The sequence below is a fragment of the Macrotis lagotis genome, chromosome 2 (genome assembly GCF_037893015.1).
Source record: "Macrotis lagotis isolate mMagLag1 chromosome 2, bilby.v1.9.chrom.fasta, whole genome shotgun sequence".
Classification (NCBI taxonomy): Eukaryota; Metazoa; Chordata; class Mammalia; order Peramelemorphia; family Peramelidae; genus Macrotis; species Macrotis lagotis.
The window spans coordinates 84,021,128-84,093,216 of record NC_133659.1 but is presented as its reverse complement, the minus strand read 5'-3'; the positions used below and the strand labels follow the sequence as shown (position 1 = coordinate 84,093,216).

Here is a 72,089-nt window from a genome sequence, read left to right as displayed (position 1 = left end):
TGACAAAAACTGAAGTGTGAGACAAGATCCTGAACCCCAGATGAGCAGAATTCAACTTTATCATGTTAAAAAAATATTACAATGGGGAAGAGAAAAAAAATCTGATGATAAAAACTTAGAATGGTAATTGGGGAAAATTAAAGCACAAACTCAGAAGAAGACAATAATGGAAAAAATAGATGAAAACTAGACCTAAAAGAAAAATGCTATTTTTTTACGAACTTTGCTCCTGGGAGAGTTTTACAATGAATTTTTTAAAAGTGAATAAGAAAGATAGAGGAAAAATTTGGAAAAGACATGAAATCAAGGCAAGAAAATTATGAAAGATATTTTTACCTTGATAGAAGTGGCACAAAAATAATGAAGAACTTAGTAGGGGAAAAAAGAAAATTGTCAAATAATGAGGTTCAAAACTTAACTGATAAAAAAATTTCTTTAAAAAACTTAAAATTGGGTAAATGGAAGCTAATAATTCCAGAAGACATTGATTAACAAATGATACATTCCAAGAATAAACAAATTGAAGGCCTAGGAAAAGATCCTAGAGAGATAAAACAGGTTGAAAGGAAATAATTAAAAAAAATTGTTGGATTATGTGAAAACCAGTATTAAATAAAATCTTATCACTTACAGTTCAAAAAAATACAGTAAAAATGTCATTGATATCTAAGAACAGCAAGTTAAAATTGAAAATTAAAGGCCTCCTAGGTCAAAGAGAAAATGGTTCAGGCACTCAAGAAAAACAACAACTAAAGCAATAAATACCACATAGATATCAAAAGGATCATAGAATACATAGCAGCTTTAAAAATAAATGAGCAGAGAGTATGGAATATGATATTTAAGGTAGATAAAGAAATACACACTGAAACCAAGAATACTCAGCAAAATGGTAAAAATCATCTGGGGAAATGGCTGTTTAATGAAAATGCAGTAGCAATCATGGTGTCTGAAAAATTGAAAGCAAAAAGAACTTATCAAAAAAAGACAAGCAGGGAAACTATATTTTGCTAAAAGTCACCACAAACAATGACATAATAGAAATACTAAATTTATATGCACAAACTGAGGAAAGAAAAATCAAATTCCTAAATAAAAAAGTTAAATGAGTTACTGGAAATACGAGGCAGTAAAACTTTCCAACTTAGAGTTAGATAAATCTACCAATAAAATAAATAAGAAAGAATTTAGGAGATGAATAGAATTTTAGAAAGTTAGATATTTAGGGGCAGCTAGGTGGTGCAGTGGATAGAGCAGCCCTGGAGTCAGGAGGACCTGAGTTCAAATGCAGTCCCAAGCACTTAATAATTGCCTAACTCTGTGACCTTGGGCAAGTCACTCTTAACCCCATTGCCTTAAATAAATAAAATCTAAAAAGAAAAAAAAAGAAAATTTGATCTAGACATAGAGAAACATGTATGGGAATAGAAAGGAGTATATCTATTTTTCTCAGCTGAACAAGGCTCCCTCATTAAAATTGCCATTTTGAGGAGGAGAAGCCTCAAAACCAAAGCAAATGATAAGAAATGTTGTAGATGAATAGAAAATGAATAGATACAGAGGTTTCCTAGAAGTAAAATGGATGATTTTGATTACATGGAATTTAAAATGTTGTATCCAAAGGATTCCAATTCAAAATTAAAAGACATGCAAAAAAAAAAAGACTGGAGGGGGGGGGGAGTTGCTTTTTGTTTTCTTTCCTGATGAAAACCCTATTTGTCAAATTCATAGGAAAGAGACAAATTTATAAAGAGTCATTCGTCATTTCATAAATGGCCAAATATATTAACAAGAAGTTCTGAAAAGAAGAAATCAAAACTATCAATAATCACATAAAAATGCTCTAACTCATTGATTAGAAAGATGTCACTTAAAACAATTCTGAGTAACCACTTTATGCTGGAAAAGGAAAAGGAAAATATTGGAGGGAATTGGGAAATTGAGACACTAATGTGGTTTTGGTGGAGGTGTGAACTTACACAACTCATTGTGGAGAACAATTTGGTACTAATACCCAAAAGATTATAAAAACTATACACTCTGACACAGCAATCTCTGCTTGATCTCTTTTCTCAAAGAGATTAAAGAAAAATGAAAGAATCTATATGTAATGATATTTAAATCAGCTCTGTTATTGTTTGTTTTGTTGTGTTTTTATGGCAGAAAAATATAAAAATTGAGTGGATATTCATATGACTTAAGTTTCAGTATGTTACTATGATGGACTATTATTTTGTTATAAGGAATTATGAGAAGGATGGTTTTAGAAAATCCTGGTACTCTAAAGTGAACTGATGCAAAATAAAATGAGCAGAGATTGCAATACTGTAGAAATGACCAATGAAAGATTTAGCTAGATAATATAATTGTCAGAGACAATTCAAAACGGCTTATAGTTAGCAAGATATAAATATATTATTCCCATCTAAGAAGAAGGCTGATGAATTCTGAGTGCCAAATGAAGCATAATTTGTTCATTTATTTCATATTTCTTTGGAAACATTGCTAATATGGAAATATGTTTTCCATGCCTTTAGATGTATAATTGCTATCATGTTGCCTGACATCTCGATGAGTAAAAGAGATTATGGAGAGAGGGAGAGAATTTGAAACTCAATTTAAAAAGAAAGTACATTAAAGTTAATTAGTTTGAAAAGAAGAAAACCATCAGCAATTACTAAAGATAAACATTCAGTAAGTAAACTTAATAGATGAATTATATTAATATAATAAATATATTATTGAAATTAATTTATGGTTTTAATATTATAATAACAAACTACCAAAGGATACTTCAAAACTTAAAATAAAAACTTTAAAATTATTTAAAGATAGAAGATCAAGAGTAGTAAGGGGAATAAGAGGGAGAAAAGTTAACATTAAAGGAAAAATGGAACTGCTAAAATTTAAACTGTATTATAATGTAGCATGAGAATGTATAAACTTATCCTAGGGAAGAATGGAAAAGAACCATATCTCAAAAACTACTTCACATTGGTTAAAAATAGAGAAGTGCATCAGACAATATAAAGCAGCATGAAGGATAGAAGAAGAAAAAGACAAACCATTGAGGCGGGACAGAATTCATTTTTTTGGATCTGAGGCAAGAGAAAATTTGTAACATTTATAACTGTTTGCAGCAATGAATAAGCCTGTTAGAAAATATTTTGGAACCATTTCAGGTTAGTAAACAACAATTTGTCATGAATTAAACTCTAAAAATTTGATGGTTTCTTCCAAGTATCAGTCTAGAAAGATAAACAATAGGAACAGAAAAGTTAGATTAGATGTTTTGGTAAAGAAAGAAGCAAAGTCAGAGAACCCAGGTTCAAATATGACTTTGAAGATTTCTAATTGGCACATTAGATAAAGAGTAACACTAGGAACTAGGACGCCCCAAATTTTAATTCATATTTTGACTCTTACTAACTGTATTACTTTGGATCAGTCACTTGACCTTTCTCAACCTCATTTCTTTTCAGTCAAATGAAAAAAACAACATAGAGGTATTTTTTTTTTTACTAAAATCAAATAAAATATCACAAGCAAATGGTTCTTTGAACCTTACATTTATATATATCATATTCCCCCATGTATGAGATGACCTTAATTTTGGGGCCTCGAAATTTGAAAAAAAATATATTACATAAAGTTTTTTGAACTCAAAGTTTATTCACCATGAAATTCAAGGACCTTCTGCTCATAGCTTTCAGGCATATTTTGGGTGAGTGGACACATGCTTAGTTCATTCCATTTCATAAACCTGATGCACCCATTGTGTTCTCCTTTGAAATCAGTCACTTCTTTTTCATGAGCAATTTTTCTGGCCTCCTGCTGAACCATCTTTGGAGACACAAGAATTCCAAAGGCCCTTTGCTCTTCAATTCATTTTTTTTTCAATTCCCTTTCTAAATCAGGCCATTTTGCTGACTTGCCTCTCATGTCCTTTGCTGAGGAGTTTTGAGTTGGGTTTCTTCTTCCTATAGCCAGTCTCAGTTGGAGGAAGACCAGACTAGACTGATGTTCAGCAGCAAAATTTCCATTTATTTTTGCAAACTGGATCACTTTGAACTTGAATTCAACACTGGAGGAAAATCATTTCTGAGTCATCTGGGTAGAACAGGGCAAAAGGTAAGAATATAATGATAACAAATGCAAAACAATGAGCAGGACAAATATGAAAGACAAGCGTGAAAAAGCAGTAAATGAAAGTAAAAAAAACCCTACAACTATTGAATAAAATGTTTCCAGGTTTTAGATACCAAATTTTTTGAAAAAAGGTACATTTTATAAGTGGGAAAATATAATAAATTGTAGCTATACTTACTTCCTCTGCAACTTTAGACAAGTTACCTAACTGAATTCAGTCTCAGTTTCCTCATTTATGAAAGAGATTTAAAAAAGTTGCATCTGATTTCCTATAAATTCTTTTCCAGGTATTAATCTATGATCCCATAATAAAGACATAATTTGAGTGATTCCCGTGTTGAAGATTAGAAATACATGAACATGAGAAAATCAAATATTTGCACTGATTCCCCATTAAACTTTTAAATTCCATTTCCACATAAAATTCCTTCCCTGTCCACTCTTCTTTAGGGAAAAAAATCCATTAATCTTTCAAATTGGCCTAAAATAAAAATTTTCCCAGATTTTCAGTGCTGTCCTCTCTTTCTCTCTCTAAATTCACTCCAAATTCTTGAATTTTAAAATGTGATACTCAGATTTGGACACAAATATCAGATGTAGTTTCATTGAGACAGAATAAGATATGCCTCATTTTTCTAAATATTATCATTTTACTAATGGAGTATGAGTATGTATAAAATTTATCTTAGGGTAGAGTAGAAAGAACCCTATCTCAAAATAAGAGAACCAGAGTTAAATCCCTCTTCTTCAGATGATTATCTCATGTGACTTAAGGCAAATCACTTAACTTGCATTTCAACTTCATTAGATTGGAGTAGATGGCCTGTGAGGTCCCCTATAGATATATGATTCTATCACAGTTACTGATCACTCTGTTAGCCTGTTACACAAACTTCTTTCTAGCCATATTTAGATGTCCTTATACTGCCACAATTACTTCTTGAATCCAAATGCAGAACATTGTTTCATCTCTATTAAATTATATAATGTGAACTCTCTATTTTTTTTGTCTATTGATATTTTTTTTGCACAACTAATTGCACAACAATTGTTTTAGCTATTCCTGTCATTGTATGCTTGATTGTTGAACAACTGTCAGTGAACTTTTAGGAATTCTTGAGAATTTAAAAACTTCCAAAAAAAATTAAACTCAATCAAATTTGATGAGCATACAATAAAACATTAAAGGGAAATATTTAGAAGAAAGTTACAACCTGATTAAATCCAGAAGAGAGAAATCCTCTTTTGTTATAATATTATCTAAGAGTTTTTGGCTCTAATCACTTATCCAAATTCCAAGTCCCAAAATCAATTATTCAGTGCAATATAAAGCAATAATGAAATGTCTTCTATAATGCAGAGAAGTTCAGTTCTAGAGTGCAAAAGACTAGAACAAAACAAATCCTTGTCTCTAAGAAATTAAATTCTAATATTTATATAGAAAATTATTTTAAAAATATATGAGTGATCATAGAATCTGGACTAGTAGAGTGACATTATTACAGAGAGGTAGGTGAATGTGAATATTATCAGATCACCTGGCTTCATATTTTCCCAGAATAAATTGTTTGAAAATTTGTGAAGTGCTTGCTTTATTCCCACAATTTCCTGTGGAATTAATAATACTGTCTTAAAACTGACTTTTTTATAATGCATATTTGAGGATTCAAAGCAAGTACTTCTTTTCTGTTTAAGTGTTCACAATTATTTTAAAAATCTACCTTAGAATTTTGAGATTTGATTTCAAATTTGTTTTTTAAACTTCAAGTATCAATCTTGCTCTGGTTTTATTTTTTTGTTTTATTTTGTATTCTCCATAGCTACATATAAAATATAAAAACCAATGATAATTGTTCATTAGTCATATACACTTTTTTTTCAGCCTTCCATGATTGTATATAGACCTTTACTGGTGATTATATCTGGTTTTTTTTTGTTATTCTAGAGATTAATGTGAGATAACTCGGGGGATATTATATGATAATTTTAGGCCTAGGCTATTTCAGAAAGATATTATCCATATATTAAGAGAAAATTGACTCTGCAGCTAATAGAAAGGAACCACATTTAGCCACTGTAACAGAATGCTCAAAGGAATGGCAACAGAAGCAAACATATTTCTTTTTCTGGTCAATTTCTTAGAAGTCTGATTTTCCAAGGAATACACAGCAATATTAGTCCACACTATAGGTTATACATATTGGAATCATCTTTTTTGAACAGATTTAAAATACTCCAAAAAGGAATGACCAGTCAAATTATTGTTAAGGTCAGTTCACATTTCTCATTTTTTTAAATTCGATTCTAAATTCTCTCCCTCTATGTCCTAAAAGTAGGATCCGGAGTCCCTAATATTGACATAACTCTGTGATCTTAGCTACCTCAGAAACAACCTGGGTCAGTATATTAAACAGGCAAATTTAAATCTCTTAATTTTTCATTGCCTGTTAGTAGCTTAATTTTTCAGTCATGTTTTTATAATCTTTTATTATGTAAGCATCATTTTTCATGATAATGAAAAAACAACAGGATTATAATGGGAATTAAGTGGTTTTTGCTTTTCACTTTATCATAATATAAATCTTATTCTTTTAATTTTTTTCTTGCTGTCCTAAAATAAAGCTTCCTCTCTATACGAATCAAAATTTTTTGAATTGTATTTTACAAGCCCAAAATTCATTCTGTTTAACTTTCCTTTTTACTATCTTTTATAGAACTTTGATAATTTTAAGAATATGTACTTATTTACCATCCCTTTACTGCAATATTTTTCTTCCACAGGATCATATAAATTAAGAACTGTAGGGTAACTAAGAGGTCAGTAGAGGAGAAAAGATTCTAGTTTTTCCAAGGAATAGTACATTATATCTATTAATTTATCTTATTTAATAATTAAACTCAGATCTTTTTGACTTTCACTTCCAGCATTCTCTGCTCCTAAAATATACTAAAAACACAGATAATATTAACATGTATTTTTTCTAAATTGGTTTTTCCATAGGATATTCTTATGTGAAGTTTAGTGGCCCCCACTTATAAGTTTTGAAATCATTGTATTTATATCATATTAAAACTCAGTTTTGAAATACAAATATTCACACTTCAGCATGTTTTTCTCCTTATTGTATCACAATGCATCCTTGAACCAAACTCATCATTTCCTTTAAGAAAAACATATTTTTCAGGTATAAGTTAAAGGAGGCATAGCAAAAATAATTGTCTATTATTAAAAAACCTTGCACATTTTAGTGAATTAAAAGGAAAATTCAATTTTGTCAACTCTATCATGGAGGGGTTTTTTTTTTTAATTTAAAAATAAAATAAAGCAGGTTACCTAAATGAAATTACACTAGCTTAGAATAAGGGAAATTTTTAGATTTGCTAATTTTTTTGCACTGATCATTTACTCCTGGAAATATCACACTCAATACTAAGTGCTACTTTTTTAGGAGGTACACTGATAAGATGAAGTAAACTCCAGGTGGGATCTAATAAGGGAGAGATTTTCTAAACACTATTGTTATTCTACTGTGGACCTCCCCTCAGTACATTGTGAACTCCTCAAGGGCAAGCACTGCCTTTTTGTATCACTGGTACATGTTCTAATTGTTCAGTCCTTTAGTGGTGATCAACTTTCCCCTTTTTGGAATTTGAGATTTTTTTGACAAAAGTCATGCAAAGGTTTTGCATTTCCTTTCCCAGATCATTTTTACAGATGAGAATACTGAGGCAAACAGGGTTAAGGAACTTGGACCATATATCTCACTACTAGTAAATGTCAAAAAGCCACATTTGAACTCATGGAAGATGAGGGCTTTCTGACTCTAAGATCTAGCTCTTTATTCCAAAGTACCAACTAGTTGAGGTGGCTAGGTGGTCCAGTGGATAGAGCACCAGCCCTGGAGTAAGGAGTAGCTGAGTTCAAATCAGACCCTTAAAACACTTAATAATGACCCTAGTTGTCTGGCCTTGGACAAGCCACTTAACCCCATTTGCCTTGCAAAAATCCTAAAAAGCAAGCAAAACAAACAAAAAAAAGCAAAAGTATCACCAAGTTTGCCTGGCTTTAATAAATATTTTATTGATTGAATGACAGTGGTCATAGGCCCTGAATTAGACATCATTCCTCTTTTATTGCAGTCAAAAATATATTCTTCTAATGCTTGTCTATTTTTTTATTTAGGTTTTTTTTGCAAGGCAATTGGGGTTAAGTGGCTTGCCCAAGGCCCACACAGCTAGGCAATTATTAAGTGTCTGAGGACAGATTCGAACTCAGGTACTCCAGAGCCAGTGCTCTATCCACTTGAGCCACCTAGCTGCCCCCCTAAAAGCTTGTCTATTAACAAGAAAAAAACTTTTTGTGATTGAAAAGACAAGTACCCAATTATATACTTTTTAGATAAAGTAAAACTTTACTAATTTTAAATTTTTTTATAATGTTTATCTATTATCTAAAATGAAAAAACCATTTTCACTTTCACCTAATCAGAAATAAAGTACTTGATTTCCTAGGGTTTACAAGTCCCTAGATGATATAATACTGTTATATTCTATATGAAACATTTGGAACATATTATAGCAAAGAAGGAGGACATTTAGCCTTAATGTACTCTGTAGAATCTGCTATTATAATTATTTAGTAAAATCTGGCAATTATCTTCCAAGGTGTTTTATTCACAGAAATTCATGGGATCATTAACTTTAACAATGTCAATGTGTTCTTACTATCTCATTTACCTTCATTTGTGTAGCCACTATTTTTTAATGTTGTAGCTGGCATTGAGAACATGGATTACTTTTTTTTCATGGCCAATAAATGGCGTACTGCAATGCATTTCTTCCTCCATATCGAAAATGATTCAGAATGGAACAACAATAAGAGGGAAGGGATTAATGAATTGAATAAAAAAAAAAAAAAAACTTAAGCAGTGTGTGTGGGGGGAATCACACAAAAACCTTCTTGACACTTTCTAGGAACAAAATGGGTATTTTCTTAGTAATGTATATAATGAAGTGGAGTCAAGATGGTGAAGTAAAGGCCAGGACTGACTTGAGTTCTCCTCCAAAACCCCTCCAAATACCTTTAAATAATGACTCTAAACAAATTATAGAATAGCAGAACCCATAGAAAGTTGAAAACCTTTTTCCAGACTAAGATAGCTGAGAAAATCAGTATTAAAGATCTCTGCATCATGATGAGAGAAGAGCACAGAGCAGCTCTGGCCAGGTAGGCACAGACTAGCTTCAGTAAACTAATAACAGATAGAAGGGGAGACTGAATCAATGGCAGTATATATCAGCCCAGAGTCAACAAAGACAAATTGAATGGTTAGTGGGAAAAATCTGCCATACCAGGTACTGTCCAGCAGAGAATAGTCCAGAACAGGCCAATACACATTATAACAGCTCAGACCCAGCCCCAGTGGAGAGGGAGGAGGCCTTTGGAGTCACTGAATCAGAAACAGCGGCAACTAATTCTAGAACTCTTTAGAAGACCTCAGGGGTTCCTTTGCTGTCACTGAGGCATGACTCTTTCTTTGCCTATACTCTAATCAGGGAAACAATCATGGATGGAGATGCAGGAAAGAAGGGACTGTAGCACAACAGAGCTTGTGACCACATGGCAGAAGGGGGACCTGTCACAGTTCTAGGACAGAAAGGAGAGCTTTTAGTCACCCACAGACCACAGGGACAGATCAGAAGAGTAGTAAATATGTAACCCTAAATCATAACACCTTGGAAGAAATAAAAACTTGCAGTTACCTAGATATATTTCTAGAAACAATGGCAAAAATACATAAATGTGCACCATAGAAACAGAGCCTAACCTTAACAAAAAATTAAAACCATGTCATAGACTGGGGAAATGAATAAACAGAAAAATATGATCAATAAAAATTATCACAGGAATAAGGAAGAGCAAAACACATTCAGAAGATAATGAAGTCCAAGGTACTACATCCAAAGTCTCCAAGGTAAATATGAATTGATTTTGGCCATAGAAGAACTTTAAAAAGATTTTGAATATCAAGTAAAAGGGGATTTCCAGCCAATATGGTAGAGAGAAGCCTAGCATTGTTTTAATTTCTCCTGGCTTTCCCTCAGAACAAACATGAACCAAGCCTGTTAACAGAATTTGTATCTAGAGAACCCAGAGAAGAACCAAGCAGAACATGGCACAGCAAGGTCTGCCACAAGGAGCATGGGTGAGCTGGGGGCAGAGAGTACAGAGCCAGTACAGGAGTGGCAAGGTGAGGCGGGGGAAATGGACCTGAAAATAGCAGTGGAAGCCTTTGCTGCATGCATGGTGGGGAGGAGAGCTCCAACATGGGGGCCCAGACTTCTATTTGGTCAATTCAACTGGCCTAGAAGACCCAGGCCACAAGCCCCAGTGTTTTTTAGGCAAGTCCAACACTGTGATTCCTGTGGAAGAATGTGCCTTTCTTCAGAACAAACACAGCCCCTTTGTTTGCACCTTGCCTCAAGGCTCAAAAATGCTGATATTGATTAACTGTCTAACCAAAAGCTTCCCCCAAGGCCTAGGGAATGGGCCATTAATCAACATCACAGACAATTCACTGAAAGTTTCTGACATCTCCTTCAGGCTGGCCCACTGAGTAACCCCCCTGTAGTGGCCAAGGCCTCTGGGGATCTCAACACCAAAGGTCTGTGAAACCAGCCACTCACCCAACAACAGATTCTAGAGAAAGGGTCCCAAAATGAAGAAAGGACAAAGTGGGGTCTAGTAAATGAAATCTTGAAGATAAGGATACTAATTCAGAGAGGACTAGAGCTTCAAAGGAGAATAACAATTGGTCTCCAATTCACAAAGACTTCTTAGAAGTAAGATCAGAAAGGAGTTTAAAAAATCAAATGGAAAAATTGGGAAAAGAAACACTAGAGAAAATTAACATTATGCAAGAGAAAATGAGCTTCTTACAACAAGGAAACAAATCCTTTGAAAACACAATTGGACAAGTGCAAAAATAAAATAATTCTCTCAAAAACAGAATTGGGCAAATGGAAAAATGCAACAACTTCAAAAAATAGAATTGATCAATTGAAAACTAGGTAGAAAAGGCAAATGAAGCAAACTCTTCTCTAAAAATATATTGGAATCTATGGAAACCAATGACTTCATGAGACACCAAGAATCTATTTAAAAAAGTATAAAAAAGAAAAAAAGTAGAAGAAAAATTAACATATCTAATTTTTTAAAACAACAGACATGGAAAATAGATTTAGGAGAGGCAATTTAAGAATTCTAAGACTTCTTGAAAACCTTCAAGAGGAAAAAAAAAACATGAATTCATACCTCAGTATATAGTGAAAGACAACTGCCCTGATATCCTGGAACCAGAGAGCAAAATAGTCATTGAAAGAAAACATCAATTGCCTGCCCTGAAAGGGACTGTAAAATAAAACACCAAGAAATATTGCAGTCAAACTCCAGAACTATCAGATCAAGGACAAAATCAAAGAGAAACAATTTGAATACCAAGGAGTCACAGTCGGGATTGCATAGTACCTGGCTGCATCAACATTAAGTGATCAAATGGCCTGGAATAGGATATTCTGGAGAGCAAGGGAGTTTGGAATGCAGTCAAAAATTCACTATCCAGGAAAACTGAGACTTCTCTTTCTTTCTCTTTTTTTTTTAGTTTTTTTTTGCAAGGCAATGGGGTTAAGTGGCTTGCCCAAGGCCACACAGCTCGGTAATTATTGAGTGTCTGAGGCTAGATTTGAACTCAGGGACTCCTGACTCCAGGGCTGGTGCTCTATGCACTGTGCCACCTAGCTGCCCTTGAGCTTTCTCTTTCAAGGGAAATTATGGGCATTTAGCAAATAAAAAAGACTTTCAATTTTTCCTGATGAAAAGATTAGAGTTAAATAGAAAATTTAATCTTCAAACAGGATACTCATCAAATGGTAAATGGGGGAAAACCTGTCATTCAATAGGATGAAACTGGCTTTAACCCCACCTGGGAGGATTCTCAAAATTCTTGAGAATTACAACTCTATTAGAAGGAATATACTTAGCCAGAAGTAATGGATACTCATGACTAGTCCATGACTCTGAAGGGGACAGTAAATGGAGAGGAGGAAAGGGGAGATTAAATGGGGTAAATTACATCACATAAGAGGTTCAAAGGACCATTGCAATAGAGGGGAAGAAGGGAGGGGATGAGAACCAGCTGAATCTTAAATTCTTCAGATTTGACTCAAAGAAGAATTAACACACACACACACACACAGTTGAATTTAGAAATGTATCCTACCTTTCAAGTATTAGGAGGAGAAGGGGGTAGGGGGGAGAAAAAAAAGAGGAACTGACAGAAGGCAGGGAAGGAAGAAGGGGCAAAGGGAAAGGGGAAAAGGAAGGAGAGTTGGATCAAAAGGGGCAGACACACTGAAGGAGGTGGTATTCAGAAGCAAAATATTGGGTAAGAGGGATAAGGTGAAAAAGGGAAAAAAAAATACAAATTGAGGGAAGATAGTATGGAGGGCAATAAAGAAATAGTAATTATAACTTTGAATGTGAATGGGATAAACTCTATAATAAAATATAAGTGAATTAAAAACCAGAATACTACAATTTTGCTGCTTACAAGAAATGCATTTAAACACAGATGCATACAGAGTAAAGGTAAAGGACTGGAGCAGATTTTATTATGACTCAATTGAAGTGGGAAAAGGCAGGGGTAGCAATCCTTATCTCTGACAAAGCAACTAAAAAAAGAGATCACCTTAAAAGAGGTAAGGAAAGAAACTATATCTTCCTAAAAGGTACCATAGACAATCAAACAATTCCAATACAAATATGTATGGACCAATTGGTATAGCATCCAATTTATTAGAGGAGAAGGAGAATGAGTTACAGGAAGACATAGGTATGAAAACTCCACTGATGGGAGATCTCAACCTCCCTCTCTCAGAATTAGATAAATCTAACCATAAAATAAACAAGAAGAAAGTTAAGGAGGTAAATAAAAACTTAGTTGCAATAGGTCTTTTGAGAAAATTGAATGGGGATAGAAAGGACTTTACAATTTTTTTTTCTGCAATACATGGTACCTACACAAAAATTGACCATGTACTCAGGCATAAAAACCACCTAATATAATGAAGAAAGAAAAAGATACTGAATGCATCCTTTTCAGAGGACAATGCAGTAAACATCACATGCAGTAATGAGCCATGGAGAGATAGACCTAGAATTAATTCAAAACTAAATAATCTTATTTTAAAGAATGAGTGAATCAAACAACAAATAATAGGAAAAATTAATTATTGCATACAGGACAATGACAATAAAATGACAACATAGAAAAACTTATGGATACAGTCAAAACAGTTATTAGTGGATTTATTCTATCTCTAAATTCTTTCATGAATAACATAGAAAAAAAGAGAAATCAATGAACTAAGTATTAAACTAAAAATTAGAAAAAGAACAATTTAAAAACCAGCAATTAAATACTAAATTAGAAATTCCAAAAATTAAGGGATAATTAATAAAAAATCAAAAACAAGAAAATTATTGTACTAATAAATAAAACCAAATGATGGTTTTATGAAAAAAAAAACAATAAACTTGTTTAATTCAGTTTAAAAAAGAAGAAAACCAAATTACTAGTATCAAAAATGAAAAAGGTGAACTCACCATCAATGAGAAATAAATTAAAGTAATAATTCAGAACTATTTTACCTAACCGTATACCAATAAATTTGAAAATCTAAGAGAAATGGATAAATATTTGCTAAAATAAAAGTTGTCCAGGTTAAAAGAAGAGGAAATTAAATATGCAGCAACCCTATTTCAGAGAAAGAAATTCTAAAAGCCATCAACGAACTCCCTAAGAAAAAATTCTCCAGGGTTAGATGGATTCACAGGTGAACTCTATCAAACACTCAAGGAAAAGTTGATTCCAATCCTGTATAAACTATTTGGGAAAATAAGTGAAGATGGAACTCTGCCTAATTCCATCTATGACACTAATATGATCTTGATATCTAAACGAGGAATAGTCAAAACAGAGAAAGAAAATTTTAAATCAATTCCCCTTATTAATATGGATGCAAAATCTTAAATAGAATATTAGCAAAGCAATTACATCAAATTATCAGTAGGATAATACACTATGAACAAGCAGGATTTGATCCAGGAATGCAGGGTTGGTTCAATATTAGCAAAACTATCAGCATGATTGACTATCTCAATAACAAACCTAACAGAAATCATATGATTATCTCAATAGATGCTGAAAAAATCTTTGACAAAATACAGCACCTAAAACAGTAGAGAGTATAGGAATAAATCTTTTGTTCCTTAAAATGAAAAGCAGTATCTATCTGAATCCATCAACAAGCTTTATATGCAATGGGGATAAGCTAGAAGCATTCCCAATGAGATCATGGGTGAAACAAGAAAGTCTGTTTTCAACTATATTATTCAGTATGTATTAGAAATGTTAGCTTAAGCAGTAAGAGAAGAAAAAGAAATTGAAGGAATTAAAACTGGGTAGGAAGAAAGAAATCTCTCACTATTTGCAGATGTTATGATGATATACCTAGAGAATCCTAAAAGAAATCATCTAAAAATCTACTGGAAAAAAATAGCAACTTTAGCACAGTTTCAGCATATAAAATAAACACACATAAATCCTTAGTATTTCTTTATATTACTAACAAGATAAATCAACAAGAGATATAAATCACATTTAAAATAATTTCAGACAACATAAAATACTTGGCAACCTACTTATCAATGCAGACTCAGAAACTATGAAATCAACTATTAAATAATTTTTCACACATAAAATCAGATCTAAATAACTGAAGAAATATCAACTGCTTATAGGTAGGCCAAGCTAATATAATAAAAATGACAATTCTCCCTAAATTAAATTATTTATTTAGTGTCATACTAGTCAAACTTCCATCATGAAAAAGGTTAAAAACCCCATATGTACAAAAATATTCAAAGCAGATCTGTTTGTAGTGAAAAAGAGTTGGAAATCAAGGGAATGTACACCAGTTGGGGAATAGCTGAACAAATCATGGCATATGTATGTGATGGAACAATATTATTCTATTAGAAAGCAAGAACAATGGGATTTCAGAGAAGCCAGGAAAAATTTTCATGAATTGATAGTGGCGAGATGAGCAGAAACAGAAGAACACTGCACACCTTAACAACAACATGGGGTGAATATCAACCTTGATAGACTTGCTCACCCCATCAATGCAAAGATCAGTGACAATATTAGGCAATCCATGATAGAGATAACCAGAGAAGGATTTATGGGATTTAAAGGCAGACCAAAGATTGTTATCTTCAATGTTTAAAAAGTTGTCTTATGTATTACAGAATTTTTCTACCTCTAATATTTTCTTTCTTCCTTATGGATATGTTTTTTCCTCTCAGCACATTCGTTTTTGATCTATGCATATCATAGAAACAAATGTAAAAAACTGTATCAGATTGCCTTCTATTGGGGTAGGGGAAGGGAAGCGAGACAAGGAGGAAAATTGTAAAATTTAACACCTTGCAAAAAATATAATTGGCATATAATTGGCAAACAAACAAAATGTTCATAAAATAAAAAAAATAAAATTAAGTAAAAGAGGTGAAGGAAATATTGGGAAGCAAAACTAGAATGATGCAAGAAAAGCATGAGATATGATTCATCAGCTTGGCAAAGGAGTCCCAGAAATAATAAGGAAAATACGACCTTAAAAATGGGACTAGGTCAAATAGAAAAAGAGTTACAAAAAGTCAAAAAGCAGAAATGACCAAATACAAAAAGAGGTACAAAAATTTACTGGAAAAAATGTAGGACTATTCAATTAAAAAAGGAGGTAAAAAAGCTCATTGAAGCAAATAATTCCTTAAAGTTTAAAATGGAGCAAAGGAAATCTAAACTTTCTGAGAACTGAAGACAATAAAAATAAACAAAAAATTAAAAGAAAAAGTGAAAAAAAAAACAACTGACTAGGAAAATAGGTCCAGGAAAGATAATTCAAAAATTATTGTATTATCTGAAAGCTATAATTCAAAAAAAAAAAGAACCTAGACAGCACTTTTCAAGAAATTATCAAGGAATATTGCCCTAATATTCAAGAACCAGAGGGTAAATTAGAAATTGAATGAATTCACTGATCATCTCCTGAAAGAAATCCCAAAGTAAAACCTTTCAGGAATATTATAAAAAATTTCAGAGCTGTAAGATCAAGGAGAAAATGTTGTAAGCAGAGAAAGAATGAAACAATTCAATTTTCTTGAAGACACAGGAGGATAATACAAAATTTAGCAGCTTCTATAATAAAGGATCACATGATTTGAAATAAGATATTCTGAAAGGCAAATGAGTTTGAATTAAAAACAAGAATGTACTACCTAGTAAAACTGATTATATTCTTTCAAGGGAAAAGATTGATATTCAATGAAATGGGGAATTTTCAAACTTTCCAGATGAAAACACCAGAGAATTTGATCTTCAAATATGAGACTCAAGTGAAGCACTGAAAGGTAAATAGGAAATAGAAATCATAAGGGACTTAATAATGTTGAACTGTTTATATACCTTCATGGGAAAATGATACTGATAGTTCATATGAACTTTTTCATTTATTAGAGTATTTTGAAGGAGTATATATAGAAAGACACAGGTAAAAGTTGAATATGAAGGAATAATATATTTAGAACTAAAATTAGGAGGTGTAAAAGTAGTGTATGAGGAGAAAGGGAAAGGGGAAGATAGAATAGTGTAAAATTTTTCATATAAACAAGACAAGAGAAAACTTTTACAGTGTAGTGGAATATGGAAAAAGGAGAGGAGTCATTGAAATCCTACTCTCTTCAGAATTTGTTCAAATAGGAAATAGCCTACATACTCAATTGTGTATAGAATTCTATTTTGCCATTCAGGTAAATAGGAAGGGAAGGGATAAGCAAAAAGGTGACATGATAGAAGAAAGCACAAAAAGGGAGAAGGGCTAGTTAGAAGCAAAATATTTTTGAGGAGGACAAGGGCGAAAGGCAAAAGAGAATAGAATAAACAGGGATGGAAGAATAGTATGGAGAAAAATGCACATACACCAGTTACTTTATGTAACTTGCTGGAATATAAAGATAAAAGTTGAATGAGCATGCCACTAGTGGAGAAAAGGGATATTTTCACAGAACCAGTTTGTTTTTTTCCCCCTCCCCAACTCCATTTGATGCTGATCAAAACATACCATCGGCCATTTAGTTTAAAAAAAATATGCATTATGCCTGTGCACATACACCAGTAACAGTAACTGTGGGGAAAAAAAATGAAACAACAGTTCTCTGATAAAGGGTTCGTTCTCAAGAATAGATAACTGAATTAAATTTATAAAAATAGCCATTCTTAATTGATGAATGATCAAAATATTTGTATGGTTTTCAAAGGAGATTATCTGTGCTATAAATAGCCAAATGTTCTAATTCACTATTTATTGGAGAAATGCAAATTGAAACAGTTCTGTGATACAACCTTACACTTATTACACAGTCTTATAGGACAGAAAATGAAAATGTCAAATATTAGAGGGGAAGGGGAAATTAAGGTATTTAAGTACTGTTGGAGGAGGTGTGAAATGATTCAAGCATTCTGCAGAGAAGTTTGAAACTATATCAAAGGGCTATAAAATCATGTATATCCTTGACCTAGCAATGCCACAGTTTCCAAATTGTGATGTGTGATTGTAATGAGATTCCATTTTCCTATAAGGAATGACGAACAGGATTGTCTCAATAAAACCTCCACTTTCATATGCAGATACAAATGTGACTTGAACTGTATTGAAAACAATAGTAATTTTGTAGGATGATCAGCTGTGAACCAAGACAACTCTTTAGGACTCTTGATAAAGAATGTTATCCATTCCCAGAGGAAAAAAAAAACTAATGACGTTTGAATAAAGATTGATATATACTTTCTGGTAAATATTATTTTTCTTGAAGTTTCTTTTTTATTGGAGGAGGGTTCTTTGATTTCTTTCACAAGATGTCTATTATGGAAATGTATTGAATGACTTCACATTTAAACCAATATCAAATTGCTTAGGAAAAATGGAAAGAATTTAGAACTTTAAATTTTGTGGGGTTTTTGTTTTTGTTGTTAAACAGTAAGAGCAATATAACTTGCTGGAATATAAAGATAAAAGTTGAATGAGCATGCCACTAGTGGAGAAAAGGGATATTTTCACAGAACCAGTTTGTTTTTCCCCCTCCCCAACTCCATTTGATGCTGATCAAAACATACCATCGGCCATTTAGTTTAAAAAAATATGCATTATGCCTGTGCACATACACCAGTTACTTTATGTACAATAAAGGAATGTGGGAATGGAATCAAAGAGAGAAAACTACACTGCAGTAGTTAGGATATGGATGAACCAAATCTTGGTTTTCTAATTGTGAATGTGTTGTTTTCCTTGGGAGCACAGTTCTGGAGTACAGTTGCAGGTTCTCTTTTTAGTAAACACCTCCTGTCTGCTGCTGGAATACATCAAGTCATCTTCATCCTCCATTTCCACCTGTGCAGGTGTGTCTGTTTCATTGATTGGTTGCCCATCAAATCGGATTCTGATCTGCCTCATTGACAAACCCTGTCATTCACAATAGGCTTTCATTAGTTTACTAAGTGGTGTGTGCTTCTTCATCTTAAATTGCACCACTGAACCATCTTGCCCTTCCACCTTCAAATTAATGTTGTTGTTGACTCTTTTCTTCGGCTTTTCATCAGCCATGGTGAGTCCGAGGGTCTACTTGGCCACAGCTTCACAAAAGAGGCACCAGGAGGGTCAGTTCCAGGTGGGGGGGAGAAGCAGCAAGGGCAGGAGCAAGAGCAGGAGGAGGAGCAGGAGGAGGAGGAGGAGGAGTAGCAGGAGGAGGAGCAGGAGGAAGAGCAAAAGGCAGATGGTGGTGATGATGGTGAGGAAGAGGAGGAAAAGAGGAAGGAGGAGGAAGAGAAGGAGGAGGAGACCAAAGAGGAAGAGGAGGAAAGAGGAAGAGGAGGAGGAGGTCGAGGAGGATGAGCTGGAACTCTAAGTTTCGAAAAAGAATTTTAAAACTTGTTTTCACATGTATCTGGGGGGAAAAGGCAAAATGCTAAATAAATAAAAACAAAATCAAATAATTATGTCATTTACTATCTTCAATTAGGGTTATTCTTTTATTAAAGCTGTATGATCCAGTGAAGAAAATATTTCTTTTAATTTAATTTTCATTATATTTATTTTTTCCAATTACATACAAAGGTAATTTTTACATTCATCTTTTTCTGACATCTTTTGAGTTTCATATTTTTTCTTTTTACCCTTCCCCTTAAGAGTTGGCAAACATAAACAATCATGTTTATTGTATTTATATATTAGTCATGTCATGAAAGACAAATTAGAACTTAGGGGGAAAAACACAAGAAAGTATGAAAAATACAAAAGAAATTTTAAAGAGTGAACACAGTATGACTTTTTCTGAGTTCAGAATTCAATTTTTTTTTGTTTTTCCCCCTCTGGATGTGGATAGAAATTTTGTTTTGTTTTGTTTTCAAGGCAATGGGAGTTAAATGACTGGCCCAAGGTCACACAGCCAGGTAATTATTAAGAATCTAAGACAAAATTTGAACTCAGGTTCTCCTGACTTCAGGGTCAGTATACAATCCAATGCACCACCTAGCTGCCCATATGAGATGGCATTTTCTACAATATATCTCTTAGGATTGTCTTTGATCACTGAACTGCTAAGGGGAGTTGCATGCATCATAGTTCATCATCTCACACTGTTGCTATTAATGGGTATAATATTTTTCTGTTTCTGCTCACTTTAATCTGCTTCAGTTCATACAAGTCTTTCCAAACTTTTCTAAAGTCCAGTTACTCAGGATTTCTTACAAGAACAGTAGTATTCCATTCATTTACATACTATAACTTATTCAACTTTTCCCCAACTGGTGAGCATCCCCTCAAGTTTCGTTCTTTTCCACTATAAAAAGAGCTGTTATAAATATTTTTATACATGTGAGTATTCTCCCCTTTATTATTGATCTCCTTGGATATAGATGTTTTAATGATATTGTTGGATCAATGGGTATGCACAGTTTGATTGTTCTTTGCACATAGTTCCAAATTTACTTCCAAAATGGCTGGATCAGGCCACAAGTCCACCAGCAGTGATTTAGTGTCCCAGTTTTCCCACATTCTCTCCAACATTGATCAGTTGAAGGAAATATTATGCAATTAGCATCTAGAAATTTTACTTCTGTTATTCATTACCTGGATAATCCAAAGGCAAGGCATCAAATCTTTATTGCTCAGTTACCTGGACTCAGTTACCTGTTAAATGAAGAAAATTTTATCAGTTATCTACCACACATTGCTGTATTACTTGAAATGTTATTCCTTGAAAGAACTAGCGATGTTCAATTAAAACAGGGATGGGAAATTTCCAGACTATGGGCTGTGTAAGATCCAGGAAATCATTTGATCTGAGGCCACCATAGCAACAATAGACAAAACTCAAACTTCAACTTTTTAGGGATGCATTAATTAAATGCTAGATCAACTATAAAAGGTTAATTTTTAAGTTGAAAATTTTGTATGATCTACAAGTGATGTTATAAATATTCAAATGGTTACTGGTAGGAAAAATGTTCCCCATACTGGTGTTAAATGAAGAAGGAAATGAAGAGATAGAGGGAGGAGTAAATAAATGTCAACAATCTGTAGTTATTTCAAGAGTTGCTCTGAAAAGGAAACAAGATTTGTTCTCTTTGACCCAAGAGGGCCAAGAGAAATGAGTGTACTAGCAAAGAAACAAGATAGGCTTGATATAAAAACAAAATAAAACAAAACAAAACAAGTCTCTGAATTATCAGAATTCTCCATAAGTAGTAAACCTTGTCTCCAGTCCCATCGTTAGAGTCATATAAAGACTTGTTGACAGCTTGTGAGACATATTGTAGTATGTATGCATTGAATTAGAAAACTATTGAGGTCTCTCCTTCCAACTTTCATATTCTATGTTTTTATAAACATATATACAGTTGTGTAAACCTTTCTGTACCACAAAAATGTCATGTTTTTGTCTTTATTGTTCAGATTGTTTAATATATATGCATATAGATACATATGAATATATATATTCTTATGGGTGATAATCACTACTGAATCCTAAGAATCGGAGGTTTCAATGACATGACCAAATCAAATATCACTATAATTATAATTTATCACTAACCAGTTCTGCTATTGTAGGGGTGCTTCGACCTTTTAAATTGTCTTTCTACTAATAAATAAAAATCATTCCATGATCATAAGATATTCATCCTCATTCTCTTTTTCTTATAGAAAAATTAAAGTTAATTTAAATAACTGAGATCCCTCTAGAAATCTCTTGCTGTGAGTTTAAAGGGGGAAAACTAACAAGGGAAATGATCTGTTCTGCTTAGCTCCAATCAGATGTAATTTTTTGGTTATTTCTCAAACTGCTACACAGCTGTGCAGAGCTTATAACTACAGATTGAAGTTCCATATGTTCATTTTAGTACATAACAGGTTTTCCCCCTTCAAACCAGAGAATGATTGCACCAAACACATTTTAATAAATGCCTACCTCACATATTTCAATGATGTCACTTTTGAAGATTTTCTTCCATATCCTAAGTAGAAATAATATTTAGTTATTAGATTTAATATTTATATAGACTATTTACTGAGATGTAACAAAGCCGTTTCACTGACATGTCAGGATATGAAATTTTCTTGCCATATTTATGTGTCTCAATATGCATGTATAGCTTCCTGGAACACATAATTTTGTTTAATAGAGTGTACTGTTATGCCTTGCTATTTCCTGGAAGCTTCATTCAAACCATCCCTAGGGCTTCTGTCATAAAACACAAATCCCTTTGCTTAAAACTCTTCATAATTTGGCTCCAGGCCATATTTCCAAAATGATTTCAGTTTAATTCCCTTCACATGTCATATATTCAAGGCAACCGGGCAAATTGCTTTCTTTTTCTTATATGTGTTATTAGATCTGACAACATGTCTACATTTTCTTCCCTATACCTGGAATGCATTGTCTCCTTATTTGTGGTTTTTAGGGTGTTTTTTTAAGAATGCTTAGTACTTTTCAAGCTAAATCTCAAATACCCCTTCATAAAATGCCTTTATTATTTCATACATTTGGTAGTGCTTCCACCCTTGAAATTATTTTGCATTTACTTTTGCCATTTTTTCTTCTCTTTTCTCTCTTACTGATCTAATCAAGCCCCATCCACTCCATTATTTTTCCCATGAAAACAGTCACTAGATCTACATATATAAACATAGACTCTCTCCTAAAGACTAGTCTTATGTCACCAATTTTCCTAGTAATATTTCCAATTGACTCTTCTACAGGCAAACACAATATTTTCAAAATAAGCCTCATCTTTTTTACACCAAACACATTCTTATTTACAACTTTCCTTTTTTATATTTTGAGATTACCAACTCCTAGCAATCATGTAGATATGACAACTCAAATTCTTCACTAATTGGTCAGTTTCTCTTTTCTTAATAATCAACCAACAATCAAATTTTCTCCTCCACAACATCTCCTCTAACATGGCTACAGTTCAGTTGCTCATCACCATCTATACTATCATAATAAGCCCCTAATTCATCTCCCTCCTTCAATCCACTCTCCACAAACTACTAGAAATATATTACTAAATGACTTTCCGCTGTTCAAAAATTTCTGTTTATTATTGCCATTAGGATCAAGTGGTTCTTGTTTTTTGAATTTTAAATACACCTATACAATAAAATACCAGTTTATTTTTCCAAGATGATTGCGCATTACTTTTCCTATAGTGTTAAGGCAAACTGGAATGAAGTGCTTACTGTTCCCTGAACATGCGAATTCATCTCCCATCTATGTGTCTTTGCCCATGCCTATAATATTTTCCCTCATTTTCTCCTTCTCTTACAATATGTAGTTCAAACAATATAATCGACATTATGTACTTTATAATCTTTCTAGTTACCAGTTCCCCTTTCCTTCCAAATTACTTCGAATTTACCTTGCGTATGTTTTGCATAATTTATGTGCATTCACATCTAATTTTATTAATAGTTAATTAGTTCTTCGAAGACATGGTGTATTTCCATTTTATCATTGTAATCCCAACGCCAAGTAAGTCAAATAAGTTCATATATATAAAGAAATCTGTACATATTAAAGTTCTAAATATTGTAGTTATTTTATTGCCATAAATGTTCAACCTAAATAAATACAATAAATTATTTTAACTTGAATAATATCAACTCCATCGTTATTAAAACTCATTAATGTTTTTATTTTTTAACATATTAAGTAATCCATGAGTTCATTTGTTCCTAATGTTTTTATATTTATTAATTTATCTCAATTTGTTAGTTTATAATAAATATTTTAAAATATTAACAAAATAATAATAATGTTTATTGATTAATTTAGGTATCTATGTACATGCTTAGAATGCAATCTCTTAGATGGCAGGAATCAGAGAGCTTTTTGATTTTTTTGATATCTGGCATTCAGGTAGGTGCCCTGCTTATAGCAGATATTTAATGATTAAGTATATTGGATTGAAAAGTGATAATTTTACTAATTTTCTGAAAGAGAATTAACAGCATTCATGTGTCAGAGGAATAATAATGATGGTAATAAGAGTAATAATTTGCATTCACATAGCACTTAAAACAAATGTATACCAGATCAGAAGGAAAATAGAAAATTGAAGAAAAAAGCAACTTTATAGACAATTTCTCAGGGAAAGGTTTCACATCACAAATATATAACGTTGCAAATTCTACAAGAAGAAAGTCATACTCTAATGACTGATTGAAGGACATGAACAGGCTGTTTTTAGGTAAAGAAATTAACACAATTTTGTCATATAAAATATTCGAAATCATTGCTGATTAGAGAAATACATATTAAAATGATCTTTATATATCATTTTTTTTACCTATCAGATTGCTTAAAATGATTAAGGGGGAAAACAACAAAAGTAGGAGGAGATGTAGAAAAATACGGATGCTGTTGGTAGGAATGTGAACTGATTCAATGATTTTGTGAACAACTTGGATTTATTTCCAAAGTGTTATTAAACTGCCTGTATCCTTTGACCCAACCATACCATTATTAGTTCTATGGCCAAAGAAGATTGAGGGAAAAGAAAAGAACCTATATGTCCTAAAATATTTATAACATCTCTCTTTGAGAATTAGATAATGCAGGAATGTCCATAAATTGGGGAATGGTTAAACAAGTTATAGTTTATGATTGTGATGAAATACTGTTATGCAGTAAAATATGATGAGCTTGATTATCTTAAAAAATGGATAGAGTTGCAAGAAATAATGAAGAATAAAATGCACTAATCCAAGAGAATCTTTTATGGAGTAACAGTAACATTATTTTAAGAACCACTTTGAGTGGTTCTTAAAGTCATTGTCTACTGTAAATACCCAAGTTAACTACAAAGAACATATAAAAAAGATGATATTTACATCTAGAGAAAGAACTGATAAATAGAAATATGTATAGAATAATTTTATGTATATATATATATATATAGTATATATATGTAATAGATTTGCAGGTTCATGTGCAATCATTTTATCATACATGATGTTTGTTTTGTTCCATTAAAAATAAAATGTATGAAAAAATTTTAAATGATTATTAAATTATACACATTTTACTCAGAATCCCACACTGTAACAATTTAGCAAAGATTTCCCTATATGAAGCTTTCCATCCATTAGGCTCATAGCACTGTGTTGACTTTTGACTCAAAATAACCTGGGTCCAAATACAATTTCTTAATTTATATATAATATAATATTGGGTAAGTCACTCACCCTCTATTTTCCTAGAATTTGCCTATGAAGTTATCAATATGTTAGCTGCTACCTTGGTAGATAGAGATAGTTCTCATATCAATAGATCCCACTCTGTCAACATCACAAATGTCTTCCATAGTCACCTAATGTTCATATAGAGGAAACAATTAGAAAAAAACACTTACAGAAACAAAGAATATAGGGAATCAAACTTTAATTGGGCATTTATTAATCAGAGTGTTGTAAAGAGCTTAAACAGACTCCTGAAAATAGATTGTTAAATTTTCACTTTCAGTATTTTCTCCCAGAAAATGACAAATTTCTTTAAAAATTGGGTTTGACTTATTTTTTCTAGACATAAGTAAGTAAGAGATTATCTAAATAATGCATATCAAACTTAAAATTGTTCACATAAATGCTCAAAAGCCTGCTTTAATAAATTTCCTAATATACCTCTGGCAAAATGCTCAAAGGTTCTAGGGATAAATGTGCCCAGGCACTTGGAATTGGAAAGATAAAAGATTTTTAAATCCCCTTTTTAATCTCTTGAGAAGTTTACTTTCCAATTGAAAGATAAAATATGCACTCTAAAAAGTATATACATCATTTTTGATGAAAGAAAACAGATAGATTACATTTGCATAAAACTATAGAATGCTATTTGCTTTTGCTAATTGTTGCTATATCCATTGCCTGATAAGCAAAAGGAGAAAAAATACTGGAATAAGATATTTATTTCTAGAGAGAATTTCTTGACCAAAATGTCTCCAGGGCAATTATTTATGAATTCTTATTTGCTGTTCTTATTATATGAAGAAAATCATTTTCAGAGAAGAAAATATACTTGGAAATATCTTACATTTATTTTAATTAAATGAATACTAAAATAACGAAGCAGGCAAAAGACAAATGCTTTTTCAGTGGTTTGAATTACATCTGATTTAACTAAGTAAATTTGGAGTAGCATATCTGAATATGACATTCATAAATGAGATTATTCCAAGGTGTAGATATTCAAAGTCTTGTCAGAATAACTAGCAAAAAATAAGAAAGAAAATGCCAAGATCTTATATGTTGTGTGCTAACAATTCAAAATTCTTACAGAAAATTAGATTATCAGATTATTCTCCATATACACGTAGTTCCAAAATTTCAGTATGTCAATTGTGCATTTGGGGGGCTTTGTTTATTTGGTTTTCTTTAGACTAATGTATTGGAATTTTTATAACTAGACAATGACATCAAATTTTTTTGTAGATTTAATATTAATAGTATATTCAATCATTATCATTTAACAATGAAATGACAGGCAAAAGAGTTGTGTCCATAATTGTTTTAGCTTATCTTCTGTTATTGTTGTCCATAAACAATAGAGAAGAAAAATGCAAAAATTTCATTCTCTTTTTAAGTAATACTTATTTATATAATTAAATCAGCACATTAATACAAATACTAAAATAAAGTTGGACAAAATTGGTTTTGGCATACCAGTAGACTTTTTTTGTGAAGACAGAAGGCAGAGCAGAAGTTTTGAATCATCAAAGTTAGAAAAGGAGAAGACTAGATAGATACTATCTAGCTCAAGATCCACATTTAAACAAATGTAGCATGTTATACTGTCCATTTATTTGCCACCTTTACCTGAATTTATACCCTTACCTCTGATATTTACAAAATTGTTACCATAGGCATGCCAGTTCAATTTTCAGAAATTTTCTGTAAAATTGTGGAAACAGCATATTTTCTGGAGTGTAGTTTTGGGGATCAAAAGGATCATCTGTATAATTTACATTATTAACAACAGTTTTTATTATATAAATCCAGAAACAGAGACTAAGAAAATTTAAATGACTTGCCCAAAGTCACATAGCTAACTAGACATGTTTAGTTCATCTGGGATTCCAACCTAGACTCTTCCCTTCTAAAGTTCATGTACTTTTTAATTTGTCACCATTGATTACGCCTGTTACTTCTTTATCATTTGTCCTTGGGAATGGTGACTGGCTTCGTTTTCCCAAAACCAATCCTGTGGATAAAATTGTGTTTATTGTTGTTGTTAGTTTTGTTGGTCAAATCTTTCAGGTTTCATTATATGATATCAGGGTGTGAAGTGGAAAAGAAGACTCTGACTAGCAGACCAGGAGCAGAACTTGGGAGCTGTTGAATCAGCAGAGGCAGCTTCTTCCAGAATTGTCTGTCCATGGATGGTAAAAGAGTTGAAAGATGATTACAAGTGTCTATTTATTATCATTGAGTCAGGACACTTTTGCTTTGCCTGTACTTATATCTAGGTAACAGTCTGCAGCCCCAATAGCATGAAGAGGAGCAACTGTACCCTAGAGTTTAGGGATGTAGCAGAGAAAGAACCCTCCTCCAATGTTTCAGGACAGAAAAGAGTGCTTTTAATCCCCAACAGAAGAGAGCATAGACTAGGAGAGTAGCCAAAACCTCCCCATAGATCATGACCTTGGAAGAATTTAAAACTTGCCCAAAACTCCAAAGACTTGGGATACTGTGTCCTCCCCCTTGGAAGCAGGGTTCTACCTTAACAAAGAGTTAAAATTAAGTCATAGGTGGGGGAGATGAGCAGCAGAAGGAAAAAAATATGTGACCATAGACAGCTTTGATGCTCATAAGGAAAATCAAAAGACACAATCAGAAGGAGATAACAAAGTCAAAGCTTCTACCTCCAAAGGCTCCAAGAAAAAAATAACAATTGGTCTCACACTATGGAAGAATGTAAAAAGATTTTGAAAGCCAAGTATGGTAGAGGAAAAATTGTAAAGAGAAACTAGAATGCTGTAAGAAAATAATTAAAAAACCAACTCATCAGCTTTGGTGAAGGAAGCCCAAAGATTACTGAAGAGAATAATACCCTAAAAGTCAGACTGGGTCAAATTGAAAAAGAGGTTCACAAAGCAAATGGGAGAAGAATGACTTAAAAAAAGAAGAATTTGTCAAAAAAAGCTTAGTGAAGAAAATAAATCCTCAAAATATAGAATGGAGTAATAGAAAGATGATGACTTTGTACAAAATCAAAAAAACAAAACAAAAACAAAAATATGAAAACCAATTTGAGATATCACATCAGAATAGCACCTGATCCAGAAAAAAAGATCCAAGAGAGATAATTTCAACATTCTTGGACTTCTTGAAAGTCAGGAGCAAAAAAAATAAAACCATCCTAGAAGTCTTTTTTTTTCAAGAAATTATCAAGAAAATCTGCCCTGATATTCTAGAATCAGTGGGTAAAATAGAAATTTAAAGAATCCACCAAATATCACTTGAAAGAGATTCCAAAGAGAAAATTTCCAGTCAAAATTCAGACCTCCCAGATTAAGGAGGAGAAACTGCTGCAAGCAGACAGAATGAAACAATTGTGAAACTACAGTCAGAATAACACAAAATTTATCAGCCTTTACATTACGGCATTGTCAGCCTTAGAATATGGTATTCTGGAATGCAAGAGTTTGGATTACAACCAAGAATTAATTATTGAATGAAATTGAAAGTACTCTTTCAGGAGAAGAGATAGAAATTCAATGAAATAGACTTTTGAACTTTACTGATGAAACATGCAGAGTTGAAGAAAAAAATATTAATCTTCAATTAAAAGATTCAATTGAAGCATTACAAGGGTAAACAGGAAAGATAAATTCTTTTTTATTATTTTTATTCTTATGTAGTTTACTTTTTCCCCTTAATCTTGCTTCCCTCCTCCCACCCCCCACAGAGCAGTCTGATAATCTTTACACTGTTTACATGCTATATATTGATCAAAATTGAATGTGTTGCAAGAGAAATCATATCCTTAAGGAAACAAGATAAAATATAAGTGATAACAAAATTACATAATAAGAATACTTTTTTAAAGTTAAAGGTACTAGTATTTGCCTTTGGGGCAGCTAGGTGACACAGTGGATAAAGCACTGGCCCTGGAATCAGGAGTACATGGGTTCAAATCTGTTCTCAGACACTTAATAATTACCTAGCTGTGTGGCCTTGGGCAAGCCACTTAACCCCATTTGCCTTGCAAAAAAAAAAAACCCTAAATATAGTCTTTGCTTTTATTCAAACTCCACAATTGTTTCTCTGGATACAGATGGCATTCTCCATCACACAAAATATAAGAGATAAGAAAATTACATAATAAGATAGATTTAATAAAAAAAATTAAAGGTAATAGTCTTTGGTCTTTGTTAAATATCCTTAATTCTTTCTGTGGATACAAATGTTATTCTTCATGGCAGATACCCTAAAATTGTCCTTAATTGTTGCACTGATGAAATAAGCAAGTCCATTAAGATTTATAATCAACCCCATGTTGCTGTTATGTTGTACAATGTTCATCTGGTTCTGCTCATCTCATTCAGCATCATTTAATGCAAATTTTTACAGGCTTCTTTGAATTGCTATCCATCCTGGTTTCTAATAGAACATTAGTGTTTCATAACATACATATACCACAATTTGTTCAGTCACTCCCAAATTGATGGACATTCACTCAATTTCCAGTACTTTGCCACCACAAACAGAGCTGCAATGAATATTTTTGTACAAGTGATGTTTTTATCCTTTTTCATGATCTCTCTTCAGGGTATAAACCCACTACAGGTTTTGCTGGATCAAAGGGTATGTACATTTTCACTGCCTTTTAGGCATAATTCCAAATTGTTCTCCAGAAAGGTTGGATGAGTTCACAATTCCACCAACAATGTAATAGTGTCCCAGATTTCCCACAATCCTTCCAACAAGGATCATTATCCTTTTCTGGTCATATTGGTCAGTCTGAGAGGTGTGAGGTGGTACCTCTGAGATGCCTAAATTTTAAAGCAATCTTTCTTATGACTTTGGACTGCTTTGATTTCCTCATCTGTAAATTGCCTCTACATAAGTCCTTTAAACATTTGTCAATTGGGGAATGTTTTTTTTTTTTAATTTGACTCAGTTCTTACCAAACTATGGTATATGTATGTCATGGAACAGTATTGTTCTATTAGAAACTAAGAGGAATAGGAATTCAGGTAAGCATGTAAGGATTTGCATGAACTGATGCTGCATGAGATGAGCAGAACCAGAAAAACATTGTACACCCTAATAGCAACATGGGGGTGATGATTAACCTTGATGGACTTGCTCATTCCATTAGTGCAACAATCAGGGACAATTTTGGGCTATCTGCAATGGAGAATAACATCTGCATCCAGAGAAAGACTTGTGGGATTTGAACAAAAACCAAAGACTATTACTTTCAATTTAGGGGAAAAAAATCATTATCTTATTTTGCTATCTTTCTTATATTTTATTTTTCTTCCTTAAGTATATGATTTCTCTCTCATCACATTCAACTTAGATCAATGTATGACATGGAAACAGTGTAAAGACTAATAGACTCGGGGTGGCTAGGTGGCATAGTGGATAAAGCACCAGCTTTGGAGTCAGGAGTACCTGGGTTCAAATCCGGTCTCAGACACTTAATAATTACCTAGCTGTGTGGCCTTGGGCAAGCCACTTAACCCCATTTGCCTTGCAAAAATCCTAAAAAAAAAGACTAATGGACTGCCTTCTGTGGGAGGGGGAAGCAAGAATAGGGGAAAAATTGTAAAACTCAAAATAAATTTTAAAAAAATGACTTAGTTCTTTATATTTATATTAGAAATACTAGATGTAACAATTGTTTCCCAATTTAGTACATTTCTCTTGATCATGGTTACAGTGGTTTTCTTTATGCAAAAACTTTTAAATTTAATATAATCAAAATTATTTAGTTTGTTTTAAACGATGTTCTCCATCTTTTCCTTGGTCATAAACTGCTTCTCTTTCCATAGATCTGACAGGTAAACTATTCCTTGAGCTCATAGTTTGCTTATAATATTGTATTTTATGTCTAAATCCTGTATTCATTTTAATCTTATCTTGGTATAGGTTTTGAGGTGCTGGTTTAATCCAAGTTTCTGCCAATTTTCCTAACAGTTTTTATTGAAGAGAGAGTTTTTTTTTTCCCCAGAAGCTGGACTTTGAGTTTATCAAACAGCAGATTACTATAATCATTTCCTGCTATCTCTTTTGCACCTAGTCTTTCCACTGATACATCACTCTTTCTTAGCCAATACCAGACAGTTTTGATGACTGATCCTTTAGAATATAATTTTAGATCTGGCAGGGTTAAGCCACCTTCTTTTGCACTTTTTTTTCATTAAATACCTGGAAATTGTTGACATTTGATTTCTTCATATGAATTTATATACATTTTTTCTAACTCATTAAAGTATTTTTTGAATTTGATTGGTAGAGCACTAAATAAGTAATTTAGATAGAATTGTCATTTTTATTACATTAGCTTGGTCTATCCATGAGCAGTTATTTAAACCTGATTTTATTTGTGTAAGAAGTGTTTTGTAGTTGTTTACATAGAGTTTCTGAGTCTGCCTTGACAGGTAGACTCCAAAGTATTTTATATTGTCTGGTTACTTTGAATAGAATTTCTCTTTCTAGCTCTTGCTGCTGTATCTTGCAAGTAATATGTAGAAAAACTGAGGATTTATGAGGGTTTATTTTATATTTTGCAACTTTGCTAACGTTGCTAATTGTTTCTAGTAGTTTTTTGTTTTTTTTTTGCAAGGCAACTGAGGTTAAGTGGCTTGCCCAAGGCCACACAGCTAGGTAATTATTAAGTGTCTGAGACCGGATTTGAACCCAGGTACTCCTGAAGCCAGGGCCAGTGCTTTATCCACTGTGCCACCTAGCCGCCCCTCTAGTAGATTTTTAGATGAATTTTAGGATTCTCTAGGTGTACCATCATGTTTTCTTTCTTCCTTCCCAATTCTTATTCCTTCAATTTCTTTTTCTTCTCTTATTGGTGAAGGTAACATTTCTAACACAATATTGAATAGTGGTGGTGATAACAGACATCCTTGTTTCACCACTGATCTTACTGGGAATGCCTCTAGCTTATCCCCATTTCACATATTGCTTGTTGATGGTTTCAGATTCATACTGCTAATCATTTTAAGGAAGAATCCATTTATTTCTACACACTCTAGTATTCTTAGTAGGAGTGGGTGCTGCTTTTTGTCAAAGTCTTTTTCAGCATCTATTGAGGCAATCATCTGATTTCTGATGTTTGTTATTGATATAATAAATTATACTGAGTTTTCCTAATATTGAACCAAATCTGCATTCCTGGCATAAATCCAGCTTGGTCATAGTGTAGTATTGTAGTGATAACGTGCTATAATTACTTTGTTAAGATTTAATCTGGCGCGCGAGCTCGAGCTCGGATCCCCCCGGGTGGGCGGCGGCGCGGCGGTGACAGGGCAGAGAAGGTAGCGGACACCCGGCGGCTCATCACCAAGCCGCAGAACGTGAACGATGCCTACGGGCTGCCCAGCAACTTCCTGGAGATCAATGTCAGCAATCCCCAGACGGTGGGGGTCGGCCGAGGCCGCTTCACCACCTACGAGATCAAGGTCAAGACAAATCTTCCTATTTTCAAGTTGATGGACTCTTCTGTGAGAAGAAGATACAGTGATTTTGAGTGGCTTCGAAGTGAATTAGAAAGAGTAAGCAAGGTTGTAGTCCCACCTTTTCCTGGGAAAGCATTTTTGCATCAACTTCCTTTTCGAGGAGATGATGGAATATTCGATGATTCTTTTATAGAGGAAAGGAAGCAAGGGCTTGAACAATTTATAAACAAGGTTGCTGGCCACCCATTGGCACAGAATGAACGTTGTCTTCACACGTTTTTACAAGACGAAATAATAGATAAAAGTTATACTCCATCCAAAATCTGACATGCCTGAAATGCTGTAAAAAAAAATCTGTGTAAAAATAAACAAAGCTATTACCATGAATATTAGTGATTCATACGCACTGGTGAAGAGGTTCTCACTAATTTTAGCATGCTGCACAGAAACAGGCCAATAAGCCTCCAGTATACTAACACTCATTATAATGCTCAGTTTTGCTTTGTTTTGGCAGTTAAAAACAAATTTATTTGCTTAAGCAAAAAATCCCTTTTTCTACCTTTTTAAAAAAATAGCTCTTGAATGCTGTTTTAATTCGGTGCAAACTACTTGTCCCCTTCTGCTATCTTCTGTGTCCCAACTAAAGTTACTGACTTGGCCTTACTGGAATTTGCACAGTTTTCTGTGTCACATCTGCTTTGTGTCTGATTGACTAAAATGTTTCTCACGGTCTTTTTGATATGCAGTGTCACCTGTTCTAATTTATGTGTAGAAGCATTAGGCAGTTATTTCCCAGTACTTTATGTGTGAGAGGAAACACTTGTGTGCAGAAAGTATCCTTCAGGCTTGTAAAACACTTTCTATGGAAGACTAATGAGGTTTCCCTCTTTATATTCTGTATAAAAAAACAATCAAATTTATATACTAAAATCATTTATCTAAATATTTAAGTTGTTTTGAAATAAAATTGAAAATACAAAAAAAGATTTAATGTAAGATTTTTGCATCTATATTCATTAGGGAGGTAGGTCTATAATTTTCTCACTGTTTTGACTCTTCCTGGTTTAGGTATCAGCACCATATTGGTGTCACAGAAAGAGTTAGGCAGAGTTCCGTCTTCACCTATTTTTCTGAAGATTTTACACAGAATTGGAGCCAATTGTCCTTAAATGTTTGATAGAATTCACTTGTGAATCCATCTGGTCCTGGAGATTTTTTCTTGGGGAGTACAATGATTTGTTGAATTTCTTTTCTAATATCATGTTATTTAGGTATTTAATTTTCTCTTTATTTAAACTGGACTATTTATATTTTTTCTAAATATTTGTCCATTTCACTTATTCAAAGCTATTGGTATACAGTTGGGCAATATAATTCTGAATTAATACTTTAATTTCCTCCTCATTGAGGGTAAGTTTAACTTTTTGATTTATGATGCCAGCAATTTGGTTTTAATCTTTCTTTTTAAAATCAAATTAACCATTTATCAATTTTATTGCTTTTTTCATAAAAACCAACTCTTGTTTTTAAAATAGTTTTCTTGCTTTCAATTTTGTTCATTTCTCCTTTAATTTTTAGAATTTCTAAATTCACAATTGGGTGTTTTAAATTTGTTCTTTCTCTAATATTTAGTTGCATATTTACTTAATTGATTTTCTCTTTCTCTAATTTATTCATGCATTCATCGACAACTGCCTTGGCTGTATCTCAAAACTTTTGGTATGTTGTCTCGTTATTGTCATTATACAGGATGAAAACATCAATTCTTTCTATAATTTGTTGTTTGATCCACTAATTCTTGAAACTGAGGCTATTGAGTTTCCAATTAGTTTGAGGTCTCTCTCTCCAAGCCTATTATAGCATTTGATATTTACTGCATTATGCTCCGAGAAGGATGTATTCATTATTTCTTCCTTTCTGCATTTGATTATAAGATTTTTATGCCCTAGTATGTGGTCAATTTCTGTTTAAGTGCCAAATATATTCCTTTCTATCCCCATTTAATTTCCTCTATAAATCATTTCTAACATTTTCTAACCTTCTATTTACCTCCTTAACTTCCTGTTTATATTATGATTAGATTTATCTAAATCTGAGAGTGGGAGGTTGCATTCTACAGCCAGTAGAGTTTGCTTTCTATGTCTTCCTGCAAGTCATTCACCTTCTCCTCCACGAATTTGGATGCTACAGCACTTGGTGCATACAAAATTAACATTCAAATTGCTTTCTTGTCTATGGTACCTTTTAGGAGGATATAGTTTCCATGCTCATCTCATAATGAGATCTCTTTTTGCAGCTGCTTTGTCTGAGATAAGGATTGCTACACCTGCTTTTTTCACTTCAGCTGAAGCAAAATATATTTTGCTCCAACCTTTTACCTTTACTCTCTATTTATCTCTCTGCTTCAAATGAGTTTCTTATAAGCCACATGTTGTAAAATTCTGGTTTTTAATCCACTCTTCTATTTATTTATGTTTAATGGGGGAGTTCATCCCATTAAAATTCAAAGCTAAAATTACTCGTTATTGCCCCCCATGCTATATTTCCTCTGTTTGTATTTCCCCCCTTTTCTCACTTTATCCATATCCCCTAGTATTTTATTTCTGAATATCACCTCCTTCAGTGTTTTTGCCCCCTTATATCCACCCTCCCCTCCCCTTTCTTTCCCTTTTCTCTTTTCCCCTTCCTTCCCTTCCTTCTATTAGTTCCTATTTTCTCCCCCCTCCCCTTTTCCCTTTTAATACTTGAAAGGTAAGATAAGTTTCTTAACTTAACTGAGTGTGTGTATCTTAACTTTCAGCCAAGTCTGTTGAGAGTATGATTCAAGCAGTTCTCACCTCCTCCTTCTTCCCCTCTCTTGCAATAGGTCCTTTGTACCTCTTTATGTGATGTGATTTACCCCATTCAGTCTTTTCCATGCTCCTGTCTCTGTAATGACTCCATTTTAAAGGAGATATAGTTTTTAAATCATTCTCTTAAAGTAATGGTAAGTCGGACAGCTAGGTGGCGAAGTGGATAAAGCATGGGCCCTGGAGTCAGGGGTACCTGGGTTCAAATGCAGTCTCATACACTTAATAATTACCTAGCTGTGTGGCCTTGGGCAAGCCACTTAACCCCATTTGCCTTGCAAAAACCTAAAAACAAAGTAATGGTAAGTCATGGCTAAGTATATTCTCTCTAATAAAGTTACAATTCTCAAGAGGTTTGAGAATCTTTCTCCCAGGTGAGGATATAGTCAGTTTTATCTTATTGGATAGCAGTTTTTTTTTCCTCTTCCCATTTTTACCTTTTTCATGTGTCTCTTGAGTCTCCTGTTTGAAGTCCAAATTTTCTATTTAGCTCTTCTCTTTTCATCAGGAAAAGTTGGAAGTCTCTGATTTAGTTTAATGTCCATCTTTTTCTCTCAAAGACAAGGCTCAATTTACATTCTTGGCTTCATTCCAAGCTCTCTTGCTCTTCAGGATATCTCATTCTGAGTCCTTTGTTGCCTTAATCATGATGCAGCCATGCCCTGTATAATCCTTATTATGGCTCCTTATTATCTAAATTGTTTCTTTCTGGCTGCTTGCAGGATTTTCTCTTTTATCTGATGGTTTTGGAATTTGGCCAGAATATTCCTTGGTGTTTTCATTTTGGGATCGCTTTCAAGAGGATATTGTTGAATTCTTTCAATAACTATTTTGCCCTCTTGTTCCATGATGTCAGGAAAATTTTTCCATAATTAAATCCTATAATTTTGAGTCCAGGCCTTTTTTCTCTTCAGTATTTTTTTGTAAGTTCAGTGATTCTTAAGTTGTCTCTCCTGGATCTATTCTCAAGCTCAGTGGTTTTGCCAATTAGGTATTTTACATTTTGACAATTTTTTTCAATTTTTTTGATTTGTTTCATAGATTCTTGTTTTCTCATGAAATCATGTGTTTCCACAGATTCCATTCCTTTTATTAGAGAAGAATTTTCTTCATTTACCTTTTTTTAACCCCTTTTCCAATTTGTCAATTCTATTTTTGAAGGAATTTTCCATTTGCCCAGTTGAGGTTTTGAAAGAATTATTTACTTTTTGAATTTGCACAATTGTATTTTATAAGTAATTTGTTTTCTTGTTGCAAAGTGTTAATTTTCTCTCGAGTCTATTTTCCCATTTTTTTCAATTGATTTTTAAACTCCTTCCTGTTCTCTTCTATGAAGTCTTGGAGTCCAATTCATATTATCCTCAAAAGTTCTAGTTCTCTTTGAGTTAGTGTCTTTGTCTTAAAAGTGTTTTCTGTGGGCCCTCCTTTCCACTGGATTTTCTTCATTTTCCTAGAATCCTGTTGTTGGGGTGGGGGCTGGCTCACAGACCTTTGGTTTTAGAAACCCTAGAGGCTTTGCTCACTGGGCTTAGTAACCCCAAGTGGACCCACCAGTGGGGGTGCCAGAGGTGTTCTCTGGAGTGACTGTGAGCTTGATTTGTGGTCCACTCCCTAGACCTGGTAGCAGGGGGAGGGGAGCAACAGGATCTGAATTATCCTTGGACAATGTGGGCTGGGTCCTTCAACTATTTAGTTAATCTCAGTACTGAGAGAGATCTGCTGCCCACACATGAACCTGGGGATGGGAGTGGAGATGGGGTTTTGGGTTTGGGGTTTGTGTTTGTTCTGAGAAGAGTACCTTTCTCTCACAGGGATGTGTGTGGGGGGGAGACTCAACTGGAAACAAGGGGACTCCACTGAAAATATGGATATGGAGCACATGGCCCTGGTTTTCCAGGTCAGCAGAACTGATCATATTGATGTTTAGCTGCTCCCCAGTCCACTGCATTGCACTCCTGCCTGCTCACCAACCCAAAACTTCTCGGGTTGCTCTGAGGTTAGTTTGGGGTCTCACCCTTCCTCTTCTGCTTAGGTTCTCTGCTGTCTGCTGCAGGTTCAACCATAGTCCCCTGAGACAGACCTTGTTGGAAGATGTTCTCCTTTGCTCTATCTGAATTTCATGGATTTGACTTCTTTTAAGAGGCTTGATTCATATTAATTCTTAGGGAAAGCTAGGAGACTTTAGCACAGTGCCTAGTTTCTCTCCACCATGAGGAAAGGTAAATCTTAAAAGACTTAATGTTCTTGAGCTATTTTTATTCCTGCAAATATAGATGTTGCTGATAACTCATTTGAACTTTCTGATTTATTAGAGTAGTTAGAGGGAGCAAATATAGGAAGGCACAGGGGGGAGTTTAACTTGAAAGGATAGTTTTTTTTAAATGATAGACTCAATGTAGGAGATAGGAAAGTCCTGGGAGAAAGGGAAAGGGAGAGATAGAATGGGCTAAGTTATTTTACAGAAAAGAGGCAAGAAAAAACTTTTGCAATAGAGTGGAGGGAGGGTGGGGGGAATGAGGGAGCCTTACTGTCATCAGAATTGGCTCATAGAGGGAATAACATCCATAGTCAATTGGGTATAGCAATATATCTTATCTAAGAGTGAAGTAGGAGAGGAAAGAAAAAGAAAAGAGGAAGATAGAAGGGAGGGAACATTGTGGGAAGGCGTATACAGATGCAAACACTTTTGAAAAAGGGAATAGGAGAAAGGAGAGAGAGAACAGAATAAATGGAGGTGGAGGCAATAGGTTGGAGTGAAATGCAGTTAGCAATAGTAACTGTGGCAAAAATATTGAAATGTTTCACTGATAAAGTTTTCATTTCTCAAACAAAGATTTAAGTCAAATTTATTAAAAAAAGAGCCACCCCCAATTGATAAATGATCAAAAGATATCAATAATTTTCAGATAAGCTTATTATTAATGTTGCTATTTAAATCATTTTTTTTAGTTTTTCTTTGTAAGGCAAATGGGGTTAAGTGGCTTGCCCAAGGCCACATAGCTAGGCAATTATTAAGTGTCTGAGCCCAGATTTGAACTCAGGTACTCCTGACTCCAGGGCCATATTTAAATCATTGTTAAAAATTATCTTAACTCACTATTGATAGGAAAAATGCAGGTTGGAACAATTCTTTGGCACATCCTTAAATCTATTGGATTTGCTATTAGGATAGAAAAAGAAAATGTCAAATGTTGGATGGGATATAGGAAAAATGAGAAATTAATGCATTGTTGAAGGAATTGTGAAAGATTTCAACAATTCTATAATTTGGAATTATGTCCAAAGGGCTATAAAACTATGCCTACCCTTAAATCTAGCAATGCCACTACCAGATCTGTATTTCAGAAGTAATGAAAACTAGGAACAGAAGGACCTATTTGTATAAGGAAATTTATAATAGCTCTTTTCTGGGGGCAAGGAACTAGAGATTGAGGGAAATGACTGAACAAATTGTTGCATTTGATTATTATGGAATATTATTTTCTTATAAGAAATGATGAACAGAATGCTCTCAGGAAAAAATATGAATAGATACAGTAGAAAATATACTATATAAAAAGTGACAGCGATATTGCAGCATGATCAGCTGTGAATGACATTTTACTCACCAGTGCTGTGACCCAAAACAACTCCTTAAGACTAATAATAAAGAATACTATCCATTCCAAAGATAGAGCTGATATCTTTGAATAGAGAATGAATGAAGCATATTTTTAAACTATATTTTTCTTGAGGCTTCTCTTTTCTTTGAGAGGATATGTTTATTTTTACAACATGACTATTGTGGTAAAGATTTTTCATGACTACACATTTCAATCAAATAACTTGTTTTCTCAATGTGGGTAATTGGGGTGGGAGGAAGGGTGAAAATTCATATCTCAAGGTTTTAGAAGTGAATTTTGAAAATTGTTTTTGCATTTAATGGGGAAAAGTATTAAATTTTTAAAAAGAAAGAAAAGACTCTGTGTGATGTGACAAACTAAACTTTCCTATTAATTCATTCACTGAATGACCCACAAGACTGAGCAAGAGATGGCTTCCTTCTTCCAATTAATTAATTTCTGAAAATTAAGAAAATCTCCCTTTGGCACCCAGTGCCTTCTGACAGTAGTAGTCTTCATTGGTACCCAACATTTAGGACAGAAGAAATGTCTAAGTACTCAGTGATAGTTTTTGAACAGCTTGGGAGGTGATTTGCAAAAGTATTAGACACATTTCTGCATGATGTATCCACATTCTCTTCATTCTAGTGATTTTCACCTCCTTACTGTTCCATGAATAGGACACTGCATCTTTTGGCTCTTGACATTATTTCATTTTATCTTTCATGCCTATAATTTTCTCTTTCCTCCTTTTTCCTGATTTCCTTCTTCCCCAATTAAAGTTCCACCTTCTACAGAAATCATTTTTCCAAATCCCTTTAATTATAGTTTTTCCTCTTTTAATTATTTTCTATTTTCCTTATGTATGTTGTATGTATATCTGTTTGCATTATATATCCCTGAATAGATTGTGATTTCCTTCAGAAAAAAAATGACACTAAACACAAAGTTTTTCACCTGGTAGATTTCTAATTAATGCTCACTGACTGTGATTGAAAAATGGGCCTGTTTTGGTACAAGGGGGAAAGCACTGACTCTGGGGCCAAAGACAAATTACCTATGTTAACCTAAGTAGGACACTTTTCCTGTCCTGTCCTGAGTTTCCTCATAAGTGGTTATGTATAGAAGAAGTCTGAGGCCCTTTCAGGGTTATCTTTAGGCATCTAGGACAAGGGGGTGTTTGAAATGACACTTGGAATTTCAGCTTTAGGTGGTAGAGCTTTGAAGTTGTTGGGAGCGTAACTCATTGAGCTAATACCTAAAATTCTATGACCAGCCATGTAACAATTATTAATAGTATTTGTTACTTATTTAACCTTTTATGATGTTTGTGAGCCTGTTTTTAAATACGAATACTCCAAAGCATGGTAAAAAATTAAAATTCACTTAGTGTGAAAAATAAGATAATGTTCCTCCTAAATTGGAAAACACAGATGAAAACACAGAATAGCTGTGCCTGAGAAAGAATGAACATATTAGAAGAGGAGAAAAGAGCAAAAACTGAGATGGGAGAATGTCATTGAGATAAAGAATTTTCTTTGTCACTTTTCGTCCATATATATGTAATATAGACTTATCTATTCTAGTTTGATTAATAACAAAGAATTTCAATCCACAGCTGTCTTGCTTATTTGACTCCATTTTAGGGATATCCTTCATACTTTGGTATTTTGGTAGACCCCATAGAACCATCTTAAGATATTTGTTTTTATTTTATTTTTTGAATATGGAAAAATGACTTTATTATTTTCCTCTTTCATTTACTTATTTCCCAGTTTCATGCAAAGGGAATTTTCTACATTCATCCTTTTGCAGACTTTTGAATTCTAAATTTTTCTACTCCCTCTATTACTGCCTACCCATGGCAGTGAACAACAATACACAATCATGTTTAACATATTTTCATATTAGTCATGTTGAAAAATGAATTAGAACTAAAGGGGAAAACACAAGAAAGAAGAAAATATATTTTAAAAGTGAATATAATATGCTTTGCTCTACATTCAGAACCCATTGTTTGTTTTGTTTTGTTTTCCCCCCTCAAATGTGGAAGGCATTTTCCATAACAAGTCTCTCAGATTACCCTTGATCACTGAACTGCTGAGAAGAGTTACATCCATCATCTGTTGCTATTAATGTGTATAATGTTCTCCACTGGTTCAGCTCATTTCACTCTGCATCCATTCATGCAATTCTTTCCAAGTTTTTCTAATGTCCAGTCACTCATGATTTCTTACAGAATAGTATCAGTCATATACCATGATTTGTTCAGCCTTTTCGCAATTAAGAGGAATCCCTTCAATTTCCAATTCTATGCCACTACAGAAAGAACAGCTATAAATATTTTTCTACATGTGGGTCTTTGTCCCCTTTATATGATATTTTTGGGATATAGAAAAGCAATTATTGTCCATTGGACACAGTTTGAAAAGTGCTCTTCAGAATGGTTAGATTAGCTCACAATCCCAGCAACAGTGCATTAGCATTCCAATTTATTCACATGCTCTCCAACATTCATCAGTTTCCTTTTTTGACATTTCAGCCAATCTGATAACTGTGAAGTTGTGCCTCAGAGTTATTTTAATTAACATTTATCTAATCGGGAATGATTTAGAACATTTCATCATATCACTATAGTTTTAATTTCTTCATCTGAAAATTGCCAGTTCATATGAATTGAAGAATGAGTGGTATTATAAATTTGACTCATTTCTCTCTACAGTCAAGAAATGAGGCCTTTATCAGAAACACTATCTATGAAAATTGTTAACCATATTTGTGTATTACTTCTAAAGTTGGTTAATTTTATTTGTGCAAAATCTTTTTTTTAATTTAATGTAGTCAAGATTATCTACTTTACAATTTATAATATTTGCTATCTCTTTTTTAATCATAAATTTCTCCCCATTCCATAGATCCTACAGATAAATTATTCCTTGTTTTACTAATTGGCTTTTGAAAAGTGCTTTTATTTCTAAATCCTGTACCCATTTGCAAACTTATCTTGGTATAGGTTATGAGATATGGGCCTACATCTAGTTTTTGTCAAACTATTTTTCAGGTTTCCCAGCAATTTTTGTCAAATAGTGGGCTCTTAACCCAAAAGAAAGTCTCTGGTTTATCCAACAAAAGATTACTATCGTCATTTAATACTCTTTCTTTTGTACATAATCTAATTCTCTGATCCATTTCTCTATTTTGTAACTGTTACTAGACAGTTTTAATGACTGCCACTTAATAATATAGTTTTGGATCCAGTATGGCTAGGTCACTTCCTTTTGCATTCTATTAATTAATTCCTTTGATATTCTTGACCTTTTTGTTGGCATATATTTGGACAAAATACATCCAAATTACTATTTTTAATTTCCTCCATAGGGGTGAAAATTCTACCCTTTTCGTTTGTAATTCTGATAATTTCTTTATCTTCTAATCAGATTAACCAAACATTTATACATTTTTCCCAAAAACAAGCTAAATTTTAATTATTATTTCAATAGTTTTCTTTCTATTTTATTAATTTCTCTTTTGGTTTTCAGATTGTCTAATTTTGTATATAATTGGAGATTTTTGATTTCTTCTTTTTCTAACTTTTTTACTTGCATGCCCGATTCATTGATCTCCCCTCTTTCTCTGGTTTATTCATGTAAGAATTTAAAGATATATAAGTACCCCTCATAGCCTTTGGCTACATCCCACAAGTTTTGGTATGATGTCTCACCATAGTCATTGTCTTGGGTTAAATTATTGATTCTTTCTATGATTTGCTGTTTGATTCGCTCATTCTTTAATATTGTTTGTTTCCAGTTCATTTGATCTTTTATTGCAAGAGATTCTTATTCCATCATGATATGAAAAGAATGTATTTGATATCTCTGCCTTTCTACATTTGATACTGAGGCATTTATGTCCCAATACATGATCAATTTTTGTATAATTATCTTGTAAAACAGAGAAGGAGATATATTCCTTTTTATTCCCATTGAGTTTTCTCCAGAGGTCTATTATATCTAAATTTTCTAAAATTTTATTCACCTCCTTTTCTTTCTTCTATTTTTTTATTAGATTTATCTAAAACTGAGAAAGGGAAGTTGAGTTTCCCACTTACATAGTTTTGTTGTTTGTGTCTTCCTGTAACTTCTTTCAGTTCTCCTCTAAGTATCTAGATTCTATACCAATTGGTGCATAGGCTAATATTGATATTATTTTATTACCTATGGTACCTTTTCAGGACAGTGCAGTTTGCCTACTTGTACCTTTTAATTAGCTCTATTTTGGCTTTTACTTTAACAGAGATTTGGACTGTTATCCCTCCTCCCCCCCCTTACTTCAACTGCAGCATACTATATTCTGTTCCAGCCTTTTACTTATATCTTTATGTCAGCTTCGCATGTTCTTCTTGTGACCAATATATTGTAGAAGTATGATTTTAAATTCATTATGCTCCTCTTCCTTTTTATAGGAAATTTCATCCTGTTCATATTCAGAGTCATGATTATAACATTTCTCTCCATTCTATTTTCCCCTTGTACTTTCCTCTCTGTTTTCCCCTTATCACTCCTCAGCAGTGTTTTGCCTCTGAATACTGCCTCCCTCAATGTGCTCTCCCTTTTATAATTCTCCTTCCCATTTCTTCTCCCTTTCTGCTTTTAGTTTTTTTTTTTTTAATGATTGCCTCTAATTTTACTTTTCCCCTCTCTTTTATTACCCCTCCTCCATTCTTCCTTCCCTCTTTTCTTCTTATAGGATAAGAAAAATTTCTTAAAAACTTAATTGAGAATGTATGTCATTCCCTCTTTGAATCAAATCTGTTAAGAATAAGATTTACGTTCAACATTTATATATATGACTAGCAAGATACAGCAGAAAGAGCTAGAAAGAGAAAGCCTATTCAATGTAACCCCAGACAAAATAAAATACCTGGGAGTCTACCTGCCAAGGCAGACTCAAAAATTTTTTGAAAACAATTACTCTTCTCACACAAAAACTCTTCTCATACAAATAAAATCAGATTTAAATACCTGGGCAAACACGTTCATGGATAGATCGAGTTAATATAATAAATAATATAATATAATGTAATGTGATGTAATATAATGTAATGCAATATAATATAATATAATATAATGTAATGTAATGTAATATAATGTAATGCAATATAATATAATATAATGTAATATAATGTAATACAATGTAATACAATATAATACAATACAATACAATATAATATAAATAAAAATTACAATTCTACCAAAACTAAACTACTTGTTTAATGCCCTGCCAATCAAAATTCCAAAAAATTACTTTAATGAGTTAGAAAAAGTTGTAAGTAAATTTATACGGAGAAATAAAAAGTCAATAATTTCCAGGGATTCAATGAAAATAAAAGGGCAAAAGAAGATGGATTAGCAGATCTAAAATTATGTTATAAAGCATCAGTCATCAGAGCTGTCTGATGTTAGCTAAGAAGTAGAGTCGTGGGTCAGTGGAATAAGTTAGGTGTAATAGCAGGAAATGATTGTAGTAATATGCTCTTTGATAAATCCAAATACTCCAGCTATTGGAATAAAATCTGTCTCATTGATAAAATCTGTTGAGAAAATTGGAAGTTAGTATGGAAGACATTTAGATTAGACTGACACCTCACCCCTATACCAAGATAAGATCAAAATGGAGACAGAATTTAGTCATAAAAAATAATATTATAAAAAATCTAAAAGATCAAGTAGTAGCTTACCTGTCAGATCTATGGAAAGGGAAACAGTTTATAACTAAGGAAGAGGTAGAGAACATTATTAAAAATAAACTAGGTTAATTTGATTACATTTAACTAAAAACTTTTTCATAGATAAAACCCCTGTAACCAAGATTGCAAGAAATGTAGCAAATTTAGAAACAATTTTTACAACTAAGTATGCCTGACAAAGGACTCATTTCTAAAATTTACAGAGAACTGAGTCAAATTCTCAGAAAAAAGAAGCCATTCCTCAATTTACAAATGTTCAAAGCATATGCAAAGACAATTTACAGCTGAAGAAATCAAAGCAATCCATAATCATATGAAAAATTACTCTAAATCATTACTTATTAGAGAAATGCAAATTAAAGCATCTCTGTGATACCACCTCAAATCTCTCAGACTGGCCAATATGACCAAAAAGGATAATGATCAATGTTGGAAGGGATGGGGGAAATCAGGGACACTAATAAATAGTTGGAGGAGCTGTGAACTCATTCAACCTTTCTGAACAGCAATTTGGGATTATGCCCAAAGGGCAACAAAAATGTGCATACCCTTTGACCCAGCAATACCACTACTGGGTCTAAACCCTGAAGAGATGATGAAAAAGGGTAAAAACATCACCTGTACTAAAATATTTATTGCAGCCCTGTTTGTGGTGGCAAAAAAAAATTGGAAATTAAGTGAATGTCTTTCAATTGGGGAATGGCTTAACCAACTGTGGTATATGCATGTCATGGAACACTACTGTTCTATTAGAAACCAGGAGGAGGGGTGGCTAGGTGGCACAGTAGCTAGAGCACCGGCCTTGGAGTCAGGAGTACCTAGGTTCAAATCCGACCTCAGACACTTAATAATTACCTAACCGTGTGGCCTTGGTCAAGTCACTTAACCCCATTGCCTTGAAAAATCTAAAAAAGAAAAAAAGAAACCAGGAGGAATGGGAATTCAGGGAAGCCTAGAAGGATTTGCATGAACTGATACTGAGTGAGATGAGCTGAACCAGAAAAACTTTGTATAACCTAACAGCAACATCTGGGTGATGATCAAACTTGATGAACTTGCTCATTCCATCAGTGCAACAATGAAGGACAATCTGGAGTTGTCTGCATTTGAGAATACCATCTGTTTCCAGAGAAAGAATTATAGACTTTGAAAAAAAAGATCAAAGACTATTACCTTCAAATTAGAAAAAAAAGTTATCTTATTATATAATTTTACTATCTCATACTTTATTTTTCTTCATTAAGGATATGATTTCTCTGTCATCACATTCAGCTGAGATAGATGTACAACATGGAACCAATATAAAGACTAATGGGATGCCTTCTTTGGGGAGTAGGGGGAGGGAACCAAGAATGGGGGGAAAATTGTAAAACTAAAAATAAATAAAATCTTTCTAAAAACAATTGAGATTTACACAGTGCTCACAGTCTCTCAAATTTCTCTCTACTATAATAGGTCCATTGTTCCTCTTCATGATATTTATCCTTTAATCTCTCTATCTTCTTCTCCCAGCACAATCCTTTTTTTTATCTTATTATTTTATAGCTCTCTAGTACCCTCATCTTCTATGAAAGTATACTCTGATAACTGTACTGACAGAAGTACAAATCTCAAGAGTTATAAGCATCATTATATCATAATCACTTTCTACTTATACCCTCTGAGCAAGTGTGCTTCCTTTAATTGTCCTATTAGAAATACTGTTCTCAAAAGTCGTAAGCATACTCACATTATAATCAATTTTTAACTCACATTATTTTCCCAAGTGAAGTCCCTCCAACAGACCCAGTAGAAATACATTCTTGGTTGTAATCTAAGATCCTTTACCCTTTGGAATACCACATTCCAAGCCCTCAAATACCTTAATGTTGAAACTAATAATTCTTGCATAATCCTGACTGTGGCTTTCTGGTAATTAAATTCCTTCTTTTTTTTGGTTACCTGCTACAATATACCTTGGAGTTTTTATTTGGTATCTTTTTTCTGGAGATGACTGTTGGATCCTTTCAAGAATTATGTTTTCTTCATCTTCCTGAATATTAGGAGAGTTTTCCATGATAATTTCCTGAACAACATTTTCTAATCTCCTTCTCTGATCACGGCTTTCAAGTAGACCAATAACTTGTAAATTATCTCTTCAGCATCTGTTTTCTAGGTTGGTTGTTTTTCTTCTATTTCTTTCTATTTTATTCTATTTTTCCAGCATTTTGGCTTTTTGTTAGATGGAATAAAATCTTGGTGTCTCCAAGAGTCATTAGATTCCATTTGTCTAATTCAATTTTGTGGTTTTAGTTTATTCAGATAGTTTCTTTTCAATGAATTAATGTTACTTTTAGATAACTTTTTTTTTCTTTTTCCAGTTTTCTTTTACTTTTAAATGTTTCCAATTATATAATTTTATATTTAGATGACTTGCTTTCTTTTTCCAGTTATCCAATCTGATTTTTAAAGTAGTTTTCCTTTCCCAGGTGGTTAGTTCTACTTTATTTTTAAATTTAATTTCCCATTTAATTTAAAAACAATTCCATTTAAATAAAAAATTCCAAAATTTTAATTTAATTTTCCAAAATAAATTTCCATTTACTTTCATTTATATGTTAGACTTCCCTTTTATTATACATTCTACTATTATCTTTCCCTTCCCCCTTCTCTATAGAGTAGGGTAGATTTTTTTAAACCTAAGTGAGAATGTGTCTTATTCTCTCTCTGGGCCAAATCTATTGAATAGAATTTATGGAGTGTTCACACCCTCCCTTCTTCCCTCTTAAAATTATGTCTTTGTGCCTCTTTACTTGGTGTTATTTGTCATTCATATATTATTAGTCATGTATCAGCAATCATGATCTAATTAATTGATTGCTTGATAAACTCAAAGTGTTATCAAAGTACCATCACAGATTGGTTGTTTGCTTGCTTGATTGTTTGATAAGCAAAATTCTCTCAAAATAACAAAGTCCCCTCCCCTCTTCTGTCTTATTAGAAATATACTTTTCATGAGTCTTGAATTTTATCAAATCATAATCATTTCTGATTTCACTCCCTTTACAAGTACCCTCCAAGGACACACAAATCTCATGAGCCAAAGTATTATACAAAACCAAATTATTTCCTGAACTATTTGTACCCCTTTCCCCAAGCCTATTTTCTCCCACACTTTACCCTTCACCCAGGGTACTTAACAGATTAACTAAAGTAAGGATTAAATCCAATCCTGATTTATTTAACTATAAGAACCTCAAAGGAATCTAAGTACTAGGAGGCTCTGATGGTCTCTCTAGAAAACTTTACCAATGATTGTGAGTTAGGGGAGACACTGACTCAGGCCCACTCAGTTTATGATGCCCTTATCAGTGAAAGTCCTAAGCTTTGTCAACACAGAATTAAAATAAATCAAAGGATAATGGGACAATTAAGTTTGGAGTTAAATCCCTGATTTTAAACAGTGCTATTTGTCTCAGTGATGTCATCTTGGACCTCTTCGATGGAGAGGGAAGATCTGACTATACCCATATCCTCTAAGTACAATCTCTTCAATTATATTAGATTCTTGAATTATCCTAAAAGAAGCAAAACTCTCAAGAGGTAGAAGTGTTTTATCTTCCCTTTGGGGTTGTATATAAAAAACTTTACCAATGATTGTGAGTTAGGGGAGACACTGACTCAGGCCCACTCAGTTTATGATGCCCTTATCAGTGAAAGTCCTAAGCTTTGTCAACACAGCAGAATTAAAATAAATCAAAGGATAATGGGACAATTAAGTTTGGAGTTAAATCCCTGATTTTAAACAGTGCTATTTGTCTCAGTGATGTCATCTTGGACCTCTTCGATGGAGAGGGAAGATCTGACTATACCCATATCCTCTAAGTACAATCTCTTCAATTATATTAGATTCTTGAATTATCCTAAAAGAAGCAAAACTCTCAAGAGGTAGAAGTGTTTTATCTTCCCTTTGGGGTTGTATATAATTTGATGGTCTTGACTAAAATTTTGTTCTGTTTAGTTTTGTTTTTTCTCCTCCTTTACATTTACCTTTTTATGCATCTCTTGAGTCATATATTTGACAAATGAAGTCTCCTTTAAATTCTGGTCTTTGTGTCAGGAAATTCTGAAGTCCTCTATTTTATTTAATATCCACTTTTCCCCTGACAGCATATGATGAATTTTACAGGGTAATAAATTCTTGGTTGTAATCCCAGGTTCTTTGTCCTCCGATATATGGTATTCCAGGTTCTCTGGTTCTTCAATGTTGAGGCTGATAGGTCCAGTATGAATCTGTTTTCTTTGTATTTAAATTGTTTCTTTTTGCTGATTGCAGTCAGTTTTAATTTTAAAGGTATTGTTTTCCTTATTCAAGGTTTCATAATTCTCCTGCATTGCTCATTTATCTTCTCATTCTTCTATTTTTTAATCTTCTTTGGCTTTGAGAAGATTTTTGTACACTTTAAAGAGGTCTTTTTCAATTATATATATATTATATATGTAATATATAATTATAAAATATATATATATATATAATTATAAATTACTTTGAAACTTTACTTGTAGGAATTTTGTCACTACTTTCTCTTCTGAGATGGCATGCTTATCATCCCCATCAGAATAGTAGCTTGGTATCATTGGCATTCTTCCCCCCAACCCCACTTTCTCTTTTTCATTAGTTGAGTTCTACTCCCAGGAGCATAGGTTTTATAGTCCCAAGTTTTTGTGCTAGGATTTGGGTATTTGGTCCCTGACTTTCACTCTGGCATTTCTGGTGTCATGATTTGTTTCTTGTGCTAGGGTATCCCAATTCCATACCTACATTCCAGGGTTTTAACCTTTCTTTGTGAGATGGGGGTTGTGACCCACATTCTTGGCCCACTGTTTTGCTCACCTGTTGAGCCAGGACTTGAGTTGTATTGGGACACAGAGCCTTTTACTGATTTCCCATTTCTCCCACTCATACTGGGTTACACTGCCATTTTACTCATGTGAGACAGACCTTTTCCCAACATTCCTCCAATTCTTGCTGAAAAGTTGTTCACTGTTGTTGTTTAGTGTGTATTTGTGTTTGTGTGTGTGTGTGTGTGTGTATGAGAGAGAGAGAGAGAGAGAGAGAGAGAGAGAGAGAGAGTTTGGTTGTTTTAGGCTCTATTTACAGGTGGCATTCAACATTGTTTTGAGAAGGTCAGGGAACTTCTTAGATTTGTGCCACCATCTTAGTCTGCCTCAGAGGTCAAGCATATGCATTTCCTTATTTCTTTTTACTTGTTATTGTTATTGTTTTTCATCTATATTATTTTTACTTTTTATTTATATATTTATTATTTTAATTTAGTTTCAGGAGTCTCTCAAAATGCTAAAAAGATACATCTTCAGTATTAGTTTTGGATCTATAATTTTTCCAATTGAACTTTTATTTTTATTTTTACAATTACAGGTTATGAGTTTTTCAAAATTCATCCCCATGTACATACATATTTATAATTTACTTACACCCTCTCTTCACACTTCTCCTCCCCTCAGCAGTGAAGACTTTGGTGAATTGAATATTGTGGATACATTTATGTTCATGTTTATAGATTAGTCATTTTATGTATGAGGAATTGCAACTAAGGAAAAAAGAAAACCATGAGATAAGAAGGAAAAATGTAAGAGGAATTATTTAAAAGGTGAACATAACATTAATTCAAATTCTGTAGGCTTTGTATTGGTTTCTTTGTCTTCCTCTGGATGGGGATAGCATTGTCCATAACATGTCTCCAAGGGTTGTCCTAGATCACTGAACTGCTGAGAGGAGCTGCATCCATCAAATTTGATCAATACTCAATGTTGTTGCTAATGTGTACATTGTTCTCTTGGTTCTGCTCCCTTCACTCAGCATCAGCTTTTGTAATTCTTTCCATGATTCTCTAGAGGCCAATCATTCCTGGTTTCTTATAAAACAATAATACTGGGGCAACCAGATGGTGCAGTGGATAGAGCACTGGCCATGGAGTCAGGAGGATCTGAATTCAAATTTGGCCTCAGGAACTTAATCATTGCCTATCTTTGTGATCTTGGGTAAGTCACTTAAACCCATTGCCTTGCCAAAAAACTCCCCCCAAAATAGTGCTTCTTATTATTCATATTCCATAGCTTGTTTAGTCACTTCCCAATTGATGGAATCCTCTCAATTTCCAATTCTTTGCCACTACAAAAATGTGTTATGAATATTTTTGAACATGTGAGACTTTTCTCATTTTTCATGATTTCTTTTGGATATAGGCCTATCCCTGGTATTTCTAGATCAAAGGGCATGCATGATCAGTTTTATTACTCTTTGGGCATAGTTCCATATTGTTCTCCAGAGTGGTTGTATTAGTTCACAACTCACCAATTGTGTGTCCCAATCCTTCACAAAATGTCCAACATTGTTTTCCCTTTTTTGTCAGCCATTCTGTTGGAGTAAGATGGTACCTCACAGTTATTTTAATTTGCATTTTTCTATACAATTATGATTTATCATATTTCATATAATTATTTGAAATTTTAATTTCTTCTTTGAAAACTTCCTTTTCATAAAGGTTATATGTTTTAAATTTATAAAGTTATAAGATTTAGAAGAAAAGTAATTATATTTAATGCAATTTTTCTATCATTTCTCTCCCAATCTTGCTCTTTCTCTTTCTTTCTTCTCGGCAGATAGATAGGTAGATAGATAGATAGATAGATATAGATATAGATATATAGATATAAAATCACTTCATTTCTTAGCTCTAAGATCCTGGTGCTAATAGCTAATTTTTAGATTACTAGAAATAATTATCCATCTGAAATGAGATGAAATGAAAAAATAAAATTTAATTGATTTTAACACTCATGTAGACATTACATTAATAGCCATGATGATAATAGCTTCAAACTACTACAGGTATTCCCATTTTAAGGGAGTAAAGAAAAAAAAAACTCTAATTAAAAAGAATATAATGTGTTCACCCACTGTGTGATGTAGTATATTATAAATTCATACTCATGTTAATTCGGCATAGCTTTTGTGGTCTCAAGATTAATAATTAGAAAGAGTGAAAAGAAATGAAGGTAATTTATTTGCTCTTTCTCCAGTACTGACATTTTTCACATTAATGAGCACTTAAAATGTAAATTACATAGTCAGCTTTAAAAAATAGAACAGAGAGAATGTGTGTGAAGTGCTCACTTTTTATTTGTGTTTAAATTAGCTAGAATTATGAAAAGCTTTTCAAATATGAGTGTCACCCATTGACTTGTCCATGGTGCTGGCAAGAGGGAGAAACTCAAGCATCTGAGGTTTTCAGGGATTTTCAACAAACTTTAGGAAATACAGAATGTGTAGAAGCCTTTTTTTTTTTACTTTTTTTGGATTACTAGAAATAATTATTCACCTTAAATGAGATGAAATGATATACAAACTTTTAAATGAAATTTAATTGATTTTTAACACTCATGTAGACATTGCATTAATAGCTATGATAACAGCTTCAGACTACTGCAGGTATTACCATTTTAAAGGAAGAGAGAAAAAATCCTTATTAAAAGGACTTTAATGTGTTCATCCAGTGAGGGATGTAGCTTTTTTAGGTTCCTGTGGTTTTCTTTTTTGGTTACAGAGAAGAGTGATTGTAATTAGTAATTCTTGAACACTGATACCAATCTCTAAAGAAATATGGAAAGTTACTGATCTTCTTCTCCAAATTAGATTTTTTTACCTATTTTTCACATTTATTATATTCTGGCTATTATTATTTGCAAGTCAAGACCCATGGAAATATGTAGTGTCTCCTATGGGACTACGTAAAAGGACTCTAAGGCAGTTGGATGGCATAGTGAATAGAACACTGGCCCTGAAGTCAGGAGGACCTGAGTTTAAATCCAACTTCAGACACTTTTACTGTCTGTGTGACTCTGGGCAAGTCACTGATTGCCTCTTATCCAGGGCCATCTCCAGTCATCCTCATTCATGTCTGGCCACTGGACCCAGATGATTGTGGAGGAAAAAGTGAGGCTGGTGACTTAGCAAAATCTGCCCCCTCAGTCAAATCCAATTCACATGCTTGTCATAGTATCGCCTCCCTGATGTCATGATCTTTTTCGAGAATGAAGGACAAAACAACAACATAAAAGAACTCTAAAATAAGAAAATGCTATCGCTTTTTAATGGTTCAGTCATGTGTAAAGAAATAGGCTAAGAAAGAAATAACCCCAGTTAAGGCACTACAATTAAAGATATTCAGTCCACTGAACATGTGAAGTCAGTTAAATATTAAGTGCTTCACTTTCATCTGTAAGAAGTGGGCATTGACCTAGATGGCCTCTACATACCAAAAAAATGATGTTAAATCTTTAATATTATAATTAATTTTATTTTATATCTAGTTTTATTACTGCAAAAACTCAGGAAAACCATCCATGCATCCTTGTTTTTGTGGAAAATAATATAAAAATGATGCATGTACACTTTGATCAAGCAATCCACTAATGGATCTGCATCTCAAAAAGATCACGAAAAAGGGTAAAAAGCCTCACATGTACAAAAATATTCATAGAAACTCTTTTCGTTGTGGCAAAAAAATAGAAATTGAGGGGATGCCCATCTATTGGGGAATGATTGAACAAATTATAGTATATTAATGTGACAGAACACTAATGTTCTCTAAGAAATCATGAGGGATGTAATTCCAGAGAAGCCTGGAAAGACTTGCAGGAAATGATGCTGAATGAGATGAACAGAACCAGAAGAAGATATTTAATTTTTTTTAATTTAAGTCAATGGGGTTAAGTGACTTGCCCAAGGTCACATAGCTAGACAATTATTAAATGTCCGAGACCGCATTTGATCTCAGGTCCTCCTGACTGCAGAAACAGTGCTCTATTCACTGCTCCAACTAGTTGCCACCAGAAGAAGATTGTACACACTAACAGCACAGGGTGATGATCAAATATGATGGACTTGCTGATTTCAGCAGTACAATAATCAAAGGCAATTCTAAAATACTTGGATAGAAAATATCCATATCTAGAGAAGCAGCTGTGGAATTTAAAGGCACAACAAAGCTTACTATTTTTAATTTTTTAAAGTTATCTTATATTTTATATCATTTTTCTAATTTTTTCTTCCATTTGTATTTAATTTTTCCTTTACAACATATTAATAAGGATCTAGTTTAGTATAGTTATAAATGTAGAGGCTATATTAGATTGCTTTCTGCCAGTGGGAAAGGGGAGGGAGAAAAATGTAAAACTCAAAACCTTGCAAAAAAATGAATGTTGACAACTACCATTGCCTGTAGTTGGAAAAATAAACTATTAAAGAGTTGAAAAAAAGATGCATGATAATCTTTTTTAAAAAATGTAATTTTTAAAATTGTTTAGTATTAAGGTCAGATAGATCATTAAATTGTTAAGTTTATCCTTAAATAAAACTGAAAATTATTTTGACTATTGTTCCATGATTAAAGAAGTTGATAGGGATATATGGTGTGCTCAATTCTGGCTTTTTAATGGAACTAAAATTTTGGAGAATTTTGCAAGAAATGGCTTCATGTATAACTAAATTTATTTCCTTCCTTCCTTCCTTCCTTCCTTCCTTCCTTCCTTCCTTCCTTCCTTCCTTCCTTCCTTCCTTCCTTCCTTCTTCCTTTCATCGATTCCCTCAGAAAATATTCTAGTATGGACTTCTGCTAAGCAAGATTGAGAATTAGGATAAATCTGTCCAGATTAGAAGTTACTTAACAGATGAGGAAACAGAGCCAAGAGATTAAGTGAATGATTCAGGGACATAGAACCAGACTAGATGTTCTCACAATATTAGGAAAACTAAAAATTGTGTAGTAAATTTATAAAGCACCTTTCATAGCCTCAGCAGAATATTCTTTTTCAGTTGTATTTCAAGAGAAGGTAATTTTTTATGTATTTAATCTTCATTCTTGAGTTCACTTCTGATAATGATAATGATAAAAGGTAAAGATCATTGAGATGGCAGGTAGGAGACAAGAACACACAGGGGATGTAACTCATTACTCTGGGATCATTATCATCTTCTTGGAACCACTTTTTATAACTAATAAAAGATTACTTAAGTTGTGTAAGCATGGAACTATAACCTGATTTTTAGACTTAATTAACAAGTCAAGTAGTTACAGTACTCTACATTCATCAGTACATAGACATGTGAATATGTATATATATATATACATATATAACATATATCTTTATGTATATATAAAGATGTATAGATATGTAGAGAGAGATATGTACATATATGCACATGCACATACATTTGTATATAACTATATATCTCTATAACTACATAGTATGTACATATATAGACATATATCCAATTTTATCTATAGCTGCATCCACTATAACTGTATCTATTTATTTCTATCTAAATCTATCTGCCTATATCTAGCTATCTATAGCTATCTATAGCTAGATAGCAAGCTATCTACATTTTGGTTGTGACACCATAAAGTGCTAGTGTTACCCAAACTTCTTAAATTGACTGGCTCCAACCAGCCTTCTCCAACTCAAGTCTAGAATCATCAAAACATCATTGACTGTGGGTAACATGAAGAAAATATTAAAGAATAAATAAATTGATGTGATTTATTCATAATTTTTATTAGCAGCTAAACTTTCAAAATTAAAATTTTAGAATGTAATGAATTTACTTTAGAATGATGCATTGATGGATTTATGAATCCTTCAGTGTGGTTATTTCTTCCATGGATAAAATAATTCTTGGTATTTAATATTTGTAATATTTTACTTGACCTTCACAAAAATCATGGGAGGAAAGTAATAAGGGTATTATTATTCCTATCTCACAGATATATATATATATATATATATATATATATATATATATGTATATATGTAAAACAAAATAATTTAGAAAACACAATATTAAACACATTAGCAATTTCTAGAACATAGTAGGTGCTTTATAAATGTTTATCCATTGACAAGATAAAAAGCCAGAATCAAAATGAGGAAATCTCAGGTTTGAATCCTGCTTCTGACAAATAACAGCTTAATGTCCTTGAGTGTGTCATTTAACCTCTCTTCTATGAAATTCTCTTAGACTACAAATAGCAGAGAAGATGATGACTTGCATTAGTTAAAAAAAAAAAATCCTCTTCCCTGGGAGTTTCCAGCTCCAATTAAATTGCAGGACCATTTCATGCTCTGAACTCATTTGATTTTCACAGCAATCCTAAGCAACAGACATATTTGTGTGCTCATTTTACATATGCAGAAACTAATCTCAGAGAATTTAAATGAATTTCCCAGTCAAAAAAATGACAAAAGAAGAATTCAAACCCAGTTCTTCCTTATTACAAGTCTAGCATTCTATTATTTATACCATAAAGTGATCCGTGTTCATGCATAAGCAATATTAAATTTAATGAAATGTCTTTCTGTAATTTTAATACCTCAAAAGTATAAATATGTCACTTTATATATCCAAATGATGTTTCTCATTCCCAAAAACTTTATGATTCAAATCCTATTGTTCCCTGGAGAGTCACACCACCCCTTCAACTGCTTCTCACAAGCACCTGACACCTTTCCTTCTGTTCAACTGACTCTTCCAAGAGTCTCCATATTATGGAAGAGCCTTGGACTGAGTACATCATCATTCTTCTCTAACATCCTTCTTTTGTTATTTTCTTATGTTTTACACACATACACCAACCTTTTCTGCTGCTTTTTATGTGTTCCATTCCTTCATTAAAATGTAAGCTATGTAAGGGTGGGAATCATGCTTTCTATTTGTATTTGTATTCACAGTGTTTCACAATGCTTATCACTTTGCTTTCTGACTGACTGGCTAGCTGGTTATATTTCATATATTCATTCATTAAGTCAAAAATATTTATCAAACTCCATCAAGAAATTTATTGTTGCTATGTAGTAGGGAATAAAAAGCAAATAATCCATAATCCCTGCTATGTGGGAACTTAGAGAAGGGTAAAGGAAATAATCTAAGCAAATAACTACAATGTAAGATGTTATATAATCTATAATTTTATTAATGCAAAACGTTAAGGAAACAGGAAGATATATTTAGTCTGCCACATAATTTAGCAATTTCTTAATTTAGGAATTTTAATTTGATCTGTCCCTTGAAGGATATAGAATCCCCTCCAAACACACACACACACACACACACACACAATTAGAGGGGAAAACTTTCCAAGGACATGCTATAGGCAGAGGAGTAAAGCAAAATTATATATATATATATATATATATATATATATATATATATATTTGTATATATATAAAATGAAACTTATTTGAAGATATCTCATGTGTAGAGATATCCTTAAGGTCTTTTTTAGATATAAATCTATGCTCAATCCCTTTGCTACACTTTGAGGGCCAGCAATAGAATTCAGATTTTGTTTAGGTTTTTGCAAGGCAAATGGGGTTAAGTGGTTTGCCCAAGGTCACACAGTTAGGTAATTATTATGTGTCTGAGGCCAGATTTGAACTCAGGTACTCCTGACTCCAGGGCCAGTGCTGTATTCACTGTGCCACCTAGCCTCCCCCCCCTAGAATTTAGATTTTCATCATCTCTCACATAAACTATTATACTAAGCTCTAAATTGTTGTCTTCAGTTCTCTCTTATCTAAAATGAGACAATATTGAAAAATATAGAGTAAAATTCTGATTAAATCTTCAATGCACCCATATCAATTATACAATAACAATTAATCCAGAATTTTTATTTCCTTTTCATTTAGATGAATTATAATCTTCCAAGTTGGATTCAGATCTTTCCTTCAAAACCTCTACACTCAAGTGAAAATGTGCTATCTGTTATTCATCCCATGTGGCAATCTATCTTCTACCTCTTTGCCTTTGCCCTCTGTTTTTAGAATACTCTCCTCTGCATCTTAGAATCCTGTGCACCCTGCTAGATTCAACTCAAATGCTTCTTCTAGCACAAGCCTTCTGCGATTCTTAATGTATTCTTTTCCAAAATAGTTCATGATTAACACATATTGGGGGCTGCTGATCAATGCAACAGATAGAACACTGGCTTTGGAATCTTAAAGACTCCTCTTAATGAGTTCAAATTCAGCCTCTGGAACTTACCAGCTTTGTGACCCTGATCAAATCACTTATCATTGTTTGCCTCACTTCCTCATCTGAGAAAAAGGAGCTATTGAAGGAAGTGGTAACTACACCAGTATCTTTATATCTGAAAAAAAAAAACAAAATGGGTTCACAAAGACTCTAAAACTGCTGCAACAACTAACAACAGCAACAAAGCATGAACATTGGGGTGGCTAGGTGGCCTAGTGGATAGAGCACCGGCCCTGGAGTCAGGAGTACCTGGGTTCAAATCTGGCCTCAGAAACTTGATAATTACCTAGCTGTGTGGCCTTGGGCAAGCCACTTAACCCCATTTGCCTTTCAAAAACATAACCCCCCCAAAAAAAAACAAAGCATGAACGTATCAGTAGGATATGTTCTTAGTTTAAATTAAATTGTTTGAAGATACAAAACTGAGATGTTGTAATATGTAATGATCTACATTTATCTTATTCTACTGATAGCTTTCTAACTGATGCATCTAAAATAGAATAAGAACTTCAGTTGTGTTCTTATCAGAATAGAAAAGGGCTTTCACTTTCTTCAAAGATGAATTTGCAATGGGTCTACATCATAATTTAAGAACTTTCTCTCACTATGTTCAATAGTTAAGGCGAAATGACGAGAAAGTAGAGGTAGACATGACCTAAGAGTGGGATTTGTAAGGCAGGAATTATCTCATTAATTGAACATTTATTAAATGCTTGTTATCATATTTCCCCATGTATATGTCACACCTTAATTTTGAGGCCTGAAATTTGAAAAAAAATGTATTACATAAAATTATTCAACTCAAATTTTATTCATCATTAAATTCATATAACTTCTAATCATTGTCAAAACTTCCATCCATTAGCTCATAGTCATCTGTTTTTGATGACAAATCCCTGCATCAGGAGAGGCTCTGACTGCTCTGCTGTCTGTGCTTTGGTCCAATGCCCTGGGTGAGTCTGGGCTGGGGGCTCAGGTTAGTCCATTTTGAAGGGTAGAGAAAAGAGAGCAGATTAGGACTAATTTGATCTCTAAATTCACTTTGAACTCTATATTTAGGAGTCTGTAGATCACAGGTACAGAGTGTTCTCAACTGCTCAAAGGGGAGATAAAGAGGATGAGATAATGTACTTCTAGAGATTTTGAGAGGGCAGCAAAGAGAAGAAATCTCTAGATAGGATAAACTAGTAAGTAATGTGTTTGAAGTGTTCCAAATCTGGAGCTGCTGTTCAAGGTCAACTTGAGGCATTCAAGGCTGATGTGATCTCCACAGCGATCTCCAAGTTCAACTAGAGTTCACTTCCTAAATGATCACTGACATAAGAAGTAGTAATTAGTCTTAGTAATCCTTCGAATTGGCTACTTGTTGTCTGACTCCATTGTTCTGCTCCCCTGTGAAAAGCAACAGCACAACACATAAAATAGTTAATAGATATGCATGTATATATATATATATATATATATATATATATATATATATATATATAGAGAGAGAGAGAGAGAGAGAGAGAGAGAGGCATGAATACATGTATTCATGACCACTGGGACTTTGGCCTTAAAAATAATTAAATTAAATATGTGTTAACCTACAGATTTTGTTCAACCTGCATTAACCTCCAGGCTTTGACTTGAAGAAAAAAAAAAAAGAACATGTAGGTTAATATACACATTTATTAGCATTTTTATAAGTTCATGGCTTATACAGATGCATGTGTTGTGGGGGGACAGCTAGAGAATCAGACCCCCAAAATAGAGTCTTACAAATGGTTTTTATACAGGAGTTTTATCCCATGAGAAGATGTGATCTGCAAAACTACTTTTGACTTTGTTCTTCAATGCAGTGACCCACAATTTATGATTTAACATATATACGTTTATATGTATATGTTATGTCTAGGACAGCTGGACTTAAAAACTATGTCCAGGAAGGCTCCTTTCAAACTCAGTTTTCTTAAGCTAAACCTTCCATAAAGCAAAGTGAATTTTATGCCTCCAAGATGTCATCACTGTCCATTGATCATTATTGGGGATTAGAGATTGTCAGTACGTGTGTGTGTGTGTGTGTATGTTTGTGTGTATTTATATTTGTATAAATACATACATATGCATGTAAATTGTTTTTCTATGCTATTGCATCCTATTTGTCATCTTCTCACATTTTTACATGAATTCTCCCAAAGAAGATTTAACCATCAAGCTAAATGCTTTTGTCTTTTTTTTCTATTAAAAATAATGTACCCAAATTACTCAGATTGGCTATTCTCATTCTTTCTATGTTTGGGTTTTATTGTTAAACTAAGCACACATATACACTATATACAAAAATCAAGATTTTGTATGAAATCATCAATCTCTGTTTCAAAGTTCACTCTCCTCACATATATCTATTATATTATATATCATGTATCATATCTATATTATTTAGATAATTTATCTCTATGTAAGTTATATTATCTATAGTTAATCTATAACAGATATAGAAATCTATAATCTATAATCATATATATTTATGATATGTTATATGGATAATCTATACAAAATCTGTCTGAAATATGAATATCAACAATTATATATTTATATAATCAGTTTCACTTGTAATAATTGATATAATATGATTATTATATACAAATATAACAGATAAACTTTATATATAGATTATATATATACATATATATATAATTATTTTTGGTTTGAATTTTTTTTATGTTATTCATTAAAAAAAATTGTTAAAAAGATATTTTTTTGGTATTGCTTTTGTTATTTTTTCCATTAATCCCAGTCCAGCTAGTAAATCAGTATGGGATTAATCACTACTGGAGGATGTCTCATCCAGTCTGTAGCTTTTGTATTACCTACTATTCATTCCATAATTGCAAGTCATCCATAATGGCTCATCCCCTTTTGCTGACCTGAACCTTTCTGAATTGTATTTATCTCATTATGTCAGTTATCAATAAAATGTTGTTTCATCTTGAATTCCTTGCATATCTTCAATGAATAAGACCATGAATGTGTTATTATCTCAACATAAATTTAATACATTTCTTTCTATGATGAGTTTTGTCTCATTTATCAGGGTGAAAGCCTAAACAAAGAATTTTCCTTTAACAAATGTACCTTCATTTCTAATTATATAAAAGGTTCCAAAAGTTTTAGTGCAGTTTTAAATTTTCTTAGCTTAAAGCTGCACTAAGCTTTGGGGGGATATTTTGTATATGTAATGTGAAGAGCAAAGTCTAAATTAAAGTTCTGTGCAATTTTATTCTTCCTTTCATCTTTTTTCAATCTCACAGGAAATCAAAGATTTTTAGATGCTTGAGGGAAAAGGGGACTGAAACAAATATCTCAAGGGAACCATATTAGACAAAATCTTATCCTATCCCTCACTCCCCTCCAAAAAAATTTTAGGTACACACAGGCCAAAAGAGCTTAAAGGGGATTTTTAAGGAATCTCTAATCCTATCTCAGATTTTTTCTGGGACAACAGACTAAGATGGTGTCAAAGTATTTAAAACAATTGACTATGTGCCTGTTGGCTCTATATTATGTTCTATATTTCAAATAATCCTAAATACTGAAGGAAAATACTGAAAATTCTCAAAAAAGTCCTAGAAGCACAATAAAAATAATAATTGCTTTTTTCTCTACATCCAAAGTAAATCTTTATTTAAAAAGTCACCTATATTAAACAATAAATTATTTTAGATAGCTTTGACTTAATTGCTGATTTAATATTTAGTGGAATTATTGGAATGAATTTTCCATTTGGAGACAAGAGATTTGAGATTGGCATTCTGGATCTTCCTCTACTATCGATGTAATGTAATCTCTGAGCATCAGTCTCCTCTTGTGCAGAACAAAAATGCTAGGTGAACAAAAGGGGAAAAAAGTTCCCTTCTGGATCTATTTCTATGACCCTCTGATACTTGCTACAAATACTATAAAACTATTAGCCGTGTTTCCTCTGTACTACATGTAATATCTTATTTGGTTTTAGCTACATAAACTTGTATGGTGAATTTCCTTCTTTCCCTGCTTTCTAACAGTCCATATTAATATAACACTTTAGGAGAAGACAACATAAAGTTACCAAGTTGTGAATGGCATAGTTCTGCATTATGCGAATTATATTTTGCTTAGTTTGAGTCCTACCAGTTACATGTTAAAGAATTCATCAGTCAAAACAGATCTGTAAAAAAATTCTTTTATTCTAACAGGTTAAGTTCTTTTTTATTCTCAAGGACACAAGAGAAATCATTGCAATCAATAATAACAAACTTAAAAAGTGTCAAAGAAAGAGGAAAACTATTAATTAACATGTACTGTGAACCTATAAACTTTTCATTGGAGTACACAGTAGGAGAAAATGGTATTATAAAATGACTTAGTTGATACATGTTATTCATAACTAGAAAGGAATAGCAATGGAGGATAACACCACAGCAGTCACACTAAGCAGAAACATTGTAAAACTTCCTCTGTACTTTACCAACAATAAATAAATAAATAAACAAACAAACAAACAAATAAATAAATAAATGTAGAAAAAAATAGCAATGAGGAAAGAAGTTCTACCTTGGAATTATAGTGGCAAAACTAAAGTTATAAATACAAAAACAAGAGTTCCCACCTGTAATACCAATTAGATAATCATTTGGCACTTCCTTCCCTGCTTAATTGGATATATTGAGAAGCTGTTAGTCTCTGAGGCCTTTTCCCATCTAAATTCCTTTTCCAAGAACAAGCAAAAACACAATTCACAAAGTAACACAGCACTCCTAGCCAGGAAATCTCCTGCATTTCACTGAAATCACAATCAGTGTAGTAGGAAGATATCCCTTGATCTCTTACCATTCACCAAGATGAAGAAAATTTATATATTATGTGATAATTCCCCCATGTCATTGAGGCACCACATTATTCATTTCAGTAATCAATGTCATCTCTCTTCCCTCCATATCAAAGTAAGCTCCTTACCCAAGAAATCAAAGAAATTTCTTGACCTGAAGGAATTAATATTTGAATGGATGATACTACAATAAAAATATAGAGTTGATTGAGGCTTACATTCATATTAAGGAGGCCCAGAAAAGTCTTCTTTGGAAAAGATAGTGCTTGAGTTGAGTTTTATGAAATTAGTGATTCTAAGAGTCACTGGTCTTAAAGGGAAGCTATTCCAGGTCTAGAGAATAGTCAACAAAATTATAGAACAAAGGAAATGGAGGATGGTCTTAGTGAACAGCAAGTAGGTTAATTTGTTTAAATCATAACCTGAATATGGAAGTCATTAGAATGTAAGAGATTGGATGAATTTTCACCTCACATATCAGATTGGCTAAGATGAGAAAAAAGGAAAATGATCAATATTGGAGAGGTTGTGCAGATATTGGGAAATTAATGCATTGCTGGTTGAGTTGTGAACTGATGCAACCTTTCTGGAGAGCAATATGGAACTATTCACAAAGATTAATAAAACTGATCATACTCTTTGACCCATAAATTCCAATATTAGTTCTATATCCAGAAGAAATAATAAAAATGGGTAAGGTCCCACATGTTCCAAATATACATAGCAACTCTGTTATAGCGGCAAAGAATTAGAAATTGAGAGGATGTTCATCTATTGGGTGATGGCTGAACAAATTATGGTATATGAATGTTATAGAATACTATTGATCTATAAAGTAATCACGAATGGTCAAACTCTAGAGAAGCATGTAATGATTTGCAAGATCTGATGCTGAGTGAAGAGAGCAGAATCAAGAGAACAATATACACATTAATAGCAGCATTATGAGATGATCAACCCTGATGAATGCAGCTCCTCTCAGCAGTTCAGAGAGCTAGGTAGGATAAACCTATTAGACTGAATATGGACAATGTTATCTCCAGAGGAAGAAACACAAAACAAAATAAAACAAGCAAAACTAACAAAAAATTCCCCTTCAGAATCTGATGAACACTGCATTCATTTTTTTTTAAAAAAATTTCTCTTACGTTTTTATTTCCTCTCCCAAGGTTTTCTTTCTTTTCCCTTAATCTTTATTCCTCATAGCAAAAATGATTAATCTGTAAACATATTTAACAGAAATGTATACATTTCTGTAAACATTTCTGACTGCTGCTGAGCAGAGGAGGGTGGGAAGGGGGGGTGGAAGGAAATTATGTAACTTAAAAATACGCATATGCTTATGGATGAATGTGGAAAAATTTTATAACATGTATCTGGAAAAATAAAATATCAATTAAAAAAAGAATGTAACAGATTGGAATGGTAGGAAGGGATGAAGTTTTAAAGAGCTTTAAATGCCAAAGGAGACTTAGGAGGTATTAGAGTTTACTGAATCAGGAAAACTAGTTTCAAGGACAATCATTTTGGCAAAAACATGGACCATAGATTGAAATAGTATAAGATCATAAACAAGCTATCAAATCTCTAAAGTATTCAATACCATGAATTGAGAAATACATCATTTTTAATTGAGATAATAGGGTAGCAAAGCTGCCCCGGAAGGTGACCCATGAGTGTAGAGAGCAATGGATTTCCCAACTCCAAGACCCATGAAAAAACTTCTTATATCTTAGGGAGGAAGAGGAGGAGGTAATATGAGAAAGTATGTCCTCGTCATGAGATCCCAGTGGTCCTTGGCAAACCTGGCAAGGGAATTTACTTCATACTGGCTGTTTCTGTTATTTATGCAATGAATTCATATAGAAAAGGCAGAAAGATATTAGAAACTGAATTGCAACTTAATCTATGTTCCTTTACAAGTTTTGTAGGTGATTTAGGATGTGGTTCAGCTCAAGTTAATCAAGATTAAATATTTTAAGGATAGGAATGTAAAGGGTACTGAAATTCTGACATTACTATGATCATTAAGGGAGTGGAAGTGCATATTAATTTGGCATTAATTTCTGTCATTATATTAACAGTTTTTCTCCTAAATTTGAATAATTACAGCCATCCTTTCTTCATTGCAAATGTTCCCATTTGGTGTTAGATATATCACAGACTGGCATAAGAAATTAAATGAGAATTTGAGGGGAGTTTTTCTTTAGCCTCGGATGACACATCAAGGCCAACAGATAACATAGAACCTATGACCAATATTTAACCCATACTTTGTAATAAATTACTGCAAACACCCCATAAAAGAAAAAATAAATTAGACCTCTTCTTTGAGAAGAAGAGGAGGTCAAAAAGTTTCATACAAATTTTCCAGATCAAGGGGATACCAAGCCCCTAATCCCTAAAATATGGAAGGGATAAATTCAATAGACTCTTTCTATTGGGCATTTATGCAAAAATGCTTACAAGAATGATAATTATATAGAAATAGATTTTAGGATTAAGACTAAGATTGAATAAACAGAGCTTCCAATCCTTTGAATAATAATAATTAACATCAAGGGAGCTGATGAATTTTTTTTAATGAGAAATTTGATGGCTGTAAATTTTCTGTTTCTTAGTACTATTCAAACTTAACCCAGATTGATGCTTGACCCTGTAAATGCATCATTTCCATACTGAAGGAAGTGCAAAAATCCACTGAGACCATACCTTCCCCCCTTTTTTCAGTAGACAAATTCCTTTCTTCATTCCCTTTAAGATACTTTTTAAGGAAAACTGATAATTGAGGATTCTATCACCTTTGGAATCAAGGATTACTAGTTTTATAATGATGGGAAACATGTCATTTTAGAGTATGTGACAAAAATAAAAGAAAATTAGACACAATATAACATGTACCCTAGATATTGTAAAAGCAATTTTTTTAAGTTTAGAAGAAATATAATTAGCATTACTTGGACTAATTTCTACAATAAAAGTTCTGCAAGGAAGGAAAAGATGTTTTAAAAGTTAAAATTTTAATTTCAAAAAGTAAGATAATTACAATGCATAATAATTTCTTTAGATATCTTGACCAAGAAAAGATGGAATTATTGAACTAAGTAAATCAGAAGGCATATACTCTATATATCATATAGGCATATACTATATATATCAGAAGGCATATATTCTATTCAGTTTAGTGTGTTACACTTTAAGAAGTATATTACTTCTCTGGTAGATATTCAGAGATGAGAATCTAAAATGGAATTGTGTATAGAGATAATGTCATATGAAGATAAAATGAAAAAATAGCAAACATTTATTTTAGATTAGAGGAGACTGAAGTGGAAATTATATCTGTCTTCATACAGGTATATCCTAAGAGTTGTCTAATTGCTACTATTTCCCTATCAAATAGTTCCTTCTGTAATTCCTTGAAAAGATTCATCAGACTTCTTATTCTAAAAGAGAGATTACCACCATGGCTACCACCAACAATAACACTATAAGCAATAATTGTAAAATAAGTTACCTAGATCTTGAAAAGATAACAAACTCAATTTATTACATTCTTTAGAAACAAAACTATACAATTTCACTTTTTATTCCACTCTGCAAATGAGAATGCATTTTGAGGCATATAAAAATAATTAAGACTATTACTTTTAAAGATATCCTTATCTGTATGACATTTGAAATCCTTTCTTTTCAGCATCCTAATTTTATTTTATTTTTTGCAATTTTATTCAAAGATAATATTCAGCATTCATCTGTTTTAAAATTTTGAGTTTTTCTATCACCTTCCCTTCTCTATTCCCCTCAACAGTGAATAATCTGGTATAGGTTGTACATGTATAATGATGCTTAACATATTTCCATATTGATCAATTAATGAAATAAGAATTAAAATCAAATGGAAAGGCATGACAAAGAAAGCAAAAAACCATAGAAGAAGTTTTAAAAGATGAACATAATATGCCTTCTTCTACATTCAGACTCCATACTTTATTCCTCTGGATATGAATGGCGTTTCTATAACAGGTTTCCCACAATTGTTCTGAGTCATTGAACTGTTGAGAGGAGCTTCTTCCATAATTTCACTCATCATTTCATGCAAGTCTTTCTAAACTTTTCTTAAATCTGGCTGCTCATGCTTTATTACAAAGCAATAGAACACCATCACTTTCATATACCTTAAATTGCTCAATCCTTTCCAAATTGATGAGATCCCCTAATTTCTGATTCTTTGCCACTACAAAAAACTATTATAAATATTTTTTTGTAAATGTGGATCTTTTCTCATTTTTTTATGATTTCTTTGGGATTTAGATATAGTATTGCTGAATCAAAGGGTAGGAATATTTTATGAGCCTCTGGATGTAGTTACAAATTGCTGCCCAGAATGTTTGGATCGGTTCACAACTTTACCAACAGTGCATTAATGTCCCAATTCATACACATCTTCTCCATCGTTGAACATTTTACTTTTTTGCCATTTTAGCCAATATGATAGGTGTGCGGTAATATCTCAGAGTTTTTCTAATGTAAATTTCTCTTCTCAGTAATGATGGGAAGCATTTTATATGACTATAGATGTCTTAATTTATGCATTTGAATACTGCCTGTTCATATCCTTTGAGAATTTATCAAAGACTGTTTTGTATTCTTATAAATTTGACTCAGTTCTCTACATATTTTAGAAATTAGTCTTTTATCAGAAACTGTAGATATTGTTTCCCAATCTGCATTCCTTCTAAACTTGATTGAATTGGTTTTGTTTTTGCAAAAGTTTTTAGTTTAATATAGTTGGAACTATCCATTTTATTTTTTATAAATATGATAGAATTGACTTTTAAATTCATCTGGCCCTGGATATTTTTTTCTCAGGGACTTTATTGTTGATCTGTTTAATTTCTTTTTTTCTGAAGTGGGATTACTTAGACTTCTGGGAGCAAGGCCAAGATGGTGGCATGAAGCTAGGAAACTTCTGGAACTATTCCTAAAGTAACTTTAAATGAAGCCATTAAACTAACTTCAAGCCACAGGAACACATTTGAAAAAAAAACAGTGAAACATGTTCTCAGCTCTAGATATGGTAGAACTTCTGTTTAAACTTATTAAAGGGGAGTGTAGCTCAGTGCCGATAGGAGAACTGGGGAGCCAGAGTAGACTCTTAGTCACAGAACAACTCAAGGACAAATTCAGCAGGCCCGTGGCACTGCAAGTCAGCATTTAGGTTCCCAACCCTGGCTAAGAAGGGAATGTTTCATTTCCAGGAATTCTGGTGCAACAGATGGGATTAGCTAGACTTGAGCTACTCAGGGATCAAACAAGGAGCATTTGAGAAGTCAGAGAGATAAACCAGGGACCACACCCCTGACCTCTAACACAAAAACTTGGGTCTATATCCCCAGTGACCCAGGAGCAGAATTCAACTATCAAAATGAGCAAAAATTCAAAATGATTACTAACCATGGAAAGCTGCTATTCTGATAGGGTTGAAAAAAAATGCCTTCTCAGAAGATGATAGCAGTGCCTAATGACTACATGTGAAACCTCAAAGAGGATTTTTGAATAGGTCTCAAATCCAACAAGATTTCATGGAAGAAATCAGAAAGGATTTTAAAAATCAAAGCATAGAAGAAAAATGGAGAAAATATATAATAATATACAGGAGAAATATGAAAAAATGACTCAAGAAAACAATACCTTTAAAACTAAAATCGACTAAATGGGAAAAGGAATCAATGCCTTTAAAGGAAAAATTGAACAGCAGGAAAAGGAAATCAACTTATCTAAGAGTGACAGTAACTAACTGGAAAAGGAAACACAAAATTCAACTGAAGAAAACAAAACTCTAAAAATGAGAATTGCACAAAAAGAAACTAATGACGCCAGGAAACACCCAGATTTGATCAAATGAAAAAATCAGACAAAAAATAGAAAAAATGACAACCCAAAGAAATTGGTCCAGGAAGAATAATTTATGAATTATTAGTTTATTTGAATGCCACATTTTAAAAAAGAGTCTGGAGTATATCTTGCAAGAAAATATTTCGGAAAACTACCCTAAAATCCTTGATCAAGAAGATAAAATAGTCCTTGAAAAAATTCATCAAACTTCCCCAGGAAAAGATCCCACAATAACTCCAAGAAATATTATAATCAAAGTTCAAAATTCTCAGCTGTAGATAAGCAGCCAAAAAGTAACAATGTAAATACAAGTCAACCACAATCAGTATCCTCAGGATTTATCAACTTCAATATTAAAAAATATGAAAACCTGGAATATGATACTTGTGTCAGACAAAGGAGTTTTGATTTAATTCAAGAATTAACTACTGTGCAAAATTCAGTGCATTGTTTGAAGGCAAAATACATATTTTTAACAAAATAAAGGACTTTCAAACTGAACTGATAAAAAAAGACAAGAATTGAACAGAAAATTTGATCTTTAAATACAATACTCCAGAGATGTATAAAAAGATAATCAGAAAAAAAAGTCAATGAGACTAAATTGCCTACATCATTGCATGGGATGACAATTCCTATTACTTTTCAGAATTATATTTCTCTTAGGATAGTTGATAGAAGCATAGTTAGATAGAGGGTATGAGAATAATTTGATTATGATGTGGTTATGCTTTTGAAATATGTTTATTTAAATATTTTATTTCCTCTTCTGTTGATTTGAGCAATTTATAGTTTTGTTAAATCCATTCCCTTTAGATTTGTTGCCATATTATTAAGCAAAATAACTTTGCATTATTAATTTGATAATGAGTTAACTATTCATTTTTGATAATTGCAATTTGGTTTTCTTCTTCTAAATCAGAGTAACCAAAGATTTATCTATTTTTTCATAAAACCAACTCAGAGTTATTTATTAATTCAAAAGTTTTTTTTAGTTTTAATTTAATTTCTTCTATGATTTTCAGAATTTCTAAATTGGAATTTAATTGGGAATTTTTAATTTGTTCTTTTTCTTTTTTAGTTGAATTCCCAATTCAATTTCTTCTTTCTGTATTTTATTCAGGGAAACATTTAGAGGCATAAAATTTCCCCTAATATCTACTTTGGCTGCATCTCACAAACTTGGTATGATATCTCATCATTGTTATTATCTTGCATGAAATTAGTGGATATTTCTATTATTTGCTGTTTGATCCATGGATCCATTAAAATTATGTTATTAAGTTTTCAAATACTTTTTAGTTTATTTTTCCATTGCTATTTATTACATGTAATTTTCATTGCATCATGATCTTAAAAGTTGCATTTATATCTTTTCCTTTTCTTCATTTAATTGTGAGGTCTTTATGCACTAATACCTGTTCAATTTTTGTGTAGTTGTCATGTACAATAGAGAAGAAGGTATATTCTTTTTTATGCTCATTCAATTTTCCCAAGAGGTCTATCATATCTAAGTTTTTCTAAAATTCTATCCACCTTCTGAAATTCTTGTCTATTTTGTGCTTAGATCTATTTAATTCTGAGAGATGGAGGTTGAAGTCTACCACTAAATGTTATTGGACTTTCTGAAAACCATGGGAAAAAAGCTTAGACATCATCTTTAAGATATTAACAAGGGAAAGGTTCTGATATCCTAGAAACAGAGAGTAAAATAGAGATGAAAATATGTACTTGTCTTCTCCAAAGATTCACAGACAAAGATATATTATTGCCAAATTCCAGAGATCCCAGGTCAATGAGAAAATATTGTAAGCAGACAGAAAGAAACAATTCAAGGATCATTAAGCCACAGTCAGAATGACACAATATTTTATCAGCTTTTAATTTAAAAGATCAAAGGACTTAGAATAGGGGCATCTAGGTGGTACAGTGGATAGAGCACCAGCCCTGGAATCAGGAGGACCTGAGTTCAAAGTCGACCTCAGGCACTTAATAATTGCCTAATTGTGTGACCTTGGGCAAGTCACTTAACCCCATTGTCTTGACAAAGCAAACAAAAAAAGAAAGCAATATGGTTGCTTCCCTCCTCCCTCCCCCAAATACAATAAAAATATTTTTTAAAAAGGACTTAGAATATAATATTACAGAAGTCACAGTAGCTAGGCCTGCAACCAAGAATCATCTACTCGGCAAATTATATAATCCTTCAGGTGAAAAATTGACAATCAATAAAATCAAGGACTTTCAAGTGTTCTGGATAGAAAGACCAGAGTTAAGTAGAAAATCTGACATTCAAATACAAAAATGAAGAAACATAATAAGGTAAATGAGAAAGGTAAATCATAAGGGACTTAATAAGGTTAAATTGTTTATATTACTACATGGGAAGATGATAATTGTAACTCATAATAAAATTTCTCATTTTTAGGGTAGTTAGGAGTATGTAGAGACAGCAGACACAGGCTTGAGTTGCATATAATGGCATGAGAATTTTTTTTAGAATGACCTCTTTTTTTTTTTTTAGGTTTTTTGCAAGGCAATGGAGTTAAGTTGTTTGCCCAAGGCCACAGGTAATTATTAAGTGTCTGAGGCTGGATTTGAACTCAGGTACTCCTGACTCTAGGGCCTGTGCTCTATCTACTGTGCCACCTAGCTGCCCCTAAAATGACCTCTCTTTAAAAGACAATTTAAAATATTTTTCAATTACATGCAAAGATAGTTTTCAACATTCATTTTTCTGTAAGCTTTTAAGATCCACCTTTTCTCCCTGCTTCCCCATGAGAGTGAGTAATCTGGTATAGGTTATACATGTATATTCATATTTAACAAATTTTCATATTGGTCATGTTGTGAAAGAAGAATCAGGAATAATAAAAAATATAAAACAAATTTCAAAAAATGCAAAAAATATGGTTTGGTCTGTATTCAGATTTCAAAGTCTTGTTTCATATATACATATATATATATATATATATATATATATTTTTTTTTTTTTCCTCTCCATGGGGATGTCATTTTTCATCATGTCTTTTGGAATTGTCCTTGGTCACTGAACTGATGAGAAGAGTTAAGTCTATCATGCTTGATCATCACATAATGTTACAGGTAATATGTACAATGTTTTCCTAATTCAATTCAGTTCATTCAGCATCAGTTCATATAGTTCAGGATTTTTTGATGTCTGTCAGGTCATATTATAGAATAGTACTCCATCATATTTATATGTCTTAATTTGTTTGGCCAATCCTCAACTGATGGACATCTGATGGGATGATATATAAATACAAATAAAATTAAGATTTTTCAAAATAGAAATGAATGTCCTGGGAGAAAAGGAAGGGAGTAGAATAAATAATTTGAAATAAAAGAGGCAAAATGACTTTATAGTGCAGTAGAAGAGTAGGGAAGTGGTAGGAAATACTTGAATCTTACTCTTATCAGGAATGGTTCAAAGAGGGAAGAACATACACATTTAATTGAGCATAGAAATTTATCATACCTACATGAAAGTAGAAGGCAAA

General features: G+C 32.9%; 2 pseudogenes; one reads left to right on the top strand and one right to left on the bottom strand.

The window, feature by feature from the left end:
- Nucleotides 1-18,484: 18,484 nt before the first annotated feature.
- LOC141511074 (small ubiquitin-related modifier 2 pseudogene) lies at nucleotides 18,485-54,653 on the bottom strand (annotated as a pseudogene).
- On the top strand, nucleotides 23,323-33,003 carry LOC141511901 (sorting nexin-3 pseudogene; annotated as a pseudogene).
- Nucleotides 54,654-72,089: the final 17,436 nt, after the last annotated feature.